Genomic DNA, 72089 nt, shown 5'->3' on the forward strand with positions numbered 1-72089 from the left:
TTTGTTAAGTTGTTTTTAGATTCCGAACGCGAATTGGTTATGAATGAATTTCGGGATGTGAACGATTGAACATAGTCATTAAATAAGAAATCTTGAAATTGAGAAAAATTGAGGTGCAGAGAGAAAAGCTCAAAGTCTAGTACAAATTTGTCAATTTTAAGATAAGGCATTTTAAAGATTTCGAATATAGAAACTTCTGTAAATCTTTGGACATAGACAAATGTTCATATCTCTGGAACGTAGATAACTGTTCTAGATCCAATCAACCAATTCGACAGGGACATCCACTCCGATACGAACGTTAGCTGCACTACCCGCACCCGTACCGGAAAATGTTTTGCCTCTCCGGAACCGGTTTGAGTTGCCAAACGAAAACGCCGTACACAGCAGTAATTGGAAGCCGATCGATGTCGAAGTAATAGAAAAAAAGATGAATAAGAATAGGCTGAGCAGACGAGGCAGCAAGAGATAAAAACGTGACATTAAATCCTATGTCCCGATCGATTCGTATACAGAAGTTTCAATGCGCCGCCTGTTTGGAAAGGATTCCCCGCGACATGAGGGAGCGCCACTACGCGAAGCATGCCGGGCTTACCTATCGGGTTGATATCGATCCAGTGGTCGATCTGTATGACGAAACTACTGCCACGGCGATTGTAACCATGAAAGTGCACCGGCAAGTGACGATCTACTGCGACAAATGCAACGTGCCTAAGAAATCGTCTCTCGGATTAGTATTCCACCGGTTGGTTTGGCATGATAAAACACAACCAGTACTCGCACTGTCTGGTTCTGCAGAAGAAATGAAGAAGCTGGAGCAGACAAAACTGATATCGCAACAGGCAGCTTGGGTGGATCCTTCCAGTTCCGCTACGGAGGAGCAAATGCGTACCGAGTATGGCCGGGTTCTGTTTGTTGGCGTCCAACAATGATGTCTTCTCGGTCGCGGATGACTCTGACTTTAGTCAGAAGCATGAACTGAAGAAATCTGTAGCAGCAATTGCAACAAGCGCGAATCATTGACTGCTCAACATCGTTAACTTGTACGCAAATGTTAACCCTATGTGTTCATCCCTAATCATTTTGGCCTATGGTCTTTCATTATACAAAAGAAGTGCAGACGACATAATGAAATGTTGTTTGACTACAGGCTCTCCCTTTCAATTTTCGTTAGAGAAAAAGAGATAACAGGTGTTTCCCCCTACTTTAAGCTAGTACATATGAGTAGATAGTGTTGTCGTGAGGTACACTCGAAAATTTTAAATGTAAGTGCGTCAAATCAAATTTCGAGCCGCTCCGTCTGTCACTTCGTTTGTGCTTATACCTTTTGGCAAATTTCCATTGCTGATTATTCATAAATTGTATAAGTCAACTAATAAGCAGACGCCTTGCAAAAAGTTAATAAAGATCATGTGTCAAATGAAATGTATAAGCGGTCACACATACCTTTTTTGCATTCTAGTAGGACATATGTGGTTTGTCTTATGGAATGTATAAGGCTGATGCTTTGGCAAAAATGTATAAGTGAAACACATGAATTAAATAATTGATTTTCGTTTCGTGCAGACTGGAGAGTTATAACATGTTATAACGGTTGTCAAATAATTGCAAAATAGAAACCACCATCAAGATAGCGCTATAACATGTTATAACTCTGTAGTCTGAACGTACTATAATTTTCTGCGAGATTTTCTGTGATAAGCTTTCCACAAAATCCGCGCCACAGAACTAAGGAAAAGCGCCAAACGAGGCGCCCAACGCACACCAAGCTTATTTGAAAAATGATCTCCATTAAATTAACTTTCTTGCATGGCTTCTGCCTATTAGTTGACTTATGAATTTTATGAATATTCAGCAATATAAATTTGCCAAAAGTATTATACCCCGTTCACATTACAGTCTATATCACGTAATATAGGCTGTCTTGCAATGAGCACTCATACATAGGATTTCCAGTGAAAACTAGATGTATGAGTGCTCATTGCAAGACAGCGTATATCACGTAATATACGCTGTAATGTGAACGGGGTATTACCTCCTAAAAGTATTAATAGGTTTTAAATGTTAGCGAGCACCGTCTCGAGTCCTTTTGTCTGTGGAGAGAGTCCCATGCGGCAAGTTTAAGCTTTCCCTTCAAAACGATAACATTCAAAAAGTCAAATGTGTCACCGAGTTTTGTATCGTTTCGGTAAACTGTTTACTTTTTGGTTTCCCGAGATTTCCGAACAGCTCAACAAATCTCTGGATTTCCAAAAAATAATCATAGCTGCTGCATTTGGCGACATTAGTTTTAAGATTGCTTAAGTTTTTACCTGTGATACAGAACGACAACAGTGCACTAGGTTTCGTTGGCCGTCCGGAAGACGTGATACATTTTCATCCCCGGTCCTGCCCCATAGAGAAATTTGTTTTCTTGTTTTTGTGTTTACGACACCCTCAATAACTTGTGTTTGGATTGAAATTTTGTAAGAAAATAAAGGTAAGTCGAAATATTGGTGGATTTTTTAAATTGATTTTATGACTGTGCTGGTTGTAGCAGGATGGATCAACAGCGGTTCCGGACGGGTGAACGGATCAACAATATTTCCACCAACACCTTCCAGATTTGGGAAACAACAGTCCGTCTGGCTCGGATTCGTACCCTTATGGATCATTTGTGCGCTGCTAATGACGAAAACGATGAGCTAATTTACTGCCTGCGCGAACCGAACGAACCTATCGATGACACACCGGAAGATGCTAGCACTGGTAAGCGGTGAAGATTTGGGAAATTACTGAAATGATGACCAAATCTTTGCATTTGCAGACACCGATCCGGACGAGGAGGACAGTTCAATTAATTCCATCATCAAAGATATTCGCTCGCGACCACGCACCCGTGGTGCCGTCAAGATGATATTCTACAACCGGCTGGCGATGATCTCGGACAAGCTGGCCCAGGACATTAAATTCCGTTCGGAGAATGCAGAGTTTTTTGACGATCTCGAGCTGGTGTTGAGCAGGATGAGTGACGAAGCGGCCGAGATCACAAAGCGAGAAATTATGAAATATTTGGCCGAAGCTAAGGAACGGCTAGCCAAGAAAGGTCGGGAACGGCAACAGATGCTTCAACAACAACAACAGCAGCAGCAACAAAGTTCTAGTAGTTCTGCTTTTTAAAATTTAAGCGGAATATTTTTGACAAAAAAAAAGCAAAACAAACGGTCAAATCTAAATCTTCTCCTAGGTTTTAAACGCGCTAATTTCCAAGGAAATGAACGGTATGCTAGTTGAAGAATGTTACGAGAAGAGGAAAAAAAATCATCTACTCGACTCTTTGTATAAGTGTAATCCATTCTACATATTTCGATCGTCAGTTTTCTGTCATAATTGATTGAGTTTATTTTCCCATATTTGTTTATTTATAATTGTTTGCAGAATTATTCCGATAAAACTGATTTATGAAAAATTGATTTCAAAGACTTGCGCTGAATCGTAGATGATGACACCACACCACATCGTGACAATAATTCTTTTTATTTTGCTATTAGGTTTAAACTAGAGCTTTACACATCACGCGGTGTCCAAAGTGGCGGATTATTCAACTTTAAAATACCTCGGGTTTTTCTTCACCAACATTTAGTTTGGGTGCTTTCAATAGTAAATTGGTGGATTTTAAAATATTCTATCGAGGAAGATTTGAATTATTTCAGATTTAGCATTATTTTCCATACAAATTATAGGCGACAGCTCTGGCATGTACCAACAGTTTTCTCCAACAACATATTTTAAGATCAACTGGTTTGGTAATGGAAGCAAACAAACTAAATGTTGGTGAAGAAAAACCCGAGGAACATGAAAGTTGACTAATCCGCCACTTCGAATACGGCGTGCACCTATCCTTGTTAATGTTTTTTAGGTATTATTATACTACATATACACTACATAATAGTCGCATAGGAGTATCGAGCGAAAACGCAAAACTTGATAACTCAAAAACGAGAAAAGCCCAGTTATGGTGGTAAGCTTCAACCGGTATTATTCTCAGATTAAATCCCGATTAAGAATGTCCGGCTGCTTTGATGCAGACATCAGATTTAATCAACCCGACTCTAAGCAAACATTTTGCAGATTCTCCAAACAGGGACGAGGTTAAAAGTTAATCCGAGTTGGAGCTTTCGGCACTCAAAAAATCCTACACGTTAATGCAACGTGAAAACATATGTGGATTTTTTCCATCGCACATTTCACGTAACACTTACTTGACTTTCATTCTGTGCTTCCATGTTTTTCAATTTTCACATGCACAGAAAAAAAAAGTTCCATCGGTTGTGTAATATAACGTTGTACGATGTACATCGATTTTGCGAACAAAATTACATCCATTGATATAATATTGTATCTGCTTTTTGCTATTACATCTTTATTTCATACATCAGCTTGAATTACGTTGATCGATATTTCATTTTTTTTGCTGTGTGGGAGTTTCACGTACAAACTACGTGAATTTTCAGTATTACAACGACATATTTCGGTAGATTTTAAATGGAATCATGGTATACTTTACATTAAAATCATATGAAGAATATGAGGCTTATTACGGATGTCACTTCACGGTGAAAACTTGTCACTTGTCGTCACGGTGAAGTGATTCCCATTTGATTTGTACGGCAATCACGGCTCTTATTATGACTATCACTTCCTTATCACCTTGTAGTGAAGCCCGTAATAAGGCCCTATATTATTTTCGGATGAAGTGAAGTGGGTACATCTCTGTAGAATTTCATTGATTTATGTAAAGTAAATACTTAATTTTCTCATTGTTATTTATTGAATTCATTAAACTAACACATTTACTGGTGTTCCAATAGCGATGAACCTTTTCTTCACCTTGATAAACATTATTATTTATAGGTTGAAGATGCTAATTTCAAATAACAGACTGAAGAGGTAATTTTTATACGATAGAATGATGAGATGAAAGTATAGAATTTTTTAACATTCTTCAACGAACATAATTTTCACGTAAGTGTTATGGGATGAAAAAGTGGATATGAAATGTGTTCCTTATGAGCATCAAATACTGATAACTAAATTATACTTGCGTTAGGTAAATTCACAAAAAAATTACTTGTCGAGATCTACGGGATTTTTCACGTAGCATTAACGTGTAGAATTTTTTGAGTGAGCCATTAAATATAGCCCGTGAACCTCGCCGTGAACCAATTTTCCGAAATTCCTCCTTATTCTGCGAGTCACGTGACTCTCTGTCACCGGTAATTATTGTCACCTCGTGTGAGGTGGCTCTCTGCGCAAATCAAATGGAGAGTCACCTCACACACACGAGGCGACAATTGTCACCTCACCTGTGAGAGAGACGCACGTGACTCGCAGAATAGGGGGGATTGTCCCAATACAGTGCTGTGAAAGGTTGTATTGGCCACAGTGTTGGAAAAGTTCGCCAAAACCCACTATGACTTGCGAACTTTTCCCTTGTTGAACTTCGTGAAACATCGCGATCTTTTCCAACGCTGGCATACATAGGATTTCCAGTGAAAACTAGATGTATGAGTGCTCATTGCAAGATAGCGTATATCACGTGATATACGCTGTAATGTGAACGGGGTATAAACATAGAGGTAACTCTAAGACCACTGGGTCCCGAAGAAAATCATTATTATTTTTGGCTCACTCAGTACCAGAACAACGGTCCCAAGCAGTCCCAAGCTATTTCACTCACCCCTGCATGTTCTGCATGAATCCACACACCCCTGATGTTATCTGTCAAACTTTCATAGCGAATCAAAACAAACATAGTGTAGTAATAGAATTTCAACTAGAATAGGGTACACTAGTAAAAATCCACACATAACTAATAGAAAATTTCTATAAAATATTAAGCATAATATTCATTTGGCCACACATAATTAGATATCATGGAACAAAACACATACAGATTATGTTGCATATAGACAGTATGTGTGATCACATATAGAGATGATATGTGCAAGTGAGATTTATGTGTCTGGCATATAGAAACTATATCATAAATCTAATTGCAAAAATCTATGTGTGGAACACATAGAAACAATCATTGACTTTTTCTCAGTGTACGTTAATCGTTTGCTTGGGACCAATAGGCTACTAAAGTGGTGAGCCAATTTAAAATCGTTAGTTTCGTATTGATTGTTGCTATAAAGCTGATGTTTTGGCAAAAATGTATAAGTTAAACACATGAATTAAATAATTGATTTTCGTTTCGTTTCTCCTAAAGCATTCTGCCGAAATTCACTTGGAATTCTTCACAAAATTCCCTTTGAATGCTCCCGGAAGATCTTTGATATTCTCTCTTTCTTCATTAATCTCCCTTGGAATCTTTCTCGTAATTCCACAAACAAACAGACTTAACTTTTTATTCTGGATCTTCGTTCACGGATTAAACGATTTATTTGAATATTATAATTACGCCGAACTACTCACCGCAGCCTGACATCGAATCATTTTGATGTTTCTATATCAAGCTAAGCATTAGGTCCCAAGTAACATTAACAGATTCTTTACGTCGATTTTCTCTTCCCTAATAAATTTGTTATGGTTATTTTGCTTAACGACGTGTTTGGGGTATCATCCAACCCATTTGTGGAAAAGTTCGACTATTTGGGGTATTGCTCGTATATGGTTTTTGTTTAATAGGGTTTCCATCCTCACGGCCATGTTAAGACATTCCTAGCTATTTCCAGCACACAGATCGATGAAAGAAGCTATTATCTATCTTCTAATACGACAAACACGACAAGAAAGTCTATGCAGAGGATCGATCAATGGTACTTAGGAACTAATGCAATATTCAGTTTGATATATTCTGTTTACCTTGTATGCATTATTGTCTGCGATTTAGCAAACAAGCTTGTTATCCATGAGAAGCCCGAGAGATGTCGCTACTGAGGTCCTGTGTTTTAAGATACTATGTTTTCAGGAAAAACTTATTCAAACTGTTACGTCCATTTATCTGTGGTAATACACCGGAAGCTATCCTCAGAATTAGAGTTCGCCTTAGCATTAAATTCCTGGCAGGTTACCTATGGACTTCTTGAGAGAGTTTTCTTATTTCCTTACAATACTCATCAGAGTTTCTTTGGCATTACACACCGAGGCAGAAGAACGTAAGAATTCCATAAGAACCACTTATGAATTTTAGCCACAAAAAATCGGTATGAATTTCATAGATTTGTCTTATGAAAAATAATGTCGACCAAAAAATAATAAAATGAAGTAGACTGGAACCGAACCATGGACGTTGATATTACGGGTCCTATGTCTGGAATACTCGTCTGTCGACGCTTGAGTAAATGGAATGGCTAAAGGCGTATAAGAGCTACCTTATGTTAGACGAAAACCTTTCATAAGTCTCGCTTATGAAATTCATATGTGTCGTTCATAAGTCGAGCCTTATGAAATTCTTAAGTCTATTTGCCTCAGTGCAGTCAACTTTCCATTTCTCGATGTTCTCCATCGGGACCACCGAGATAGGAAAAGATCGACATTCAGATCAGTCCCTCCTATTCTGCGAGTCACGTAACTTTCTCTCACCGGTGAGATGGCGATTGTCACATCGTTTCAGATGACTACATTTTATTACCACGGAGAGTCACCTCACCTTAGCTCAGTCGGTAAAGCCGCAGTAACAAAGCAAGACCATGTTGGAGGGGGGAACATGTCGTGACAGTTTTTCTCCATGTATTTCTATGACATTTACATATCCTTTGCCAAATGGCATTCAGAAAAATGATGATACAGTCAGCTCTCTATTTCCCGATGTTCTATATCTCTAGAGCTTAGAATTCATTTCGAACTACGTATCTTCAGATTTAGATTCCTTTGGAATTCTTTTCCCAATTCGCTCAGCATTCATGTCACAACTCATTTGGAATCTTTATGAAGTTTCGTTGAAAATGTCCTGATATTTAATAATTTTCCCAAATCTCATCGAAATTCTCTTGTACATTATTCCTGTAAATTCATAGTAATCTAAGAGCCTTTGGCATATTTCCATGGCTCTAATTTTTTTTTTTTTTAAATAAGGAATCTTGGAAATTTTTCCATGTCTTATGCAAATTTCGATCAAATATTTTGTTACTGAATGCCTCCTGTTTTCCTGCCTCTGTTTGGCTACCGTCAATGGATGAAATTTCGTGGAAAAGTTGTTGTAGAAATTATTTCGTCCATGGTGGGGCAAGTTTCGCTACCCCTCATTATAGTGACAATGATCACTTGGTCAAATCTAGTACCTCAATTGCGAGATGAAAGGGAAATTTCTAAAAACTTAGCTCACTTACTGAATTTCTCTTTCATCTGAGTAGAAAAACTCTCTCACTCTTTTGGAGGCAAACCAGCCTCAGGCTGAAAGCCTCCTAAATAAAGATAAATCAATCAATCTCTCTCACTCTCTGAGTGAGATTGAACGGCCTTGTGCAAAAAGGGGGATTACCCAGTGAGCGAGTAAAATTTTCCATGTTAATAAATTATTACATGATGTCAAAAAGTTTCAGAGCGATGATACCATAGAGCTTTTTGACGTTTAATCGGCGTACACTACTGCACCATTTAAAATGAACGAGTGCGATCAAGAGGGAAACAGATCAGTGGGAAAACAAACCGTCCATTCATCCATGTGTGCTAGATAGAGAAAGACGATTAAATGTCAAAAAGGTCTATAGACGAAACTCTAAGACCAGAAGGTCCCGAAGAAACGAGCTTAACTTATTGGCTCAGCTCTGGTACTATCTTCGGTTCTAAGCTAATCGATACAGCCCTCGAAACATAGGAAAATCCACGAACCCCTCATTTTATCTGTTAAACTTTCATAGCGAATCAAAGTAAACATAGTGTAGTACTAGAATTTCGACTAGAATGGGGTACGCTTTTTTTAACTAGTTCGTTTATTTACTAGGCTCAGTCGTGTGTGACACTTTGCGGAGTCAAAATCAGTATTGTTTGAATTTACATTTTAAATAGCAGTAGTTCTTGGTTAGTATTGGGTACCAATTACTCGTGGCGGGCTCGAGGCTAATGCACGGCGATTGAGAACGACCTAAATTTGAGTTTAGTTCACTCATAATCGCCAAAAGTGCAGGAACTCAGCGATGAGTAAATTTGCCTCATGTTTTCCCAGGTTTTTCCAGGGAAAAAATCCCGAATTTGAGAAAAGTAAAGATTGGATTCACTCAGTCTATTGGTACTACTCCGAGACTGAATAATTTTTTTGTCAAATTCCTCATTTTCCGGCAGATTTTTCAGGTTTTCCACAGGAAACCATGAGACAAATTTTACTCATCGCTGAGTTCCTGCACTTTTGGCGATTATGAGTGAACTGAACTCAAATTTGGGTCGTTCTCATTCGCCGTGTGGGTAACAATTTCGATTGGAAGGAGCTAGGTAGCAAACTGGTTTCTGAAGCCTCCTTCAGATACTACTCTCGGACGGTTGACCAAATCCTGGCTGGGCAGGGGCAAGTAGCACAGGAACAGGAGGATAATAAGACTCGGACACAATGGCTGGAAAATGTTTGGAAAGGAGGGGATGGTCACATCAAACTCTAACATCAGACAAACAAAGGAATTCGTAGATCGCTTGCATGTAGGGAAGATCACGTGTTCTCAATACATCTCTTACTTCACGGAAGGGTTGTCTACCTCTGGCCACTAGGGTATCCAATAGTCGTGCTCTGGAGGCGTCATTACCCGGGCAATACCAAACTGCGTGATCGATGTCATCATAACCGGTTCTGCACCTACATATATTGCTGTCAACGAGGTTTATTCTATAGAGATGTGCGTCTAGCGAGTAGTGGTTGGACATAAGTCTTGACATCACTCGAATGAATCCCCGATTTACATCCAGACCTTTGAACCACGCTCTCGAAGAAACATTTGGAATAATGGAATGTAACCACCGCCCAAGAGAATTACTTGTCCAATCGTTTTGCCAACTTAAAAGAGAATTCTGACGTACTAATTGTAATTGTAATTGTTCAGTGCATAGACTGTGCCTTCCGCTAAGAAGGCTTATCTAGGGACCAACCCCCTAGTCTATACACCTACTGTCCTTCCCGTTGCACTCGTCAGTTCGTGCGATACTCTAGACACACATGGGTGGTCGTATCCGGGTCCTCCCCTGGGTAGGCTCGTGTCCGTCCAGGTTCTGGTACATTAACTTATCTATATGCATGGTAATTATACTTTTAAACTCACCTTTTGATTATAATGTCGAAAATGCTGAAACTAAATAAAGGTTAGCGATCCATATAAGGTGTGTGCTGCGACGGAGTAGTAATTGAAGGAAATGAGGTTCTGATGTGAAGTATAGGTAATTCTAAAATAGGTAAATCAATTAATCATTAGCTGCTAACAGTTACTAATAAATGGGTACGATAAATCACTCATCAATGAGTATTGCCACTCCCACTGAAAAATGGGCAAAACCTTAATCATAAATGGATATTCGATTCCTACCGTGTATTTAAAGTAAAGTTAGGATCTTATCAAGCAAGCACACACCTTTTACGATTCTTATCCTACTTACGGTTTCCTGCACATACGACTTTTCCCAGATACAAGCTTCGTCCAGTATACATTGGCTGTCTCCAACCGGCATGATCCTTTCTGTCTGCTTCCTCTTGCCGGTGCAAGTTTAATTCTTCTTTTTTTGTTCGAATTTTCTTTTTCTCCTATTGATCTTCTGGTCGTGTTCCCATTTGTCCTCACGCAGTTAATATTAGTACATGATAGGAAGAAAGAAAGAAATAGAACAAGTTAAGTGTGAGCCGCATGCATTGGTTACTTATTTGGGTCATGGTGTTGTCTTCCCTATTTATTTGCCTCTATTCGCTCTCATATCGCAACGTTTAACTCTGGATCAACAATAGAAAAGGGCCCATCAGCATTTGTAAACAAACCGCTCCAAAGCCCCCCACTCACAAAGCGAAGGCCACCCACGTAAACCAACACCATCATCGGATAGGGGAAACTTCCACCTACACGAAGACGGTGTTGGTCTGCGTGAGCAGCCTCCGATCTGTGAGGAATGGGCCTTGGACGGTCTATCCACAAACGCCGATGGGCGCCCCTCCATTGTTGATCCAGAACTCACCCCCTTCCCTCACACTATTATGGTCGGAAAAGAGAACCCATATTTAGGAATCTATCGCGAACTGCGATGCAGAAGATATTAATAGCAAACTAATCTGGAACTGGTCTAAGACATATGACCCAGTGAGTATTGACACCTCACACTGTTGTGAATGAGCACGGACGCGAGATTTAAGTACTAGAGTATTAAATGCAAAACGCAAATTCAAAATAAAACTTGACAAGTCATCGTCAATCCCCTTATTCTTGGGCAGGGTCTGACGATGTGAATCTGATTTTGATCAGTGAACGGGCCCCATATGGTACATTTTCTCTCTATGAACATGTCATTTGAACTATTTAATAAATGGAAACCATAACATGGGTTACGCTTCCCCTAAGCGGGCCCTCCGCATCCTATCTCTGTCTTATCTCAAATGCCAATGGTTTGAATGTATCAATATACACATTGGAAATGACGTTCAATCAAATAAACCCATACCCCACTCACTTGGCCAGGCTTCAGAATCGTCCAGTGGGCAGTGCGCTCTACACTCCAAGTTCCCTTTCTTTCAAATTCACCCCAAATTTGATATTTTACCTTCTATCATAAATCTCGCCTTGTTGTGCGCCCACCTTTGCGAGAGAGTCTGCCTTCTCATTGCCTGGGATTGAGCAATGTGAAGGGACCCATACAAAGGTAATCATATATGATCTTTCGACCAGCAAACTCATCTGCTTCCTTACCTTTGAAAGGAAATAAGATGAGTGCCTACCTTGTTTCATCGACCGAATGACCTCAATCGAACTGAGACTATCCGAGAAGATGAAGTAATGGTCTATGGGCATATCGGAAATCATCCCCAATGCGAAGTTGATTGCTGCTAGCTCAGCAACATAAACGGAACAAGGTTCTTGAAGTTTCCGAAAGGCGGTTGAGTATTCATTGAAGACGCCGAAGCCAGTGGATCCATCAATGCGTGATCCATCAGTGAAAAATCTTCTATTCCAATTGAATTGTTGGTACTTTTCAGCAAAAATGCGGGGAATAGAGATAGGTCGAAGTTGATCTGGAACTCTTTGAATAGCCTGTTTCATGGAGAGATCATAGTCAATGGGGGAACTGTAGTTAGTAAAGCATACACGAGAGGGGTTATAGCAAGGAAGGCTAACCCGATGACATATAATTAAGATAGATTCGCACGAATCTAGACTGGATGCTCAATTCGAGCATTTCTTCGAAGTTTTCAATCACAAGGTTGTTACTGACACTACATTTAATCAACATTCTTAATGAGAGCTCCCAGAAACGGTTCTGCAGGGGTTTTACTCTCGCTAGAACCTCTAGGCTCATATTGTGTATTGAATGCATACAGCCAAGGGCAATGAAGTAGTTCGCCTCCTCGTGGTGTGCCCTGGAAACGTTAATTATCGAACCCTAAGGGAGAGATATTGCGGCTAAACGAACTACCGCAGAGTAAGGACGCTGGAACCCCATCCAGCTCGTCCCAGGAGGTTGATAAACCCTGCACAAACCCTCGTTGTGCAAAGGCAGGAGTGACACCGGGTTCTTAGAGTGCTTAGCACACGCAGCTGGTAAGCGGTCACATCTGTCCTGTTTGGCCCTGGACAGTTGGCTGGCTATCACGTCTGCTCTAGAACTCAGGCGAAAACCTAACAGTGATCAACAAGAGGAAGGCCCTGCACAGCTGCTCACTGTGCAGTAGCGAGTGTCACGTCTGACACAACACTTAGTGATGCGCCATAGCGCAACCGGCCCCCTCCCATGACGTAATGCTTTCGGGCGGTTCCGGGGAGGGCAAGGGCCTAGAGCACAGGGTAAGGTTTAGTGGGTCGGGAGTGCTACTTCTCCCATCCCCACACCCTGAGTTATCTTCTCAGGTGTCTGGGAGCAGATTCCCCCCTGTATAAAAAAGGGCAATACGTAAACAACGATATTGAATACGTTCCAATTTGATTAGGTGGCTTTTTCTTGCCGAGAGGAAGCAAAAAGAGCCATACTCAAGAACCGATAGAATAGTCGTTTTATATAGTAATGGGGTACGCTTATAGATGTACTTGGGACCAATAGGCTAGTCAAGTAGTGAGCCAATTTAAAATCGTTAGTATCCATCGGTTGATGATATCGACATGCGGGCCCTTATTACGAGTGTCACTTCACGGTGTAAACGAGGTGAAGTGGCCAATTGTCACTCACGATGAAATCACTTCACCATGAGTGATAAGTTGTCACATCACTGTGAAGTGACATCGGTAATGAGGGCCGCGATAAAAAATAAAAGCACTCACTTTACAGAACCGAATCACTAGGAAATTACGTAGGTGCCTAATAAAACATAATTATTTTCAAACGGAAATTTCACAGAGCAAGGAATTTCTTTCAACACAAACATTCCTCCCCCATTTCCAACACTGCTAACAGACGACGACGCCGATTCGAATTTAAATTTAACGACATTTATTATTCAGACTATGACAACATCCCGTATTTGTATCCTACTGTTTGCATTTCAAGGAGAAAGGAGAATAATGAAGCATAGCTTTTCCTTACTTTGTTATCTCTTAGCAGTGACCGAAACATAGCGAAAAAAAAAGATGTGGGAACACGAATTGGACTGAACAACGGGTTCAATTTTCTCAATTTACTGTTTATTTGAACTTGATCGCTGTTCTAAACGAAGAGTGGTTATAATTACTGATTCTTTCCCTTTTTATGAATCGTTCCTTTTATTTTGCTTGTAACATATGGTTGCTGTTCTCTACAATTACATTCTGTTAAAACGCCTTAGATAGCGGCCTTCTCGACCAGCTTGAACCAGTGACCACATTCGCAACGCTTGGGGTGTCCCTGCATGGGCGAAATTGGGAAGAAGAAAAACAAAATAGAACAAGAAATAGAGGCGGAAGTTGGCCAACGTGGATCGGAGATCACTCACCTGGTGCAGCCACATCCACTGAATGTAGGTCTGATCCTCCTCACCTGTAAAGATGGGGAAATGAAACTTGTTAAGACCGGTTTAGATGATTCAATTCGGCGTTCAAGTCAGTTAAGCTGCGGAATAACGAACATTAAGTTGTACAACTTTTTGTATTAGTTTTCAAGTCACTTGAATGTCGATCACCAGATCGGGGTTAGTAGACTGCCATTATTTTACAATATGGGGTACAACACTACTTTGTAATACTGAACCTATTACCGTCATATGCCACAAAAACGATGAATACATGATCAGGAGCATTAAAGCCTTTACTCTACGGGGATGTCGAATTACCGATTTAAGGGAGATGTGACGAAGCAACGTGAAGTATGACAAAGTAGTGCTGCATCCAGGAGGCGGGAATGCTTGTTTTTTTCCCTTGATTTGTTTTCCGTCGGTCTTGTTTTCCGTGCTGAGCACCAATGCTACCGACGCCAGGGAGGCAGCTCCCACACCTGGACCCTACTTATCGACCCATCAACTCATGAACCGGGGACCAACGGATTTACTTCCGGCGTGATCAGAGATGTTATTCCTCAGAACATCCCGGCGACGCCGACTGGGATTGAACCCAGGCCTGCTTTTTATACGACAAAAGCTCCAAAGTAACATTAAATTAATAAAAAATTACCTCAAAACGTCAAATGGCTATTATCGAAATCTGTGTTCATTAAAATATCCTTAAATAAATTGGCTTTTGATGCTTATTAAGGAATTTGACGTTCAGTTTTGGGCTGTTTTAGCGTTTTTAAAATTATTATATCTTGTCTTTTCGGTGTTATTCAAAATTGATTTAATCAGGCTATTTTGACGGACCTTTTTTATTTTATGCTGAGTATTTTTTGGAGTTGTTTGCTCGGATGTTTTATTAACTGTTGCATTGTTCACCTATGAACTTATGTTAGACTTTAAACGCTACAATTAATTTTTGTGGATTATTTCCAAATGAAAATTTGATAGCTATAGGGAGGAGTCTTTTGCTAAATTTTGAGATCATAGCGAGGTGTCGCCAAACAAACGCATTCAAGTTCAGCACAATTTTGTCATTGCTAGTTATACCAGGCTACAAACCGTTTACTCACAGCTGAGTAGCCGCCCTTTTTATGAAAATGAGTTAAGTTTCAACGGCTGTTGAGGAAACGCCATTTTAAGCTGCTCAAAAGTTGTGATGGATTGCAAGAACACTCGGAGCCCAGTTATTTTCAAAACCGCGGTAGATCGAAGTGAATCGGTGGTTTCAGAAATTAAACAACTTTTTAAATTCCAGAAATTTCGCTTACAAAAAAGTACTATTAAAAATTGATTAAAGGTTTGTGGAATAATTTTATAATTTGGGTTATCGTTTGTATGGGGTTTCTGTTTATTAAAATTCGTAGTTCCAAGCAGCTCCTAGAACCTCAGTGATGGTATTTTTTAAACTAAACGTGCTCTAATGGTTAGTAAACAATTGATAAACCCATAGAGAAAGAAGCATTGTTTTATATTTAACTACGAACAAAGATAACAACAAATTCTAATGATTTTCATGACGGGCAATCAACACTGGCTATAATCATGAAAAAAAAACTCTGTTTCAATTGCACTGGTTGCAGAAACCCTCTCCGCCTTTGCAATAGCTGGAACAACTGACGCAGGAATCGCAAGGCGGATCTTGTAACTAATTTTGTAACCAGAGTTCGATTTTTAAGTTCCCTCATTTTCCTGTTTGGTAATTCAGACACTTTCTTGTCATGTACGAGCACCGAACTTAATTACATCGCATAGGCTTAACTGATAAACCTATTGATTTGATGACATCATTCGTTTATCATTGTCAATTGCTCATGGCTGATACATTGATAAATGCAGTAAATCTTAACTATGCAGCGTGAAAGTTCCATAAGTTATTGAAATTTGTATCTGTAGTCAAATCGATAATCTATTTTATGCTGACTACATAGTTGATGAACTGCACTTGGTTAGAGCCCCTGGAAGCACGACCAAAAATTGTCTGATTCTATTATGTAAACAAACTTAACCATTTTTCCCATCAATAAATCCCGTACTTTAATTTTAACATCTTTAGAATACCTTCAATAAATCTTCTAAACCAATCCAGACATAAAAAAAAAACACAAAATCAATAGATACTTACAGACGCATCCAACCAGACGCGACTCGAAAGCCGATGGAATCATGTTCGGGCTTTCCTTGGTGCCCGGGCCGCGCTTGAACACGCGCATATCGAAGGGATCGCTATCGCCGGCCTGTCTGGCCAGCAGTTCGCGTTTCTCCAGGCCGGTGGCGTGCTCGACCGGGTCGTTCATCACTGGAAGCAAAACGGGGAAAAACCAAAACCAAAACATTAGAATTCGCTGTTCCGCCCCGATCATCTGATCATTGTCGTCGCCGTTCCACTGCGAGGGGTTGCCTCTCCATTAATCATCATTCGCGAGATCGCTGCCGGTCTGCATGCCGAACCGCTTAGGGGACACAACGATGAACCATTCGATTACGGAAGTTCCGTTCGGGAACGGACCCGAAGGGATGAAAATACCGCCCCCGAAATATGCCATTACGTAAGCGGTGCAAAATAAAAATCCTCTCCCTGTCACATCGACGGTGAAAAAATGGTTGTGCAACCACGAGTGTGTGTGCCCGTTCTTTCTCTGGAAAGACGGCATCCGGCCATTTGGCGAGCTAACCTACTTACTTTTGCAGAAACGCACTGGAGTGTAGGTCACATTGCGGCGGGCAGCGTTCAGCACTAATCTTCCACAGAGGGACGCCATCGTATCGAATTTTATTTGGACTCTGGGATTGCTCCACTGACTTCGGGACAGCAGCGAGGCTTCGAAAAAGTAGACGGTCGTTCTTCGCTTTTTCACCTTAGCACACAAGAGCACTCTTCGATTTTGACAGAAAGGAATCCGAGAGCGCGAGAGAAAGAGAAAGAGAGTGAACTCCGCGTCTGACAGCAGATGCAATGTCAAATGACGTGTGGTTTTGGCATGGATGTGCGCGCGTCTCAGAAATGCTGGCATATGGTTGATACAGATGTCATTTGACTTTTGATTTGAATGAACCGCTCGAAGGTGATTCTACACAAATAAAATTCCACACATTTTTATTGACGAATTTCCATGTGAAATTCCACATTATTTTCATGTGACCACACATAACCAGAATCCACCCAGAATAACACATGAAATTTATGAGTCAAATGTGTACACATATTAAGTATGTGTCCGACACATGAATATCATTTCAGTGCCAACATTTCAAAGGGGCGTAATTGCATTTGTAAACACAGGGCTTTAGCAGTTGATTTCTCGCAAATAAAAGCTCCCTCTTGAAAATTAATTGCACCAACAGGTAGAGGAATGTTTCCTCTTCCAGCTAGCATTGTTAATTTGAAAGAGTGAGCTTTTATTTGCGAGAAATCGACGGCTAAAGTCATTGTTTCCAAAAGCAATTACGCCCCTTTGAAATGTTGGCACTGATTTGTTGATTACATTGCAAAAAATCGTGTGTGGGACACATAAAAACAAATTTTGGAATTTTATCAGTGTAGACTAAAGGCCCAAGCGCAATGACAGCGGAAGCGGAACGGCAGCGGCAGCGGAAAAGCTCGATCTGAGTAAGCTAACTTGTCGGATTGAAAACTAGTTAGACCCAAATTGACTTTGGTTAGGCATCTTGATGTCATTTGTGGCAACTGTCAAACTTTCCGTTTCCGTTCCGCTTCCGCCCATATTGCGTTTGGGCCTTAACATATAGAAAAAAATTACCCTAAATTTAAGTTTTTTTTTTCTTTTCTTTATTAAGGAGATTTTTAGCCGCAGGCTGGTTCATCTCCGGGCCATAAATTTAAGTTGTTTTTACTTAATTTTGGGTAATTTTGAGTTTTGCATCCCACTCTCACTTTTTGTTGTTGTCAAAAACGGAACGAGAGATTCGACTTTCTCATGACTATCGTTCAATAAGCTACTACACACAAAAAACAAAAATTGTTTTAATAAAAATAATGCCATTTCAAATTAAAAGTTTAGTAAATTTCGTCATTTTAACAACGAAAATATTCAAAATAAAAATTATTTTTTTGGTTTGAAAGTGTTTCTTTCAGGTTCGACTTGTAATTTTAAAAGTGCATTTTTTTAAAATGAAAGTTGTTCAACTGTCAAAAATACATTTTCTAGGAAAAGTTTTTGGCAGCACTGGACCTCGGTTTGCCGCTTAATTTGGCTTGACGTCAGAAGTGTCACGAAGAGCGAGGAAAATTTGGGAATGACAATTTTCCTCCGTGAAAAATAATAATCGCATCAGGTAAGCGATCAAATAACAATAGTAGAGTTTAATTAGAGATTTTTATTAATTCCAGATAAAACGAAACAATATTCATCTGCGAGCGGACAAGATGGCTCGGAATGCAAGTGAGTGTTCGACGACTACTACAACTGTAGATGTTAAAGGTATATAACAATATATTTAATATTCCACAGAAACCCTCACCGAAAACGATCTAATCGACACCTTCCTTCCGCTATCCGCTGCCGTTAAATCTCCACCGGTATACAATCACGCTGCTAACAATGTTCGAGGTTGTCTTCTGTCCTCAACCCTGCATCTGTGACATCACCATGTACCTGTTACTGTAGCAGGTTTACTCAAAGCAAGAATAACTCCAAGACGCAATAACGTAAACATCAACAAAGATAACAATAACAATGTAAAAAAATATTGTTGGATCTTATTATCTTATTGAAAAATAATAATAAAGAATATTTAATACTTATCCACTAAAATAAAAACCAAAATATTTTTTTTTTAATTATTTTAATTTAAATTCAAAAGGCCCATTTAATTTTAACTATGCCACATTTTCAAGTCAAAAATAATCCTCCATTAATTTCAGGACTAATACATTTTTCATTTGACAGTTCTACAATTCATTTTGAAAGTTTGAACTTTTAAAAGTATCGAGCGGACAACTTTTGAATTGACGGTTGGTTGACTTTTATTTTGAAAGCTAGCCGCTTTCTACCAAAAAGAACCAATGTAAACTTTTAAATCTACCAATGGTTTTTTTAATTTTATAAACGACTTTTCTTTGTGTGAGCAACAATCAATTCGAAAGTAACGATTTTAAATTGGCTCACTGCTTGACTACCCTATTGGTCCCAAGCAAACGATTAACGTATCCCATTCTAGTCGAAATTCTAGTACTACACTATGTTTGTTTTGATTTGCTATGAAAGTTTGACAGATAAAATGAGGGATTATTGGTTTTTCCTATGTTTCAAGGGGTGAATCGATTAGCTTGGGACCGAAGATAGTACCAGAGCTGAGCCAAAAAGTTGAGCACTTATCTTCGGGACCTTCTGGTCTTAGAGTTACCTCTATGCACAGAGAACAGACATGGAGGCTCGAACAAAATTTCTCTAAAAACTTGTGTAAAGATTCCTATTCGACTTAAGCGCCACTAACGGTGACTTCCCCACTTAAAAACCCTCCTTGACAACATGATGGCGCTGGCGTTGCACAAATTACACTAGACACTAAGTGCTAGTAGCAACAATCAATACGAAACTAACGATTTTAAATTGGCTCACCACTTTAGTAGCCTATTGGTCCCAAGCAAACGATTAACGTACCCTATTCTAGTTGAAATTCTATTACTACACTATGTTTGTTTTGATTCGCTATGAAAGTTTGACAGATAACATCAGGGGTGTGTGGATTTATGCAGAACATGCAGGGGTGAGTGAAATAGCTTGGGACTGCTTGGGACCGTTGTTCTGGTACTGAGTGAGCCAAAAATAATAATGATTTTCTTCGGGACCTACTAGTCTTAGAGTTACCTCTATGCTAGTAGCGCCAAGTGGCAATTTTCAACAGAAAATTTATCGATACTAGCGCCAAATTGGTCGAAAGTGGAAAATTTATAGAGAAAATCAGGAGATGCTAACACCACAGACAAACAGACATAACACTCGCAAGTTGTTCATCGAACAAGCATTTAACGGTCAATTTAAAAGTATCGTAGTTGGTAGTACCGCCACCTGTGGCGCGCATAGTCATTTCCCTTGAGTTTGACATTTACACTCTACCGCCATCTGTTCAGCGTACTACCCACCACAGTGTACTCAACAGATGGCGGTAATGTTTTAGCGACGATGTTTTACAGTGAGAAATATTCAATGTGTTATGTCTGTTTGTCTGTGCTAACACCAACAATCAATACGAAACTAACGATTTTAAATTGGCTCACTACTTGACTAGCCTATTGGTCCCAAGCAAACGATTAACGTAGCCCATTCTAGTCGAAATTCTAGTACTACGCAATGTTTGTTTTGATTCGCTATGAAAGTTTTGACAGATAAAATGAGGGGTTAGTGGATTTTTCTATGTTTCGAGGGGTGAATCGATTAGCTTGGGACCGAAGAGAGTACCAGAGCTGAGCCAAAAAGTTGAGCACGTTATTTCGGGACCTTCTAGTCTTAGAGTTACCTCTATGCTAACACCACGTAACGGCGACGTTCCCACTTATTTTACACAAGTTTCTGACCGAGCTTGAACGTCTGTTCTCTGTGGCGAAACTGCACCAGTGCATGCGACACCTAGGTTTGAAATCTAAAACCACAAAAGTGATGATGTACTAAAAAGTATTCCATACGATTTGACAGCTAGCAAAACGTTATTATCATTTTCACATCATTTCCATCTGCTGGCCGACCGTAACATAGATTCATCAATATAGAGACAACAGGTCAGGCATAACATTTGATAACGGCACAAAAGCATTTGTAGACAAACTTTCTAAGACCAAAGTACGCCCATGCAAACCAACTTTCGGAAAGGTGATAGTTGCGATGTTTTTTTTACCGCTTTCTTCTGAACTGCATACTGGGTCAAGAAATGAAGTAATGACGTTTCTACGTGCTACGGGATAGGACACGGAATACTAAAGAAATTACTTTTCTTTAGCATTTCTTGACCCAGTACGCAGTTCAAAAGGAATCGGTACGCAGCTGAAAAGAAAACGAAAAGTAAGTTTTGAGGAATATTTTCAAAAGTAAATTTGACAGCTATTGGAAGGTGCTTTATGCTAAATTTTGAAATCATAGCTAGGTGTCGTTAAATTTTAAAATCAACAATTCCACATAGAGCTGGAATTAGGGCGTAACACCCAAGTAACCAACAACCGCTAATTCGCCTTTTTGCAATATAAGGCTGATACAAGGCTAACATAGGGCATACTAAGCTTTATATTAGCCGCATATTAGCCTTATATTGCAAAAAGGCGAATAAGCGGGCTTATTGGTTACTTGGGCAGCCAGGCATGGAAAATCATTTACATTCATTTCGTGCATTCATTTACATTCATTTGCCCCTAACTTTCTTCATCAACAGATTTCCGCAAAATAATGCATGGAGTTTTTGTAGGTTTTGTTATTAACTACAAATTTTGTTAACAACTCAAATCCGTATATCTTATGCATGACGACACAGAGCGAACGGAACCCGCATAATCAAAAACTATTTATGAAGTGGTTCATACTATAGAAATGATTTAAGTCGTGCCGTTACTTCTTGAGTTATCATTCATTTATACTTTTACTGTACGCTCTTATCGGTAACGTATGGTAAAACATTTTATGTTGTCAATACTACATATTCTTAAAATATGGTATACCATCCAACGATAAGTATTTATTTTCCCTTTGAGAAAACCCTCATTCAAAAAATGCTATAATATTCTAACTGAACTGTCACAGGCATGGTTATGATACGGTATATAATCCAAATACTATCATTAATCATCCTCCATTAATCACAATAGATCGAAATTACACGCACACTGGGATCTACTGAATCCTAATATGATGATAAAATGATAAGTGGAATAATTTATGTACTTGTATTAGTGAACAAGTTTACCCTATTTTAGTTTTGCTCCAGTTGCTTCACGCCATGTTGATTTGAAAATCTAGAGTGTAAAACAAAAGTGTTTTACTTAATTCAATTATGTACAAATTGTTGTCTTCAATAAATTATGTTGTCTTCAGTATGAAGTGACTCCCGGGAAGATCAACCAAGGCTGGTGAATAAATGTACAAGGTAAAAAGCCTAGTAAAAAGCTATTCTATCATAAGCTTACATTTTTCTTACGCAAAATTGATCCTTTGCAGTTACTGTGAATTTCTTTACCGGAAGACCTCATCGGTGGCAGCTACTGCTGCTGGATGGCAACCGTGAGATATTCGGCACCCGTTTGGCGCTGTTCGGCGACTTCTTGGGACCTTACTCGTTTTTTTTTGTGGTGGCCGTTTCAAGTTGAGTAAATAGTACTGAAAGTGCTTGCAACTGATTGACGAGTGGCATGATGTGGTGGATTACGCAGTTGCGGCCGTGATCCGGTAATACCGGTGTGAAACCACTAGCGATGGTCCGTTAAGATCGGCACGGACCGAGTATACTTATGTTATGTTATGTTTTATACATCGTGTTCTGTGCACAATAGTGCCATTTGATATGTTATATGAAAATGAATTGCTATTGGTTGTTACGTTTAATGTAAAGCGGTAGTTTTTTTAACTTTTGTTTTGTTTTATTGAAGGTGGATTTTTCTTAAGAATAAATTAGTTTTTACACAAAACTGAATCGTTAGCCTAAGGCTGAATTCGATCTCACATTTACTGTCAACATGGTACCACTATACTAGCAGTTCACTTAAATAATGGTATCATGCTGTCAGTAGTTGTAAGATTAAGGTCAGTCATAATCCCTGATCCAAGAAAAAGGAATAAATACGAACTATATGGAATTACTATATTGCTTATCGAATTTAATCGTTTGAATATAACACGAAAATACACCATAATGTTAAATTACCTAAATGAACTATTAACACAGTATAACGTTTACTTTCCTTTTTAAAACCAAATTTAATAATCCAAATATTCCAGAATGTTATGACATATAGTTTTATGATTTTAAAATTGATTATACAAGAGCTATATGTCTTGTATTACACCTGAAATTTTGTTCTGAAATATCAACCTTATTGAATGGTAATTATACTTAACCGCCTTTATCCCATATAGTTGTTTTGCATAATACAATATATGGTATCCTAAGGACAATTTATGGTATTGTATGCTTATCATTTTTATACACGCTGACTAGAATCGTACATATATACTTATTTATGGTACATAATGATACTGTGAATCATCCCTTTATTGTTTACGATTATGCGGGAAGCCACTACTGTTTTTCAGTGAATGTATTTTACATTCACTGAAAAACAGTAACAAGGTCTGCCCGCTCTAATTCGTGATTCATAAGAGATACAGATTTGAGTTATGGATAAAAGTTGTAGCTAATAGCAAAACCTACTAAAGCACTATACATCATTTTGTGTAAATCTATTTATGAAAAAAGTTAGAGGCAAATGAATGTAAATAAATGCATGAAATGAACGTAAATGATTTTCCATGCCTGATAACAGCTTTTATAAACAATGACTTCTGTCGATGATTTCCAGGAATTCAAGGCACACCCACGCAAACCAACATAACGTCAGATAGAGGAAGTCTTCCCCTACCCGATGGTGATGTTGATTTGCGTTGGCGAGTCTTGAATTTCTAGAAATCTCGCGTAACATTTGAATAGGGCCTATGATCAAAATGTAAACAAACCGATTTTTGATACCATTCTGTAGCACTGGTAATTAGCTACCAGTCGTATAGGAATGTTCCGCATTATCGATAAAAATCATTAAAAATAACTTGATTTTAAAAACTGCCGATCCACGAAATTTTTCCAATCATTCATGCTAAAACGGCCTAACCTCGGGCCTAACATATATTTTTTTCGTTCGATGAGGTTCCATTCATAAGCCTAGCGACGTAGAAGGGCCGATGATTGAACAATTTCATATCAAAGCTAGGCCCTGGCCCTACTGCTTGAGGCAGGGCCGATGATTTATTTGACGTTAAGAAAAGGGCCTACAATTTATGATGACAAGCACAACGGCTTAACAAAAAGGGCCTAACCATTTAAAGATTCACAAAAAGGCTTATTACTGTGATATTAAATTTTTATCGATTTTCATGTATTTTTGAAAACGTTTCGCATGTTTTGGATGTTGTGTACTGAGATATAGTTACTATTGTTATTGTGAACAATATAAATGCCTAAAATACTTCAATTTATTTATATAGGAATTAAATACTGGCGGAAAAATTTACAATTCATTTTCTGGATTGTTTACATTTTGGACATAGGCCCTTTTCAAATGTTACGCGAGAAATCATCGAAAGATGTCTTTGTTTACAAAAGCTGTTATACCTTAATTCCAGCTCTATCTAGAATTAACAGTTTTCATGTTGTTAAAATGCATCCAAAACATCAGTTTTGCAATAAACGCCAACATTACCTAACGGAATTATTGATCAGATCATTATTCCGCAAGGAAAGTGAAATTACATTCAGAATGCGCCACTTTCATGTCGATCACGATACCAATGAAATCGATCTTTTATTTACCGATTTCTTTAAAAAGCCTGGTACGCAGCTGAAAAGAAAACGGAAAAGTAAATTTTGAGGAATATTCCCAAAAGTAAATTTGACAGCTTTAGCACAGAGAACAGACGTCCAAGCTCGGTCAGAAGCTTGTGTAAAGTTAAGTGGAAACGTCGCCGTTACGTAGCGCTAGCATCTCCTGATTTCCTCTATAAATGTATCACTTTCGACCCATTTGGCGCTAGTATCGATAAATTATCTGTTGAAAATTGCCACTTGGCGCTACTAGCACTTAGTGTCTAGTGTAATTTTTGCAACGCCAGCGCCATCATGTTGCCAAAGAGGGTTTTTAAGTGGGGAAGTCACCGTTTGTGGTGCTTTAGTCGAATAAGAATCTTTACACAAGTTTTTACAGAAATTTTGTTCGAGCCTCAACGTCTGTTCTCTGTGGCTTTAGGGAGTATCGATAAAGAGAGAACAGACATGGAGGCTCGAACAAAATTTCTCTAAAAACTTTTGTAAAGATTCTTATTCGACTTAAGCGCCACTAACGGCGACTTCCCCACTTAAAAACCCTCTTTGACAACATGATGGCGCTAGCGTTGCACAAATTACACTAGACACTAAGTGCTAGTAGCGCCAAGTGGCAATTTTCAACAGAAAATTTATCGATACTAGCGCTAAATTGGTCGAAAGTGGAAAATTTATAGAGAAAATCAGGAGATGCTAACACCACGTTACGGCGACGTTCCCACTTATTTTATACAAGTTTCTGACCGAGCTTGAACGTCTGTTCTCTGTGGCAAAACTGCACCAGTGCATGCGACACCTAGGTTTGAAATCCAAAACCACAAAAGTGATGATGTACTAAAATATTCCATACGATTTGACAGCTAGCAAAACGTCATTATCGTTTTCACATCATTTCCATCTACTGGCCGACCGTAACCACAGAGAACAGACGTTCAAGCTCGGTCAGAAACTTGTATAAAATAAGTGGGAACGTCGCCGTAACGTGGTGTTAGCATCTCCTGATTTTCTCTATAAATTTTCCACTTTCGACCAATTTAGCGCTAGTATCGATAAATTTTCTGTTGAAAATTGCCACTTGGCGCTACTAGCACTTAGTGTCTAGTGTAATTTGTGCAACGCCAGCGCCATGATGTTGTCAAAGAGGGTTTTTAAGTGGGGAAGTCGCCGTTAGTGGCGCTTAAGTCGAATAGGAATCTTTACACAAGTTTTTAGAGAAATTTTGTTGAGCCTCCATGTCTGTTCTCTGTGCCGTAACGTAGATTCATCAATTCAGGCATAACATTTGATAACGGCACAAAAGCATTTGTAAACAAACATTCTAAGGCCCTTTACACGCGAACCAAAGTACGCCCACGCAAACCAACAACATCATCGCATAGGGGGAACTATCACCTTTCCGAAAGTGGTATTGGTTTGCGTGGGCGTACTTTAGTTCACGTGTAAAGGCCCTTAGAATGTTTGTTTACAAATGCTTTTGTGCCGTTATCAAATGTTATGCCTGAATTGGTCCCAAGCAAACGATTAACGTACCCCATGCTAGTCGAAATTCTATGTTGTATGCAATGTTTGTTTTGATTCGCTATGAAAGTTTGACAGATAAAATAAGGGGTTATTGGTTTTTCCTATGTTTCAAGGGGTGAATCGATTAGCTTGGGACCGAAGCGAGTACCAGAGCTGAGCCAAAAAGTTGAGCACGTTATTACGGGACCTTCTGGTCTTAGAGTTACCTCTATGATATCACTGCTTGCAATCAGCTTCACCACTTAACATTTTCATTGTTGTTGCAAGATCGTTGCATTATCCCGGGATGCAACGAGCACAAATTTCAACTTTTTCGGGTTTCGAACTCGGGGAGCAACAAATTCACACAGTGGAGAAAGGTTGCCACTTGTTTACGGAACAGAGACAAAGCATATATGTATGCTCCATGATTTTGTTGAATCATACTTTGTTCCATATAAGTTCCAAAGTTTGATATCTCGGGGTTATTTGAGATTAATTTCATGTGGCAGCACCCCGGGATGGGAACTTTGCAGCGCAAACCCATTCTACTGATGTAGCCCAGGCACACAATATGCTGGGTCTCTAAAACCGCTAGTCCTTCCCGTATAGGTCACCCGGGGTCCCAATATAATCCAGTATATCCAGCAGACGTGAACGTCAATTTCGGGATGGGAATCTGCAATCATATAAATATGAAATAAAACATAAAACATAACCTACACGCTATTCTGAATCTACCCAGTGACTGGGTAGATGGCACCCATTCTTGTATCCAATAAGTAGTTGTCAAAATCTGGGTAAACTAATTTTGTTCTGACGAGTAGAATCTACCCAGATTCTGGGTAAATAGTTCTAATCGAAATTTTCCTAAAGTTAAAAGTGGCGCAGGTATGAAAGGGAGATTGTTGCACTGCTAGTAAAAGTTAAGATCCTCAAAATATATAAATCTGATGCTAAACAATGTACAGATATGTAACTGTTTCATGGCGAATGCTACCAGCAGCTTAAGTTAGTAAGTACATTGATACATTTACGTTAAGGTCGACCAGCAGATGGAAATGTTGTGAAAATGATAATGCCGTTTTGCTACCTGTCAAATTGTATGGAATATTTTTTAGTACGTCATCACTTTTGTGGTGTTGGATTTCAAACCTAGGTGTCGCATGCACTGGTGCAATTTCGCGTAAATTCATCAATTGTCAAGGGCCACCCACATTAGATCCGTTTGCGTTGCGTTGACGTAAATTTGACAGTTAGACAATAGATTTAGTTGTCACTTTGCCGCAACGCGTCCGATCCGGATCTAATGTGCGTGGGCCTTTAGTTTCTGCACAGTTTGAAAAAGAAAAGTGTAAATTTCTGTTCAATATGATGCACACAAATGGAGCGTCACATATCATATACGTTTACATTATATATCATGTAAAGTGCTGACATATTTCATGAAATGTAGCAAATATTGTATACAAAAGCCCATCTTTGTAAACAATATTGTTTGCAAGTTGCTCGGATGCGTTAAATGAAATACAAGTTTACGTGAATGAAAGTTTACATCACAATTAAAATTCAGAATTTTCATCTGTGTGGACTTTGAACATTTTCCTAATGCTACATGTTATCTGTTATTTTATCTGTTAAACTTTCATAGCGAATCAAAACAAACATTGTGTAGTACTAAAATTTTGACTAGAATGGGGTACGTTATACCACAGAGAACAGACATGGAGGCTCGAACAAGATTTCTCTAAAAACTTGTGTAAAGATTCCTATTCGACTTAAGCGCCACTAACGGCGACTTCCCCACTTAAAAACCCTCTTTGACAACATGATGGCGCTGGCGTTGCACAAATTACACTAGACATAAAGTGCTAGTAGCGCCAAGTGACAATTTTCAACAGAAAATTTATCGATACTAGCGCCAAATTGGTCGAAAGTGGAAAATTTATAGAGAAAATCAGGAGATGGTAACACCAACAATCAATACGAAACTAACGATTTTAAATTGGCTCACCACTTTAGTAGCCTATTGGTCCCAAGCAAACGATTAACGTACCCTATTCTAGTTGAAATTCTATTACTACACTATGTTTGTTTTGATTCGCTATGAAAGTTTGACAGATAACATCAGGGGTGTGTGGATTCATGCAGAACATGCAGGGGTGAGTGAAATAGCTTGGGACTGCTTGGGACCGTTGTTCTGGTACTGAGTGAGCCAAAAATAATAATGATTTTCTTCGGGACCCAGTGGTCTTAGAGTTACCTCTATGGTTATACCCCGTTCACATTATAGCCTATATCACGTAATATAGGCTATCTTGCAATGAGCACTCATACGTAGGATTTCCAGTGAAAACTAGATGTATGAGTGCTCCTTGCAAGACAGCGTATATCACGTGATATACGCTGTAATGTGAACGGGGTATTAATCGATTTGCTTGGGACCAATAGGCTTGTCAAGTAGTGAGGCAATTTAAAATCGTTAGTTTCCACCGGTTGGTATAACCACAAACGAAGTGACAGACGGAGCGGCTCGAAAACTTTGGTGACTAACCTGCTATTGCAATTTTTCAGTGTACCGCATGGCAATACCACTACTGCTGGATTGTACCACATGGCAACACTACTACTAGATTGAACTAGCATTTTCACCAAATGTCCTAGAATGTTTTGGTTCTATCTCTTTCACTCTACTCAAAACCGAAATGCATAAAAAAATGACAAAATGATACGCACTCTTTGTACACTGTCAAAGAATCATTGTACACAAAATCAACTTTGTTCAAATCAAAACAAAAAAAAAACTAACCCATCTGGTGGATGATGGCACAAGCTTCCAAGAAAATTCTATTACAGTGAACCACATTATTTAAATGGATTTCTTCGCCAGTTAGTCGTCTGTCACTTCGTTTGTGGTATAACTGTGTGGCAAGTACTCTATGCCCAGGGAAGTTGAGAAATTTTCCAACCCGTGAAATTCCTAGACCGGACCGAAAATCTAAAACAGCCACCTCCACACAGTTCGAAAAAGTAGTGTAAATTTCTGTTCAATTTGATGCACATAAATGGAGCGTCACATATCATATAAGTTTACATTATAACTCTTGTAATGTTCTGAGTCATTTCATGAAATGTTGCAAATATTGTATACAAAAACCCATCTTTGTAAACAACATTGGTTACAAGTTGCTCGTTTGCGTGAAATGAAATACAAGTTTTTTTTTTTCTGTGCAGTACTGAGCAAAGGGAGGTCCCAAAACTGCTCGAATATGTTATTAATGGACAAAATGATAGCTCAAACAGATGATTGTTATCTTTTCGATAGACACATTTTATTCCTTATCAAGCTTCTTATAATGAGCAATCTTCACGCTAATCACATTCAAAATTTCCTTTGCCGTCATTCGCTGATCATCTTGGCAGACCTTCAAAATGCGACCGCACTCCTGTATAAAGTAGCCCAGCTCCTTCTCGTCCAGCCCGTCTCTCCGATTGTTTTCCAGTGCCGGCGACAGGCACTTATTGGTGAGCTGTGTGATTTGCGCTTTCTCCGAACTGAAGGCTTCATTCAGATCAAATAGCTCCAACGGTGGCGCCGACAGATCGCTGAAAATCGGTTGGAAAACCTGAAAATAACGGACCGATTAACGTTCGGTTTTGCAACAACACCACTGGCGGAAAAGGGGTGAATCAGAGAGAAATAAAGCTCTAACCGCAAGCTGCAGCGGCGGTAATGGGATCTCGAACTGCGGCTTGATGATCTTGAGCGGTTCATATTGCACGTCCAACTTTTCATAGGTATTGATAACATCGCGCAGCAGATCGTTGTTGATCGAGTACAGGGCCATATCGAATAGCTTCTTGAAGTCGGCGGGGATGTCGTAGTCGAGCGAATCCATCAGGCAGATCTTTGGCTGCTCGGCCAGATAGATCGTATCGGGAATGATTGCGTAGTCATTTATCTGCAAACATCAGGGTGTGAGAAATTATTGTGCCGTGATTGCTGTGAGAGTATGGCGCACTTCGAGGTCGTTGAAATCGGATGACTTGAACTTGAAGGCATCCTCGAGGATCATGCTGAAGATTCCATCCCAGATAGCCACATTGATTTCGTTCGAAATGTATTTATCTTGAAACATGTGACCCGAACCGATTGCCACCAGTTTGCCGTTAGTTTCGTTCTGGTAGTACCCAGCTAAAGGGCGATTGAAGGGATAGACGACGGGGCCCGTGGTCAGAAGGACGCTCGAAGGCTGGATGACGTTCATGGTAGCTCCGAAGGGGTACACGAACTCAACCTTGTACTTGTCGTCCATGAAGTCAAACGCGGTCAGGATACTTTTGCTGAATTCGAGTAGATAGTTGTTCATGGTATCGCTGGCAATTCCTCCGCTGATTAGGGCCTCTTTTGGGTGAAAATATTTGTAGTACTGTGGGCGAACTACAGCGTCTACAATGGTGACAATTATATAGACTGATTGTTAACTATTCCTGAGGCATCATAACTCTAACCATTATTGATTGTCATTCCGTAGTCTTCAAGAAGAAAATTAATATTTGTGTTGAAGTTCACTTCTCCTCCTTCGCCTAAAAGAAGTAATAGGCGCCCGCCTTCCGATATGTAATCCTAGAACAAGATCAATCATAATCGCCATATTTAATAGAGAAGTAAACATCTCGCTCAAACCTTCAGGTATTGAAATTCTGTTTCCGTGAACTTTTCCTGAGGACCCGCCAGAACGTAAATCGTAGCTCCTTTGAGGATCTCCGGTGTGATGTCATTTTTGTTACTGAAAATCCGAAGCAAAAGTAAATTTTTCAAACTCTCCAAATCAAATCACTTTACGCAGTAAATTAACCTTTCAACCCGATAGCTAACTTTGAGCTTCCGGTGCAGAGTCTTGTAGTTATCGGGTAGCTTGAACATCTCATTTTTCGACACATTGAAAATCACGTTCACGTTGTTCATATTGCCGTGGTGGTTTCACCATTCAAAGAACCAAATTAGGAATGTTGTAAAAAGCCAAATGTTGCTTCCCTTCTTTCTTTGACCGAACCGCCGCCGCTGACCAGCCAAACGCTCGCCTAGGTGTGTAAATATACCGAGAAATTGAGTTGTTAATCGCTTAACATTCCGGGAACCGAAACCCTACACCTGCCTAACATGGGCCCGCGCGAGCGAGGCACGCGTGGCTGAAGTTCTAGGATTCGCCGCCAAATCCTACAATTTAGGACCGTTTTAGGTTGGCTAATATTTTTTGGGGATTCACCGTCGGACAACCGTAGTAAGCGAAGGATGACTAGAATTCACGGGATTTCTTTCACCGAAACTGAACAAAACAAAGCAACTACGATTCACGTTTTTGTGTCGTTGGGCTGGTTGCCATGGTTGCGCGCGTGACATGGCATGCGCTCTGCCGCAACGCAACGGCCAGAATTTGTAACTACCTACATAAACATGGCCAGTAAAACATGGTGCTAAAAACGCTCGCTGGAATTTGTGTAATCTTATCCGTGACGTTTTTTTTTGTAAAGCACCTCTCGCAGCTGATGAATGCATAGGAAAGGAGCGGGAAAACTTCACGACAGACGGTGAATGTTGCCCGAACAGCAGCGCCGCCGACAAGATTGTAAAACTTTATCCAAGCATCTTTCAAAGTAGAGTGAGTTTAATTTAGAATTTTAATTTCCAATTGAAAGCTGATACATGACCGTTTCGGTGCACCATGTGATCGTAAATTATGGGAAACATTGTTGTCCTGGTCACGGATTCTGGATCTCACATTTGAAAACGCTTTAATGTGGCAGTATCTTGTGAAGATGTACCCAGGTATGGGTATATTTTCCTATTATGGTGAGTTCCAATTATGAGACCAGAAAATGTTTGATACCGTTCTGGTGTTTTTTTTTATGTATTGCATGGTTTTAAGGTATATTACATATATTACACTCAAAGATAAATTAAATCAAAAAAGCTTAAAAAGTATGCATATTCCCGCTTCACCTAATTGAGTCCGAGCCATGATTACTTTGGCAGTAGTCATGCATGATTAAATTCGAAATAATCTTTCCAGTATTCAATTTTATTCTTTTTCAATACTGATATATAATCAAAAAAGATTAAAATTCAATAAAAAATTATTAAAATAGAATCAAAAATGATTGAAATTTATTCAAAAAAGATAATCTTCAATCTAATCAACCACGATTAAACTGGGATTAATGTCAGATGCTTATTTTTTAGAAAGAGAGTATTAATTTTTAATCATTCGATATGATTAAACTGAGTTAAATGCCAAATTGATTAAATTTCAAGCAAAATGGGAATAGTTTAATTTATCAGTGCAGGGAATATAATATTATTCTGGAACTTTTCTGGATGATGTTGAGGGTTTTGAGACGATTCTTCATGAGCTTTGGTGGATGGTGCATTAGGTTTCGATGGAGACCATGGATGTAGCCAGAGGTTGGCAGGAAGGGGCTAAGCTTCTAGAATCTAAAAAAAAACAAGTTTCAAGATCATAGTAAGTTATCTTAATTCTAGAATCTATATGTTTTATTTTAAGAGGCCGAGCCTATTATTAAATAATTAAAAAAAATCTAAAGTACAAAAGTTTATTTCAGAAATCTTATATTTGAAAACATAGATACACATTTTTAAGCAATTGAAAAGCTTCCAAAATGCTGAGGCTTGATTTTTTCTCAGATTCTGTAACATGAAATTATGGAATTTTGAGAACAGTTTCAAGATAATGGCATGAATTTCATAGCAATTCCGAGCTGAATCGCATGACAATTTTAAGAGAGGAGAATGTCGGGAATCGAACTCAGCCACCTCCATTATGGTCCTGCATTCTAGCTGCGCCTTAACCTACTGTGCTAAGGTAGGCCTTGCGAGATACTTGGGTGATATCTCTATAGTCCATTATTAGATCTGTTAAAAATTGTTGAATTTGTTTTTATTAGGTTTTCTAAGTGACTTTATCCTGAAAAACTAGTCCAGTCCAAGGGTCTTGATTTTTTTTCAATTACCAAAATCTCATTCGTTACAAAAAACGAAGTGCATTTTCCCGATTTGTTATCGAAATTCACGGGTTTTCACAAGGTGACTTTGAATTCCCGGCTTTTCCCGGTTTTTCTGATTTATCGGTTCCCGATTCACTTTTGGGAAGGGCTCCTGGTAGACGTTTATGCATTGATCATTTCAAAAAATAAATGGAGCGTACATTTTGGCCAGGTCAAATATGAGTATGAGTTTGTATACAGTTGACTATTATTATGGAATGGAATTGCTCTATAAGGGAATAATCTGCATAATTACCAGGTCGGTCGGTACAGTGACCCATCACTATTTAATATTTTTTTCAATGATACCGCTTAAATATATGGAGATTATATTCTTACAGTTACCCCCTAAACTTATACAAGAGCTTTAAGGCGAATCGTTTGTTATACCACCAGATAATTGTGTGAAGATCTTTGTGGACTAAACACGATTTGAGTGAATCCGTCGGCAACATCGCCTACGGACATCCACGGGATGAATGAGATTCTCTTTCCAACAACAGGATCATACAACCGGTCAAAAAACAGGCCATCCAACAGAAGGAAGACCCAATGTGTTGGGAGAAGAGCCCACAACCTATTCACGAAATGTTAAAGACAGAGAGTTGGCATTTCCACTCTCTCCATCCATTTCGCATCATTTAATTTTTCATATGGAACGAAAGCTAAGAGAAAATTACTAGCTTGAACTTACGCGCAATTTTGTACACAGGTACATTTCATGCAATACACTCGGATGTATCGATGTGCTCAAGGAAGTATACCGGCTCGAAAATAAAATAATATTTTCGGTACGTTTTTATTTTTCAATAAATATTGGGAAAAATTATTAAAAATCCAAGAAAATCAGTTTCTTTCTTAGATTTTTGTCAAAAATTACATGCAAAAGTTTTTTTTCTATCTCATTATGAAAAAAAAACTGGACCCTCAGCAAAACCGAAAAGTCGATGTTTTGGGGTTTTTTGAGTGCAACTTTACGCCATAATGACTTATGAAAAATGATTTTTTCCAGTAAATTTCTATGAAAAATTAGAAAAAAGGTAATTGTTTTAGATTTTTCATACCTTTTCTCAATATTTTTAGAAAAATCAAAACTTGCTTATTTTTTTCGGAGCTATTGACTCCCCCTTAAGTGTATTCGCAGACGTTTGCATACGGGTACATTGCACATGGGTTTGTGCACGGTACCAAATCATAAAATTTTAAGATTAAAGGCATATAAGAAGCGCTCATAATAGGTAAGGGAACTAACTCGTCTGCCGTTTATGCAAGCCGGCTCCCATGAGCACAAGCGCATGAGCACATAACATAAGTGGAACTCAATTATCAAAAATCGACCTAATTTCAGTGATTTCAAGTGGTATAGAAGGACATCAATCTGTCAAATTGATTATACCAGCTGTAAAATTGAGTAGGGGGATCAAGGGGGTAGTCAATTTTATTAAAATATTTCTATCGTGGTTTATAATGATGTGTCTTCTTAGTACTCCTGAACTCATCTCGTCGTATTTCCTTAACAATATACTTTCTTTATTTATAATAATATAGCTTTAAAAAAATCTTCACACAGCCAAATATTAACGTTTGCATTAAAATAGTAGACAATTATTTAATTTTGATATCAAAACATATTCTTTTTCTGAAGTTATGGGCAAAAAATTTGGAAACTCCACGCGTTCATTTCTTCTAACTCTAAATTTGCGTGGATTAATTTTTTAAATTTTTTTCTCTGAGGCAAATTTTGATTAAAAATGTACGTACCATCTTCTCTTTTGACATTTTTTTTGTATCCAATTGCATCAATCTTTAATTTCATAAGGTTTCGTTTGAGAAAAAATACAACTATGCAAATTTGGAGTTAAGTGCATACATTTTTAAGTCCAGAGAGCAGCAGCAAAATCTTCGAATTGTTAGCATTACATTGCATTCAATTAACATAATATCCGTAATCAATCCAATACAATTCAACCAGGTTGAAGAGACGTAGAAATATTGCATCTCTAAAAAGGTAAATTCAAGGTTTCAAATACTCATTTCAGCTTAGAGCTTAGATGCTATGATCATATTTTGAATTGGTAAGATGCAAGAAGAGGTTGCAAAGAATGTGTTTGAAATATTAAACCTGTTTATTTCAGTTCATGAGATTCACAATCAGCGATTTTTCACACACTCACTCACTCACTCACTCACTCAGCGATCAGCAAATCGCTGATTGTGACTCATAGAAAGCAAAATTTACAGGTTTTATCTTTCAAACGCATACTGTGTAACCTCTTCTTGTAAGTTACAAGTAAAACATGTCATCATACCATCTTTTGGTTTTATTATTCCGGAAAATATTATTTTAGCTGAAATGAGTATTTGCAACCTTGGGTAAATTACTGTTTAACAACGCTCTTGATTGACTTATGATCGACTAAAAAATACTAGTGAAAATATCCTCCTGTCACTAGTCGAAAAAAGAATGGCCGCATTATCAAATGAGCGGTAAACAGCAAACTCTGTCAACCATTTAAACAGCGGATGAACAAAAGAGACGATAAATTCTCTGGGCCTCACCTCTTTGCACTCATTGCGCATTATCTTGACAATTGGGTTCTTTAATTTTGAAAAATATATCGGTTTTTATATATCATCTGAAAAAGCTCCGTTTTCTGAGCACAGCGATATTTTTTTCGAACCCACACACTATCATCTCGATTTTTAAATCAAGATTTAAAGCAAAATAATAACTTCACTGTTTGACACTAAACTGACAAACTGACAGCTCGTTCCCATACAAAGCGACACCGAGGTTAGCGCCCCTAAGGTGATTTTTGCAAATGTAATTGTTCTTATTTAAAATAGTTCCAGTTACCCAAAATTGATGAAATTTTGGGTTGGTTTGGATTCCATTTTTAATGCAGATTACGAATATGCATTTACCTCAATACCCTTAAAGAACCCAATTGACAATTCGCCTTTTCGTTCACTCTAAAACTCTTTACTCCTATGGTAAAATCCGTAAAATCCCATAAGCAAACATCAGTCTGGCCATGAAACATGGTGAACATTTCTTTCCCCTTTCACACCTATGAAAATCCCGTAAGATACTGTCAATCTTTCCGTGAAAAGACGGCGGCTTGCTCGTACCATGGTGGAATGAAGAGATAAGACAAAGTCCACTGGATTTCAGGCACAGATTGTCAGATACTTATGAGATTTTACCATAGGGGTAAAGAGTTGCAGAGTCACCGTCAACATCAATGCTTACTGAGCATGCAACCTTATATCTGCTTTTCTTTCACAAGGGCCAATGTTGCAAACGTCAACAATTACTTTCTCGGAGAATTTCTCGAGAATGAAAACTCACTCAAGTAAACCACCGCGTGATGATTAGATGTGTAGAGCGAGAGTCTTCCTATCCGATAGAATTGGTGGCTTACATTGATTGACTTTGAACTACGAGAAATTTACGAAAGAAGCCATGATTTACGTTTTCGACATTGGTCCTTACAATTCAACCAAAAAAGAGCAAAATTCTGTGTACACTCGGTTTAAGAGTTACATTTCTAACAAAAAGTTTCTTGATATGAAATATTATTTGAGATTAGAATAAAAATTCGTTTCTATTAATTTTTCCTTAAGGCTAGGATTCACAAAAGCATCACCATTAATTAAATATTTTACCATTTGGATAGTATAAAAGGAACAAAAAATTAGATTATGATTGGTGAGCTGCAGTGTAGCTTTCATTTTTCCAGATCATAGAGATTTCATTTGTGTTACCATCAGGACACATGCGACTACTATTAGGGTCACGCTGAAACGAAAATGTAACTGTAATGCGGCATACAATAGATGTCAAGTTACATATTCGTCATAAAAATAAAGTTACAGCGTAACAACTTTTCTGCGCGAATTTGACGGGTCAAGCTATTCGTAACTTTTCGGTCACTATTGTATGGAAACTCAGTTACAGTTCAACCAATTGATAACATTAGATCGACACAAAAAGGTTACACTGTGTCATCATTGAGCATAGATAAGTCGCATTCTATCTCAATATCGTGACAAACGGACTATGAAGTTACCAATGACCATTGTGTTATATTAATGTGTCCTGTTACTTAGAAGGTCATGACGTAACTTCACGTTGATTTGATATGTAACTGCAAATATTTCATGGTTACTTGTATGTTAGCATTGTGTGACATGTTTCTCTTTCTCTCTTATAAAAATATGTTACAGGTGTTACTTGGGGAGGTTTCAAGGAAAAATTTAGATGTTAAACAACGCGAATAACATATCCGTTCAGATCTCAAGGAGCAGTTGAGGTTACGGATAAGCAAACCTCGTCCAGGGGAAGGCAACTCCAACTCAGGAAATGTCCCAAGATATTTTTTTCAAGAAAGAATACAGAAGAATTACAGGGCTTGATGAAAATTTATTGGAGAGGTTTTTCGTAATTCTAACACTAATAAACAGCAAGGCAGAGATCAACGTGGCAGCATACCAAGAGTATGCCGAAGAAACTCGAGTGATGTACGATAATTTATACAGTTGGTATGCGGTGTCTCATTCTTTCTTCTTCTTCTTCTTATTATTATTATTATTATTATTCTTCTTCTTCTTCTTCTTCTTCTTCTTCTTCTCCTTTATTTAACGTCGGTCTCTGTTCCGCAATCTAGTGCCAATCACCGACGGACATCGATTGCCATCCATTGACGGCAACCGAATGTGCAGGAAGGCAGCTTCCACACCTGCGTAGGATATCACACCTATTCACAACACACATGGGATCAATGTTCGAGCGTGGGCTCTAATTGCCGGCCACCGGAGGTTTTTCTACCCGTTGTTTCAAACAACGGAGCCACAACTCTGGGAAAACGAAATTTCACTGCAGTAGCACTGATCTTCACAGTGCCATCTCTCAACGCACTATAATCACTTTCACGAATTCATGAATTCGGACACACGTATCCACGAAACAATCCATAGGATAACCCACGCACTACGACCGACGGAACTTCCCGGTTTGGTCACAAACTCTGGATCGTTTCGGATGTGAACAAGGAAATTATTTTTAGATTTTCTTGCACTGTATATCACTTGATAAGCCTTAGACGATCGAGCGGACAAAGAAAACACGGGATAGATACCGAACGCTCCTGCTGTATATTTGCAACTGAATTCAATTTGCTGTGGGACCAACGGTTTTACTTCCCTGTCTCCAACGGTGCACAAGTTACTTGTGCATGGAGCAGTGATTATTCAAAGCTCCCTACTCCCGGTTGGAATGCTTTCAGAAGAGGCTGGGGAATCAAGGCATAAGAGTATCCGAAAATTTCGAGGAGAGCACGCGAGAAAGTTAATATAGAAGTCAATATGGAAGATGTTATTAGGAGTCTACACAGATGTTTTTTTTCTCAATTTTAACTATCGCGTAAAATCTCCCTTCGTTTAAGGTGGAATTCAGTTCAAAAAATTCAACTACATACAAACTCATACTTGCGAGTGTATGTGTGTTTAAGAGACACTACTGAAATTACCCATTTTTACGTGGATTCCGGCACACAGTGAAAATTGGGAATACCATTAACAAAAACTTGAAACACTTACATTTGAGGCGCGCTTTCATTTTATTTTGGGCCGCCAACGCACACCCTCTCACTACACTACACTAACACACTCCAAAAAAGCAATGTTTTGGTTCATTGCTAATTTTTTTATGTTTCACAACACTTTCCGCTCTTGTACACGGCTTCACTTTGTTGGTCTATGACTCAACTATTATAAAAACGTTAAAAAAATCCGCGGCGACGAGCACAAAATCGCGAAAACTTCACCAAACGAACTTTGCGAAAATTTGGAAACGTCGATCGCTTCCCCCCGGCGCCGTACTAGCACTTTCCTGTTGTTCAATTCTCTATGCATTGGTCTGGCTGTCAGGCTTGTTGTTTCTTTTACTCTCGCACTCTTAAAATGCAAAATGTTTTACGTCATCATCATTGCCAAACATCAGTGAGAAAAGGACAAAAAAAAACACATGACCAGTCTTGTTTTGTTGGCACAGTCGGAGAGGGTGTGTGTGTTTATTTTCAGTTGGGCTGATTCACAAGGTTGCTAGAATCATTTCACCGAATTCAAAATAAAACATCAATTCTCAAGTGAATGTTGCGTGAGGATTGCGTTAAAATTGAAAGAAATATTGATTGCGATGGCTTATTACGCGTAATCATGCATTTCTACTTTCGTAAATGATAATGTCGAGTACTAACAGAAATTATGACTAAATACTAAACTTGCTTTTGGCAGCACTGCCAGCTGACTAATGTATGCAAAAATTATGCTCAATTTGTGCGTAACTTTTTCGTGTTCTGGGTGCAGTTTTTAAATCAGAGATAAAAATGCCGCATTTAACGAAGGCAAAAAAGGCGGCTTTAAAACGCGAAGCTTTAAAGCGCAAAAACAGGAATCCAGTATGTGAAAGCGTGGCGATGTATAATCCAGAACCGGAACCGGAAAGCGATGAGGAGTTTGAAGAGATTCTGAACTTTCTCTCTGAATCTGATTCAGCATGTTCGGTCAATTGTGAGGGCAGTGAATTTGAGTGTTTTTTTTAAGTTTAAAGATGCCAATGTCGAGAAAGATGATGTTCAGATGATCGAAATCGGTAATGAGACCTGCGCGTTTGGTTTCGGAAGCGTATGGGAAACTTTTAATGCTTCCACATGCAGTGAGCTTATACATGCAGTGAGCTTATACACAAAAAATGCCATTATTATCTGTTCTCTCATCAAACATATCAATATCGTCGAAGGAGCATTATTGAAATTGCTGCTTCTTTCGGACTTCGGATCCACAAATTATAGATTAGACCATAACCGAAAACTTGAATTTGTGCTATGGTGTTCGGTGTGTCTATACTAGCATTCATGTAAACTAAATACTTATTCCTATTAGTAAGGACCCGTCCATTAACAACTCTATTTTAAGTTTTTTTCAACCCTTTTTTCTCTAACAAATCCGAGATATAACTACACAGAGGGGGGTCCCGTGGCGTAGTTGGCTACACGTTTGCTTCTCAAGTGGATGGTCATGAGTTAGATTTCCATACAAACCTCCCCCCCCCCCCCCCCCCATTGGTAGCAGTACGGAAAACAAGATCGACGGAAAATAAATCAAAGGAAAAAAAGTCAGTAAATAATGCAATTTTGAAAAATAAGAAAATGTTGAACTCAATTCCCCCGATAAATAATAAACCCTTACGTAATAAGTACATGACCCCTTACATGTATGAATTTATTTGAATCTGAAGTTTACACTTGCCCTGAAGTTTTTAGAAAAAAATATAGTTAAACTTAAAACTGCAAAACTACAATACTTCCCCCCTTTATAAAGAGAAACACTAATTTACTGTATGTATTGGTACTCCTGCACCAAAACCAATACATACGTTCAAATCATTTATGCATACTTATACATACAAAGGCTAAATCCAATCTGATTTGCACCTTAATTTTGAGCTATACTAGGCATAACAGCGAAATCGTTTACAAGCTTGCATACAATATTGCTAATTTATGCGATATTGCGCTTAAATTTACACGAAATATCGCATAAATTTTTGCCAAATCTAGCGTTAATTCTATGTTCGCTATGTCTCGCAAAAATTTACATGAATTTTTCGAATGGTATATTGTTGACATCCTGTGGTACACACTTAGAAATAACTAATTTTACACGTGACGGAATCCATCTTTGACATAAAAGATGACACGTAAACAAACATGTCATGTAAAATTAAGTGCTCAAAGACTGAAAAGTTCGAAACTACGTTTGATTGAACTGAACTTCGAGTCTATTATGACTCGATTTTATGTCAAAATTGACGCTCGTATATGTCAGTCTCAGAGCACCTAAACTTACATCAATATTTCTAAGTGTGTATCTTTGACCAATAGAAAAAGACTATGTTTTTCAGAACTCCGTCTCCCACAGCAGGCTACACGGTAAGAAAAAAGTACCCAACGGCCAGTTCACTTCTACCTACTTTTGACTAGTTTGTCTCATTTTCACCTTCTAATGTTGTCAAAAAAGAAGGAGCAAAACCACCCAACAGGGGTAGTAAAGTGTGGGATCCCAACGTTGGGTATAATCATATTTACCTACTGTTGGGTACAACTAACTTACTTTTGGTTAAAAAGCTAGTGGAAAATTCCATACGAACTGCACACAAGTAAATGAAAATTACTTTGACCCGATTTACCTACTTTTGGGTTCCTGCACTATAGTGCCAAGATGAGTGAAAAGAACTTAATTTTGGGTACTTTTTTCTAACCGTGTAGGCAGCTTGTTTTGTAAAACAACTGTCATGTGTTTTGGTTTTTTTTAAAATATATATTCAATAAAATCAAATAAATCGAACAATTCTCATTATTTTCTTGAATATATATCTAGATAGAGCTGGAATTACACAGAAAAAAGTCTGAATTTTAATTGTGATGTAAACATTAATTCACGTAAACTTGTATTTCATTTCACTCAAACGAGCAACTTGTTGTTTTGTAAACAATATTTGCAACATTTCATGAAATGACTCAGTACATTACATGATTTATAATGTAAACTTATATTAAAGGGTGATACGGTCAAAATTTGGTCAATATCAACTTGACGTATTTCTTTCAATTTTGCATTTAAAAAACCTGAACACCCCTCATTTTGAAGGTGTGTGTGTGTAGAATGTTGCTCCTATTTTGATTTTGGAATTCACTCTTCAGTTGTCAAAATGCCGTCCAAGCAAGAAGAGCAGCGTATCAAAATTTTGCTCGCGCATCGCGAAAATCCGAGCTACTCGCACGCAAAGTTGGCAAAATCGCTAAAAGTTGCCAAATCAACCGTTACAAATGTAATTAAAGTGTTTGGGGAACGTTTGTCGACAGCCAGGAAGTCTGGATCGGGGGGAAATCGAAAACCGGAAGCCGCTGAGACGACAAAGAGAGTTGCCGGTAGTTTCAAGCGAAACCCTAACCTCTCTCTCCGAGATGCCGCAAATAAGCTGGGTGTATCGTCTACAACCGTGCATCGAGCCAAAAAACGAGCCGGACTATCGACTTACAAGAAGGTAGTGACTCCAAATCGCGATGATAAACAAAATACGACGGCCAAAGCGCGATCCCGGAGGCTGTACACGACGATGCTGACGAAGTTTGACTGCGTGGTAATGGACGACGAAACCTACGTCAAAGCCGACTACAAGCAGCTTCCGGGACAGGAGTTTTATACGGCAAAAGGAAGGGGAAAGGTAGCAGATGTTTTCAAGCACATGAAACTGTCAAAGTTCGCAAAGAAATATCTGGTTTGGCAAGCCATCTGTACCTGTGGCTTGAAAAGCAGCATTTTCATAGCTTCCGGGACTGTCAACCAAGAAATTTACGTGAAAGAGTGTTTGAATAAACGTCTGCTGCCTTTCCTGAAGAAACACGGTTGTTCCGTACTGTTTTGGCCGGATTTGGCATCTTGCCATTACGGTAAAAAGGCCATGGAGTGGTACGCCGCCAACAACGTGCAGGTGGTTCCCAAGGACAAGAACCCTCCCAACACGCCAGAGCTCCGCCCAATTGAGAAATACTGGGATATTGTCAAGCGGAACCTAAAGAAGACCAAAAAAACTGCTAAGGGCGAGCAGCAGTTCAAGGCAAACTGGCTTTCTGCGGCGAAGAAGGTGGACAAGGTGGCTGTACAAAATCTGATGGCAGGGGTCAAGCGTAAGGCCCGGCAATTCGGATTTGGAAAAGCGGAAGCCTAACTGAATATTTTTCCTGAATTTTATACTAATTGAACTTGAAAAAGAAATTTAATTTGATTTTTTAAATAAACGATTTCACCGATTTACACGCGTTTTCCCTTGACCAAATTTTGACCGTATCACCCTTTATATGTGACGCTCCATTTATGTGCATAGAATTGAACAGAAATTTACACTACTTTTTCGAACTGTGTAGGGCGAAACAGCTTTTGTAAACAATGACTTCTATCGATGATTTCTGGAAACTCAAGGCACGCCCACGCAGACCAACATAACCATCGGATAGTGAAAGTCTTTCACTACCCGATGAGGATGTTGGTTTGCGTGGCGAGCCTTGAATTTCTAGAAATCATCGATAGAGGTGATTGTTTACAAAAGCTGTTAGGCCCTAATTCCAGCTCTATCTAGATATATCCTAGGACGAGACTTGACAATCGGGTAGCGATTTCGAGCCAATTTCTGTCAAATCCGAGCCAGTTGTCGATTTGACAGTAGCAATCGTGGAATAATAAGGACAGAGGGATCACATCAATCTGACTGGCAGTGATGCAGGAATCAATGTTGACGTCAATGGCGTTGTTAATTGTTTATATTTTCCAAAGTAAAGTTGGAAAATAGGGTCCACGGCGTGCTTTAAACGATGTATATTCTTGTTTGTTTTTATTGTGTTAAGCAAAAATGACAATACAAGGTGCTAAACTGCGATAGAAACTCCGGATCCAATTAAAACTAAAATAGAAAAATCATTCTGCAATCCTGGCATCATTGGTTAACTCCGTCAAACACCATGCACTAATTTTCGATGGGCATTCATCAAAAACATTAAGAACATTAAAATATTAAGTGTCAAGTCCCGTCCCGGTATACATTCGTTACTCAATAAATATATCTATCAATCAGCCATATTAATAAAAAAGGTTATGATCAAAACAGATAAACTGTTTATTTCTTTATTATGAAGCATGATATTTATTACGTCACAATTTATTACGTTGAACTTGGGGATTGACTCTGTTTATGATTTTAAAATTGCTTGAAAACCAATGCTATAGATCTACCATAGACATTTTAAAACGTATTATTAAACATGCATCCTTGAACATACAAATACCGTGGCACATGTATTTAACATGCAAGAAACTTTGATTCAGAACGATTTAAACACTTGTTCTCGTATGGCTCTATTTTCAAAACTGAATTTCTGAAACTGAATGTAATGTTGGCCTAAATGCCCCTAATTTGTGCCCCTACATAAATTCAGCAATCGACTAAATTTTCAATAGTTACCAAAAAATATCCATTAGTACCGTCCCAATTACGCGTTTCTCTAGATAAAATTGATAAATAGCAGATTTTTAGCGATGGGCCCAATCTTAGATCCATAGGCCAACATTAGAGACATTTCCCCTATCAAAATTAATTTTTTGCCTTAAATTCATATTGAAGCAACTTTTTCATAAAGGTTACTCATTAATGGAAAACAGATACTCATTAATGGGTAAAAAATTTACTCGTCAATGAGTTAAGCCACAGTTCTTCAAAATGGGTATTTTTTTACTAATTAATGTGTATTTTCAAGTTAGCGTGTACAGTGTACAGTGAAAAACTCTTCAAAGTTAATTTATCAAAATTGGAAAAAAAAATGCTCGAAACTAGTAAAATCACGTGGACATTCAGTCAAATTAAAATTCGAATATCGCATCCAAAAATAACGCATAAATGCATCATCGGTAATTCAAAACCTCCATTGAAATTACACCTATCACATTTGACAGTAAAAGCTTTATGGAAACCTTCATCTGAAAGCAGTGTGAATTTTATTACGTATTTTCACACCAGCAAAATTCATATCCGAGATGGCTTATCTCCACTTAATTTATAGCTTGCATCGGGCAAGTTGACAGAGCAGCAGCCAGATATTTACCCTACATTTAACGACCTTTGCTTTGCACTGTGGATAAAGCGAGAGAACCCGGCCGGTGCGGGGAAATGCCGATAAATATTGAAGCGAACATCCCGGTTCCTCGCTCGCTCGGGGTGTGAATTGATCGTGTAGTTAATCCTTTTTGGATGTATCGAATGTTTTGTAATCGTTTAGCTTGGGACCGTGTTTAACACGTGCAAATTCGAGCATGGAGGATTAACAGGCCAAAGAGGAGACCTCACAAGTTTCGAGTTAATTTATTCGACTGGCACGCGGACAACATGACCTGTGCTATGTTGTGTTTAGCATATTGATTCCGGTTCGGACTGTCGCTAATACAACATGGCACCACACCTGACGGGAGACATGTTGCATGTGCGATAATGGCACAGAAATCCTCTCCATGGTCCAGTCCAACGAGAATTGAAGGCCCTATATATATATACTCGTGGGTGTTTGGAGATTGGTGACGATTTTTTCCTGGGAAGTAAACCATCAGCATCATCAGTTGAGCATGAATTTATCGATGCAGCTTTGCTAGGACAATTGCTTCATAAATCTCCCACAGACACAAAAAAACGGGATTCTCCTCCTTCACGGAGGGTCCCATATTTCTAAACGAGGAAGCATCGCCTGGCGCACAGCGTGAAGTTATGGGAAACTGTGCGAGTCTTTTGGAATCGGGAGCGCCACGTACTCAGCGAAGAACTTTATCGTTTTTAGAGAGAAAGACGACAAAACGCACTCAACTGAACTGAACTGAACTGCGAAGTGCCACGGGGATAATAGTGATATTCAATCTCACGCAGGTCTTCTGTTTCGTCTGCCACTATGGATTGGAAACGGGCGACGAAGGTGTGTGTGGCTCCCCAGGGAGCTGTTTGTTTGTATTATTTATATGTGACAATTATGTAGCCCATGTTTGAACATAAATTTCCTACGTTTAACAGTTCATTCATCTGTTTGACAACGGAGAAGAAGGAATCGAAGATGGGTATCTACTATAGTTAGACCAAACCACAAGTATAACAGTAAAGTTAAATCTCGATTTTTGGCAACACATTTTTGCAACTTTTAGAACTTTTCTATTTTTTTTTTTGAAATTTGGGCGGTTTCTAGAATTGTCTCTTTCCGGGAATTTCTAACATCTCCCGGAACACTCCAAGAACTCCCAGCAATAAGATTTTTTTTCGGAATTCCATGATTGGTAATGACTCTAGATTCTTGCTACAATTGTCGAAAAATTTGGACTTTTAGAGCGTTGAAACCGCTTTTCGGTACCCTGGAAAATTCCAAGGCTGCGGAAGCCCAGCTGGGAGAACTGCTGAGCTTCGGATCCCGACAAAAATTAATCGATAATGCGTAAAAACGTTCACCAAACAATATTCGTTCTTCAATTCGCTATACGCGGGGCGAGCTACTTCAGAAACGATCTACTCAATTGTGAATCATTCTACTCGAAGAGAGGTAGCACAATGAACGGAAACTGTCTAAGAATGTCGTAATGATTTTTTTTTCTTATTATGATCACTCTTTTTAGAATAACATAAAACATACTTGGTACAGAGCAGTCTTAAAGTTATCGAGAGGCGAGTGAAAATATCATCAAGATAACTTCTAGCATTGCAATGTAAAGGGTGGAACGAGCAAAAAGTAGTCACACAAAATTAAGTGTAGAAAAATAATTTTAATACATTAGTCATCTATTTTATGTTTAGGGGTGACCAGGTCAGGTAATCCAACGACTACTTTGATTTCACCCCCTCTCGCTAGGATAGTCCCAGCATCGTCCGAAGTTCCTCAAATCGTCCGACGTCCAACGATTTAGTGAAGAAGTCAGCCAACTGGTTGTTGCTGGCAATCGGCTCCACCAATAGCGTACCAGCAGCGACATGATCACGAAGAAAATGGTGTTTAATGTCGATGTGTTTGGATCTCTTACTCTCCAAGTTCTTGGTCATAGCAATGCATCCACTGTTGTCCTCGTATATGGTGATTGGTTCAATGTTCACCTCACCGAGATCACCTAGAACACCGACTAGCCATATTGCTTCTGATGCTGCAGCACTTAACGCTACATATTCAGCTTCGCTGGAAGAAGTTGCAACTGTTGTTTGCTTCTTGCTTTACCACGCAACAGTACATCCGAATACACGGAAAACAAATCCGCTTACTGATTTTCGGTCGTCAGTATCGGTGGCCCAGTCTGAATCAGCAAACCCGATGAGTGGCGTCGCTTGACTGTCTCGAGTAAACGTCAAGCAACACTCCATCGATCCTTTTAAGTATCGTACTACACGTTTCAGAGCTGTCCAATGTTGTTGTTCAGGTTGAAGTTGGAACCTTCCCAGATATCCGATAGGAAAGCAAATGTTCGGCCTTGTGGACATCATCACGTACATCAGGCTTCCCAATAATTCACGGTACGGTTCTTGAACACCTTCGGCTACTTGGCGATCCAATTTCAATCCTTTATCCATTGGCGTCCTTGTTGCATTGCACTCCGCCATGCCGAACTTCTGCAGGGTGGTTTCTTGAGACAGTATCATTCTACCATTTTGTTGATCGTACCGTATCTTCATCCCAAGAAAGTGAGTCAACTCTCCACAATCGGTCATTTCAAACATCACCGACCCCTCTTGTCGATACGGGTGTATACACACACTTAGAAAAAATCATGTAAATTTAGGTGCTCTTAGACTGACATATACGAGCGTCAATTTTGACATAAATTTGAATCATAACAGACGCGAAATATAGCTTGATCAATCGTACTTTTCATCGAGCAACGAACTTTTCAGTATCGGAGCACTTAAAATTACAAGACACATTTGTTTACGTTTCCTATTTTAAGTCATAGATGGATTCCGTCACGTGTAAAATTAGTTTTTTTTTCTAATTGTGCACACTTAGAAACAATCATGTAAATTTAGGTGCTGAGAGACTGACATATACGAGCGTCAATTTTGACATAACATTGAGTCATAATAGACGCGGTATTCAGCGCTTGATTGAATTTTTCGTTCCAACAACGGGGAGACTGCTTCAGACCATACAACGATTTCTGTAGCTGGTACACCAGCCCAGGGTCTGCCTTGACGCCATCCATGAAGATTATCTCATGTAGCTCACCATGAAGGAACGCCGTCTTGACGTCCATGTGATGGAACTGGAATCCCCTTTGTACGCCTACGGCCAGCACAATGCGAATCGTCATCTTCGCAACGGGCGTATATGTTTCATTGTAGTCCAGGCCAGCCTTCTGAAAGAAAACTTTGACTACCAGTCTTGACTTGCATCGCACATGGTTTCCTTCTTCATCCTCTTTCACGCGAAAGATCCACTTCGACTGCAAGGGCTTGACACCGGCAGGGCATTCCACCGTCGTCCACACCTTATTCTCCTCAAGAGATTTTAACTCGTCTCTAACTGCGGTCATCCAGAGCTGTCGATCTTCTTGATCTTCGAATTCGGCGTACGATTCCGGGGGATCTGAGGTGTTTCGATTTTATGCTGTCTAGCTAAAGCTAAAGTGAGATAACGAAACCTTACCCCCAAGCTTCATCAACATCTCGATGTACATATGAAATAAGTACACGGAAAAAAGTTTTCATGTAGTTTCTATTGGGAATGCACATAATATTTTTCCATTAACAAAACCAATGATATCTATCTGAATTTCACATAAAATTCATGTGATACTCATGAGATATGATAAATCACTTAAATTTCTTTTCTCACATAAGGTTCATGTGATTTTGTGGTGCAATTCCCAATTATGATATCACATGAAAGTTATGTGAAATTCTAATGAATATTTCCCATTGGATATGTGATTTATTCTTTGAGTGTGTAAAATGAGTAAATTTTTGTCGTAGATTTTTGTCATATTCGAAAAGATTTATGAGACTCACGCAACATATTCATTACATTTTGCAAAATAATTACATCACCTGCTTTTGGGATTATTGCATGTTTAAACTCTGGAAGCAACGTTATTTGCCCGGAGATTTGGCCACAGAATTGATGGCCAAACGTGACCAAACCCAAGATCAAACGATAGGTGCCATCGATGCTGATCAATGCCTGAGATTGGGGAAGTCTGTTGAGGTAGCGATGGAAATTAGTAATTACCTTCGAGATATCGGAAAATTTCCATTCTTGACATATGCGTTTCCGTACTTCCTATAATGTGTGTAATGCCCAATACTATCACCAATTTTAAGAGCACAGCTGCCACAAAACATACAACAATGAAACTGGAACTTCACATTTGATGCAGCAGACAGGGAGTTCCAATTTCATGAGTGATGTCACAACTGTGTCCAAAATTTGTTCTCGAGAACACTTGAAGTGATAGGGCATTTCAGCCATCATCAGGCAATTTGTGGACTCTTCAAGGAACCACCATTTTGATCATACGATTTTTGAACAGATTTATCAACCAACAATAATAAAGGGTGGATCAGCAAACATGTAATGACCTTATCTTGCAATTCCACCATCGAATAGGAGATAATTTTCCCAAACCGACGGTGTTGTTGATTTGGCAAGGTGAGCTTCGATTTGCGAGAAAAGATCATTACAAGATTGGATTACAAAAGCTGATCCGTCTTGTAGAATTGTTGGTTGAGATTTCACGACGTTTATTTCTTATAAACAAACGGGTGTCATCGTTACCTGTCATGGTACTTATAGAGATGTGACCCGATATAAGAGATATGACCGATAAAAATCAATATTGTTTGTTTTTAGAGATTTAAGCACGATTATATCGGATGAATCCGATAAAATGGATTTCTCCGACTCTTAATCAATAAATCAAAGTTTAGAGTAATTATTGGCAAATTTTGAATAAATCTTGGACTTTCGTTCCCTTCGAATATCTGTGAAAAAACTAAAAAGTCTGTAAATGTCTGTAATGAAAAAAAATGTCTGTGAAAAAAAAATGAAAGTCTGTAAATTCACAGACATGTCTGTAAATCTGGCATCTCTGCTCCTACTAGACATAGAATTAAGTGAATATTGTTACAAACAAAGAACAATGAACTATTGGCTCCGTAAAGCTGATGCGATTGAGCCTTTCAAATAAACGAACTAGTTAAAAAAAACTATAGACTTTGATCATGAAAAATGTCAAAACAACATTAAGTCAGTTTGTCCCATTAAGCAAAGTTATCCCATATCGGTCAAATCCTGGATCGCCATATTTTTCGTCGATATAACAAATCATGCAAGCTTCATTGTAAACTGATTTCGACTTGAAAAAATACCAATTAATTTTCTATAATTTTTCAAACATTTACATGAAAATGGCACTTCGCATCTTCAACTGCCATTTTCTCAATGCCTACTTTTTTCCATATGAGACTGATATGGGATTATTGGCAGTATATTTGAGTTGACTACTTTTTGTTTGTTCCACCCTTTTCTGCTTCAAACACAAATATTTCCCATGTTCCACAAACAAACGTTATCAATTAATGTCCCCTAAACACCATTAAACGCCATAATTGTACACACGGGGAAAATCGTATATTTTCCACCTTGAAAATGCTTATCTTAGATCAAAATATAATTTACACATAAATTCCATATCCATAAACAAGTGTCAAACGCCATTCGGAAAGAAATATTTCATTTGCATCTCTCACCCTGCGAGGCCTTACGATCGATGGCAGAGCAGATGCGATCCCGCAACCCCCATGCCATCCCTTCCTCAATCGATACCTTCCCACCCCAGAGTCCGGATTTCAAAAGGGCGAAGAAAAGTACGGTGCTGTTATCGATCTTATAGCACCATCTGGGACTTTGCACACGACGGGGAAATGCATCTTACTTCTTTCTTTTCCCCACTTCGATTCCCGGCTTTGTAACGCACCACGAAATGGGTGGGGGAGACCATCGCGAGAGAAAACGTGTGTCCAGTAATACAAATTGACACTCCAACGACGTGAATGTGTGTTCCAGAGCTGATACACGTTCCATGGTCTTCTGCTTCCAATCGAATCCAGGGAGCAGCATAATAAAAACAGAAATGCTCCATCCCGGCTTGGTGAGATCGGAGTCGGAGGCTGCGAGAGTTGACCTTCAGACGTTGACTGCTGAAGTGGTGGGTTCGATCGTTTTTTTCTAAACAGGAAACGATCAATTGATGCACTGCGAAAACGAATCTATAAGTTTGAAAAAATAGGAACTGATAGATTTTACGCTTCGATGGCACCTGGCAAAGCGGAATTTTTATTTGGCCATCGAAAAGGAACCCGAAAAACAGCAAACTCTGGGAGACTACCCAGGGTGTCTCGCCAGAGACCCTGCTTGACTGAGTCGCCGGTCGTCAGGAAACAAAGCCAGCAACGAAGTGATAATTATTAATCAATTTATGAGCGCCATAAAAGCTGTATGCATTCACACTGTGTGAGATCTACGCTTGGACAGCGTCGTTGGTTTATTGCAGGCGATCGCGAGTGCGAGATATGGTAGTCGAGAGGGGCATAAATTGGAGAAATATTTTGGATGTTTGGGATTCGATCGGTCGCTGAAGCTCGCTTGAGTTGGAACAGTGTTAGGTGCCGTTGGTTAATGCGTCAAGTCTAAAGTCAAATAACGTACTAGGTAGAACGTACATCTTAAAGGTTGAAATGGGTTTTCAATATTTTGATGAAAGTTCTATTCGGACGAATTAGGTTGTGTAAATTTGCAATGATTTTAGAATACTTAGCTCAACAGCAACTTTGAAGCTTTTTTTTTGCATATTTCATGAAAAAATTAAGTTAAATATTACATAATAAAGTCACAGTAAAAAGTGAACACAAATGTTTCAACCATGATCCTTAACTAGAGTCAGCTTCCAATGATAACAATAAAATCGCTGAGAATCATTCAGTTTTTATGAAGTGGCGTCAAAATGAAATTGTAACAAAATGGCAATTTTCATCCCAAAAATTACGAAAACTCTTCGATATTTTCTTTTCTTATTTACAAAAAATGAAGATTTCTCCCAACGCTTCCAAAACTCAACTTATAATATTTCCACATAAGCCTAGAGCTTCCTTTTTGAAACCTAAAAGTAGTCACATAATTGTAGAGATAACGATGGGAATAATTATAATACATAACATAAAAGTAAAACACATCTTTTGAATAAATTAGAAGAAAGCCTAATTCTCCTCTAAGATGCACTTTCATCTTCAATATGTTCATTCTACTTGGCATTCTTTAATTTTGAAAGTTTCACTATCGGACGTACAGCGAACGGTTGCTAAGTTTCTCCAGCTTTCTCCTCAATGTACAGCGTGGTGATTTATTGCGTACGGCAACAGCAGCTATAAATAAGGCAGCAGTCTAGTGCTGAGGCTCACCTCACGAAGCTGAGGTTGCTGAAAATGTAACCAATCTCCACCAGGTTCCTAACATCATCCCCCAGGAATCCGAGATCACGGCTGACGAACTGTTGGCTTTTATCAAAACTTCCAAAGTTTAAGAATGCCAAGCAGAATGAACATATTGAATATGAAAGTGTATCTTAGAGGAGCATTAGGCTTTCTTTTATTTTTTTTTCAAAATATGTGTTTTACTATTATGTTATGTATTATAATTATTCCCAACAATCTCTACAATAATAACTATGAACGGAGTTCCAATTTCTTGGTCAAGTCAAGTGAAATGTCTTGAATTAGTAATTGACCAAAAATTAATTTTTAAAGATCACATTCAAGCCAAATGTAGCAAATATATAAAATGTTTTTATTCTCTTATAAACAGGAAATCCAAACTTTGCCTGACGAACAAACTTCTAATATTTAAACAAGTTTTAGACCGGCCATGCTTTACGCTGTGCTAATATGGTCTAGTTGTTGCACTACCAGGAAAAAAGCACTTTGACGAATTTAGAACAAAGTTCTGAAGATGCTTTTGAAGTTGCCTCCCTGAGGTACATAGAATTTGAATGTTGAGACTTTAGAACAAATGCCCAACAAAATAATTAATGTATTAATACTTAGATAATATTTAGTTTTAGATTTTAGTTGTTATACTGACATGTAGGTATAGAAAACTTGTTAAAAATACGGAATTTCCAAGGCAAGAACAATGTAAAAACACTTAGACATATATCATAACAATTAAGGCTGGTAAGCTAGTGTAAAGACTGACTAAAAGTAAATTGGTACGCACAAAAAGACCTGTAATTCGTGATTAAATGAGTTTAAATAGTCCATTAAAGGTTGTTTTACAGTAATTTTATCAAAACTTCAAAGTTACAGCAGTAGATGGTTACATTTCTCCAGTTCGAACGAAATCTCGAACCTTCCTCTTGATGGAGCCCATCAACCCCACACAGTGGAAACGGACACGGATTCTGCACATTTCTTCCATTTTGCCCGCATTTGCTGGATATCCTTGACTGCCCCGCCACTTCGTCGAAGTCGCTTCATTGAAATTGCTCAGTTTATCAAGAGCCACATGTGAAAAAGGCATACAAGCTTTTTGTAAACAAACCTTCTTATGCCCTTTTATCGCCACCCATACATCACCAACGCAAACCATCAACATCACCCGTAAGAGGAAGCTTTCTTTTTCCCGATGATGTTGTTGGTTTGCGTGAGTGACCCTCGGTTGGCGAAAAAAGGGCCTACAAATGTTTGCTTACAAAAAGCTTGTATGCCCTTTTCACATGTGGCTCATGATATTTCGATTGGTCGAAATTCCGGGCAATTCAGAGGATTCATTAGCTTGGGGACAAAATCGATCTTGGTGGCAGCATACCACTCCAGAACCACCTTGGAGTAGTGGCAGCTGGCCAACTCGGGCCAAAAGATGACTTCGCCCCTATGCTTGCGGATGAACGACAATACACGTTTTTTCAGGCATTCCTCGATGTAAACTTGGGTTGTCATCATCGAGGATGTGACGAATGGTTCCGTTTTCAGGCCACAACTGCAAATCGCTTGCCAAATCATGGCCTTCTTCGCGAACTTGTCGACCAACACGAACTTGAAACTTCCCGGCACATCCCTACGTCCAGCCGCGATGTAAAACTTTTGACCGAGAAGCTGCTTAAAATCGAGTTTGACGTATGTTTTGTCATCGATCAAAGTGCAGCCCTTGTGTTTCGTCAAAACACGGTCGTACAAGAGCCTTGCACGCTTTTTGGCCACGAAATTTTGCTTCATGTGCCGGTTTGGATCTTTACAGGCTTTGTACGACTTGTATCCCTGGCAAGGATGTTTTGCACCGTTTGAAAGTTGACGTTATATCTTCTGGCCACATCTCGGATCGAAAAACCGGGGTTGTCTTTAACGCACCTTAACACTTTGCTGCGCAGCTGACGATCCCTAGTTCCAGTTTTTTCGTAGGTCCGCTGATTCCTTTCCACACTCTTTCTTTGTAGGTGTGCGCACCTCCGAGCACTATGGACACATCTTGCGACGTACTCTACCAGAACCTCAAACGACGTTGATACGAAACGTCAGTGAAGGATCGAGCGGAAACTAACCAACTGTGCGGGTGTGTGAGAATGGTCAGAATACGTATGAAACGGAGAAGAACGATAATTAATTGAATGTAAACAAAGGCATTGGAGCAAAAGTGTAGTTGCATCGTTTGCATTAAAGTGAAATTTAGTGAATATTAGCATATTAGGAGTTTAAATACTTATTCCAAAGCGGAACTTAGTGGGAATTTTTATAAAGTACAATCGGATTCAGTCGTAAGTGAAATTTAGTAAATTTATCATGAATTATATTGTAAATTTATTCAACTATTGTAGTGTTGGAAAACTTCCCAGAAAAAACGTAACCTGTAAGAGAAAGAAGCGGATTAGATAAACCATAAATGTAAGTTGAAATGAATATTGTTAAAATTATTGATAGCTAACGCAAATATACTTAGTTTTAAGCTGTTCACAACACAAAAGTGAAGTGCTGCTGTGGAAATTCGGTTTTCATTAGGCTGGTCCGAACAATTTCTTAAAAATTTATGATGGTTCGACCAAACCCTAACCCTGATCCGGAACGGTCAGGATATAGTTGTGCGGGATGCCAACGTCCAGATTGTGCTGAGGAAGAAATGGTATTTTGTGACAATTGCCAAAAGTGGTACCATTTCGGTTGTGCTGGCGTTACCGAGGAGGTAAGAGACGTTTCTTGGAGCTGTCCGGAGTGCAAGATTGTTGACGTGGGTGATGCTGGTTCATCTGAGCTGCAAGAGGAGTTGAAAAAGCTCGAAGAGGAGAAGAAGAGGCAGAAGCAGGAACTGGAAAGGGAGAAGATTTTGTACCGCAAGCGACTGGAGATGCAGCAAGAGATGTTCGAGATGCGCCAGCAGCTGGAAAAGGAAAAGCGGGAAATGGAACTGGAGTTTGAAAAGACGCAAATGAAGAAGAAACTTGTCGAAGAAGAAGCCCATCAGAAGAAGCTCGACGAGATGCGGACGGAAATGGAGGAGAAGCTGGAACTGTTGAAGATGAAGCGGAACAAGAACACTGATGGTAAAAAGGTACAGGAAGAAGAAGAAGAAGAAGCTGAAAGTAGTGAAAAGAGAAGCTCGAAGAAGAAAAAGCAGAAGAAAACGAAGTCGGGGGAAGTAAAGCCAGAAAAATCGAAGCTCGAGAAGAAAAAGTCGGGAAAAGAAAAACCTGGGAACGTGGATCCGCCGGCAGTAAATGCTGCTGACATTCGAGGAGCGTACCGTAAACACTCGACACCAAAAGTAGCCAAAAAACCTGCAAAGAAGCCAGTTGAACGTCCAATAAGTCTGCCGGAGAGTTTCCTGATCGGTCGAGACAAGAACGATACACCCTTTGGACACCCAGAGGTCCCGAAGAAGAAGAAGGATAAGAATAACAGCGGTAAGCTGATGAACCAAGTGAAGGGAGTATTGGAGTCAGATAGTAGTGAGAGTTCCGAAGAAGAAGAAAGTTCGGAGGTGGAAGAAAAGAGCTCCGAGGCGGAGGAAGAAAGTTCCGAAGAGGATAGTTCTGAAAGTGAGGAAGAGAGCTCGGAGAGTTCCGAGGAAGATCATAATCAGAGAGATTATCGGCGTAGAGTGCGACATCGTCATCAAAAACCAACGAAGGCCCAGCTATCCTCTCGCCATTTCCTATCCAGGAAGTTGCCGACTTTTTCTGGAAAGCTGGAGGAATGGCCCATGTTCATAAGTAGTTACGAGACGTCAACAAAAGCGTGCGGGTTCTCAAACGTCGAAAACTTAGCGCGTCTTCAAGAATGCCTGAAAGGAGAGGCACTGGAGGCGGTGAGAAGCAGACTTCTATTACCCAAAGCAGTCCCGAAGATTATCGAAACCCTGCGGATGCTGTTTGGCCGTCCGGAGGGACTGCTCAATATGTTGCTGATAAAAATCCGCAATGCAGCGCCACCGAAAGCAGAACGGTTAGCGAGTTTTATCAGCTTCGGGGTAGTAGTTCAGCAGCTTGCTGATCATCTTGAAGCTACAGGTTTAACCGCTCATCTGGTGAACCCGATGCTCATCCAAGAGTTGACAGATAAGCTGCCGGCGGGAACTCAGATGGAATGGGTGCGGTATCGCAGGAAGAGTGCAATCGTTACGATACGAACTTTGTCCGACTTCCTGTCTAACATTGTCAAGGATGCAAGCGAAGTCACGTCATTCGGAGAAGCTGCCCGGTTTGTGGAGCAACGGCCGTCGAAAGGGAAATCGAAGCGGGAACATGAAGGATATTTGCACGCTCATAGTGGGGTAGAGAGGAGTCAAAGTCCGCCAGTGAAGGAAAGGAAACCGTGTAGGATTTGTGAAAGAGTCGACCATAGAATTAGGAATTGTGAAAGATTTCGCAAACTCCGACTTGCCGACCGTTGGGAAGCTGTACGAAAGTGGAATCTGTGCCAGTTGTGTTTGAACGAGCATGGAAACCTTCGATGCAAGTTAAACTTTCGTTGCAACGTCAGTGGTTGTAATGATCGTCACAACCCACTACTCCATCCAGTGGGTTCGGTTGCTGGTTCAAACTGCAACATCCACGCCATCCTACCGAAACCCTCCGTCATCTTCCGCATGATGCCAGTTACGCTGTATTGTGGAAAGTTCTCTGTGAACACGATCGCCTTTCTGGACGAAGGATCGTCGTATACGCTGGTAGAGAAACCGCTGATCAGCAAATTGGGAGTACGAGGAGTGACCCAACCACTTCGTGTGACTTGGACTGCGGGAGTCTCCCGGATCGAGAAGGACTCGCAGAGAGTAGATCTGTTTATCTCCGCACTAGGATCAGCTCAGCGTTTTCAGATCAAGAGTGCGCACACGGTGGAGAGTTTGAAGCTGCCGCAGCATACTCTGTCTCTGACAGAGATAGTAAAGCAATATAGTCATCTACATGGTGTACCGGTTACAGACTTCCAGCAAGCCACTCCGCAGATTCTCATCGGGCTGAAGGATATCCACCTGTACGCGCCGATCGAGTCAAGGATAGGACGACCGGAGGAACCAATAGCAGTCAGATCTAAGCTTGGTTGGACCGTCTACGGACCAACGGGTCTCGAGAAAATGGATGGTGGAATGGTAGGACATCATAGGTGCAGTACTTTGTCGAATCAGGAGCTCCACGACCTCCTCAGGAACAACTACACTTTGGAGGAATCAGGGATTTCCGTCGCGTTGCTGCCTGAATCCGAGGAAGTCAGACGAGCGAAGGAGATTTTGGAGAAGACGACTGTGAGGGTAGGTGATCGCTTCGAGACGGGTTTACTATGGAAGGAGGATGATCCGCACTTTCCCGACAGCTACCCTATGGCAGTGAAACGTTTGCAGTGTATGGAAAGACGTATGCAAAATGACTCCAATCTGTACAACAAGGTTCGCAGTATGATTGGCGATTATCTAGCAAAGGGGTACGCACACATAGCTACGCCGTCAGAGTTGGCTGCGTTCGACTACAGCAAGGTGTGGTACGTGCCTCTGAACATCGTGTACAACCCGAGGAAGCAGAAGTATCGTCTGGTGTGGGACGCTAGGGCAGAAGTTAAAGGCGTTTCATTGAACTCCAAGCTGCTGAAAGGTCCGGATATGCTTACCGCACTTCCCGCGGTGATCTGCAGATTCCGTGAAAGAGTGATCGGATTTGGCGCAGATATCAAGGAGATGTATCACCAGATGAAAATGCGTGAAGTGGATAAGCGGGTACTGAGATTCCTGTTCCGAGATAATCCTTCGATGGCACCGGTGGTGTATGTGATGGACGTAGCGACATTCGGCTCAACCTGCTCGCCATCTTCAGCACAATATGTCAAGAATCTGAACGCGAAGGAGTATGCTAGGCAGTTTCCAGAAGCAGCGGAGAAAATCGTCAAGAACCACTACGTGGACGACTACTTCGACAGCGCGAACACCGTTGACGAAGCTGTGAAAGTGGCGAAAGAGGTTCGGTATGTTCATTCCAAGGGTGGCTTTGAGCTGCGTAATTGGGTGTCCAACTCAGAGATGTTCCTTCAAGCCATGGGCGAGCGGAAAGCAAATCAGTGCGTGAGGTTCAACGAAGACAAGGAATCAGGTTCCGAACGAGTGCTGGGAATTGTTTGGAGTCCAGCAAGCGACGAGTTCTCGTTTTCCACTAAGCTGAGAGACGACCTCGCTCCATACTTGTCAGGCGAGCTGCTACCGACAAAGAGAATAGTTATGAGCTGCGTGATGAGTTTCTTCGACCCGTTAGGACTGCTATCCATCTTCACCTTTTACGGGAAACTGTTGATCCAGGATTTGTGGCGGAGTGGATGCGAATGGGATCAGCAAATCGACCAAGAGTGTGCAGAGAAGTGGAGCCAGTGGATTACAAGGCTCCCAGAGGTTGAAGAAGTTCGAGTTCCTCGTTATTATTTCCAAGGTGGGTGCATCGGCCGCATAGACTTTAGCAGCATACAACTCCACGTCTTCGTCGATGCAAGTGAAAACGCATTCGGCGCTGCAGCGTACCTCCGCATAGAGACGGCTAACGGTCCACTGTGTTCACTTGTGATGGCAAGATCGAAAGTGGCGCCACTGAAGCATCTATCGATTCCTCGTCTGGAGCTTCAAGCGGCAGTGCTGGGAGCTAGACTCGCAAATTCCGTCGTCGAGATACTGTCCTTGCAGATTAAGCAGCGATTCATCTGGAGCGATTCGAAGACCGTGCTATCATGGATCCAATCGGACCATCGTCGGTACAAGCAGTTCGTTGCGTTTCGGATTGGTGAAATTCTCAACCTTACGAAGCTCGAAGAATGGCGATGGGTTCCGACAAGGTGCAACGTAGCTGATGCAATGACGAAGTGGGAGAAAAAGCACAGTCTGTGTTCCGATGGGCCATGGTTCCGTGCTCCACACTTTCTCTACCGGTCGGAGGAGCAATGGCCGGAGCAACATAGCGTCACGCCGAACGTTTCCGAGGAGATTCGAGCATGCCTTCTTTTCCACGACGTTACGGTGACAGAGCCAATGGTAGACCCACAGCGGTTTTCAAGATGGAAGGTACTAGTTCGGACAGTAGCATGTGCTTACAGATTCGTATCGAATTGCAGAAGGAAGCGAGATGGTTTAAGGATCGAGGCAGTATCGACAACCGAGAATGCGAAGAAGGTAATTAAGAGAAGTTTGCCAGCAACGAAAGTACCGTTGCAACGAGAAGAGTATCGGAAGGCGGAAGTGTACCTTTGGAGATCGGCACAAGCGGACTGTTTCATGGACGAAGTCAAGGTGCTAATGAAGAACCGGGAACTTCCATACGAGGAGTGGCATCAATTGGAGAAGAGTAGCTATCTGCACAACCTGAGTCCGTTCTTGGACGAGCAAGACGTGCTGCGTATGGAAGGAAGAGTGGCGAGAGGTTCGTCTCTGCCATTCGAGCTCAGGTTCCCGATCATTCTTCCGAAGAAACATCCGGTGACTAACAAGCTGCTCGAGTACTATCATCAACAGGTTGGTCACGGCAACATGGAAACCGCCGTTAACGAAATCCGGCAACGCTTTCACATCCAGAACCTGCGAGCGGAGATGAAGCGGATCGTGAGGACCTGCGTGTGGTGTAAGGTGAGGAAGTGCCAACCGAAGAACCCCAGAATGGCTCCACTGCCGAAGTCGCGTGTTACGCCGAACTTGCCGCCGTTCAGCCACACCGGAGTAGACTACTGTGGACCATTTATAGTTACCGTCGGTCGCAGGTCCGAGAAAAGGTATGTCTGCTTGTTCACCTGTATGTCAACAAGAGCCGTCCACCTTGAGGTTGCTCACAGCCTGACAACTCAAGCGTGTCTGATGGCCATACGGCGCTTCGTATGCCGTAAAGGAAAACCGCTGGAATTCTACTCCGATAATGGGACGAACTTCCAAGCAGCCAGCAAGGAGATCATGAAAAGGATCGAATCCGAATGCGAAGACGCGTTCACCGATTCCAGAACCCGCTGGAACTTCAACCCGCCCAGCGCACCTCACATGGGTGGGGTTTGGGAGAGGCTAGTACGCTCTCTCAAGGCAGCGTTGAACGTGCTCAACGATGGACGAACGTTGACCGACGAAGTGCTGCTGACCACTCTTGCGGAGGCCGAAGATCTGATCAATTCGCGCCCTCTGACGTACGTGTCCCTGGAGCCGGGAGTGGATGAAGCTTTGACGCCAAACCATTTTGTCCGAGGCGTTGGAGCAATACGAACGGAACATTCCGTTCAACCAACGAACGAGGCTGACGCTCTCCGAGACCGTTACAAGCGATCGCAATTGCTGGCAGATAAATTGTGGACTCGGTGGATTTCCGAGTATTTGCCGTCGATCAACCAGCGTACGAAGTGGCACTCAGAGTCGGTGCCATTAGAACGTGGTGACCTAGTGTATATCGCGGACGACACCACACGGAAGAACTGGATCCGTGGCATCGTAGTCGAAACCTACCAAGGAGCGGATGGTAGAATCAGGCAGGCTGTAGTAAAGACCGCTAAAGGTGAGTTCAGGCGCCCAGTGGCGAAGCTGGCGGTGCTTGAGGTTCAGGACCGTAAATCTGGAGTGGAAGGAACCCCGCCAGAATTACGGGGAGGGGGTATGTGCGCACCTCCGAGCACTATGGACACATCTTGCGACGTACTCTACCAGAACCTCAAACGACGTTGATACGAAACGTCAGTGAAGGATCGAGCGGAAACTAACCAACTGTGCGGGTGTGTGAGAATGGTCAGAATACGTATGAAACGGAGAAGAACGATAATTAATTGAATGTAAACAAAGGCATTGGAGCAAAAGTGTAGTTGCATCGTTTGCATTAAAGTGAAATTTAGTGAATATTAGCATATTAGGAGTTTAAATACTTATTCCAAAGCGGAACTTAGTGGGAATTTTTATAAAGTACAATCGGATTCAGTCGTAAGTGAAATTTAGTAAATTTATCATGAATTATATTGTAAATTTATTCAACTATTGTAGTGTTGGAAAACTTCCCAGAAAAAACGTAACCTGTAAGAGAAAGAAGCGGATTAGATAAACCATAAATGTAAGTTGAAATGAATATTGTTAAAATTATTGATAGCTAACGCAAATATACTTAGTTTTAAGCTGTTCACAACACAAAAGTGAAGTGCTGCTGTGGAAATTCGGTTTTCATTAGGCTGGTCCGAACAGTAGGTTTTGAGAACATGACAAGCTGTTGATTTTGGCATCTTCAGCACTTTAGCCAGCTTGGAACCGGACCACTCCGGATTTTCCAGGTGTTTGTGCACAATATTTTTTCTTCTTTCGAGTTCCATTTGACGTTATTTCTGAACGCGATCGAATAATTTGATCAAACTTGCACCAGTTGTTTTCTATAGAAGTGTAAACATACCAATGTCAAAGATTTTCGATTCCCAACACTCGAGGCGTGCTAGTGGCGCGCGAGGGGCGTACCAATTAACTTTTAGTCATCCTTTAGTAGCCGGAGCACCTAGGTTAAAATGAAATGTAATTTATTTTGAATTTGGAACAAATAAAGAACTTTTCTGACTTCGCACTAAAGAATCTCGCAACTGCCCTTGTAAAATTCTCCTAGTTTTCTCAGGAAATTTCTTTCAACTTTCCACAAAAATGTCTAACTGCTTCCCTCCGATTGTGCAATTTCAAATTTAAAGTTTCATAGATTTCGTAGTTTTAACTACGAAAATATTGAAAACGAAACTTTTTTGTTCTGTTCAAAAGTGTTTCTTTCACTTTCGACTTGGAATTTTAAAAGTGGATTTTTTTTTAGATAAAAATTGTATAACTTTCAAAAATACCTATTCATTGCAAAGTTTTGGCAGCACTGCACCTTAGTTTTCTGCTAAATTTTACAGCTTGAGCTTGATTGACTGCCCACGGTTGCTACTCTGTTATTGCCAGATCAGCTGTAATTACACAGAGAACCAATAGACGATGCTTGGGACTAGCAATCATCCTCAATGTGTAAAAAATGGTGATCTTAAATTAGGCAATACCAGCGCCGACCGCGCCCGAACACAGGTCAAGAAAGGAATGGGAAGGATTGTGTTGACATGACACTCGCTTTGATGGAAGCCGAGAACACCTCTGCACTTCCACGAGGAATCACTGGGATGTTGGATAAGAGGGTTGGGTTTGCAGCAGGGTTCGTTTTGGTAAACGATAAGCTGAATTGATGTCCTAACGATCATATAACGCGAAGGAGCTTGGGACTATACCCACGGTCTTCTGCTCAGTAAGCAAAAACGTTTGCCACTAGGCAGACGAGCACCTTTTTAATCATCGAGTTGCTGTTGTTACCATGTAGTCATATTAACAAATAAAACGATTGACGAATCTTGAATGTGGATGGGCCTGAGATTAGACTCATGATGTTCTGCTCAGTAAGCAAAAACGGTTGCTCCAAGGCCACCGAGCCCCTCATATCACATAATACCGTTGCTCAAATTTTTGTATCCATTCAAACCCGGAACCAACGACAACAACGAGTTTCGCAAAATACACGATACACAAGCGATTTTACCATAAATCTCTTTGATATGTAAGGATCTGGGACCGCGTTTTTCTGCTCAGTAAGCAGGCCACCGACGATCTTTCAAATCCGAAAACTAAAAACTACGAAAAAGTACTTAGGCCTTCATTAAGTTCCACTTTCACGCGACGTACAATGTTTCAATTAGCTCTTTACGTATTGTTCAGGCTAGGAACTTTTCAAAAGTTACGCGAGAAATACGCACAATCGTCACCTATAGGTATACCTCGCAAAACTGGTTCCAAACGACAACAAAGGCATAAGCAACGATGGATTGTTGAACTTTGCTGGCTCCGGTGGTGTAGTGCACAGCAAAAAAAAAAAATGTAATATCGATCAACGTAATTCAAGCTGATGTATGAAATAATGATGTAATTGTAATTTTGTAATTTATCAGCACACACCCTGGTCGACCACTGTAAACCAATCTGCCGTTCAGCGTTATCGGTTTTTGTTTCTGGATCTTTAGTTGCCTCTGTGATATCCTTACTTGCGGCATACTATTTTGGGAGTGTATGAGCGTGTACCATGTACGGTAGATCATCTCTCATCGTGATGGTGGGACATAGTAGACAAATTAGAGAGAAAACAAGGAGGTATTAGTATTCGTTATATGTAAACAAACAAAACAAAAGAAGAGAAGAGGAAAGAAGAGCAGAAAAATAAAAAGGGGATAGAGTAGATAACAAAGAAAAGAAACGTATGCAGATTATTAGAAAAGGCATTATCCGAGACTCAGCAATCAAATGTCACTCCCGCCGAGATCTCAGCGAAACCCCCTCCCCGCCGAGACCCGCACAGCCGAGCTCGGTGGAAAAAACTAAGTGAGTAGATAGATTAGTAGGAAAATATATATTTTTTTTTTATTATAGTCACTTTAACACTTTTGGGTCATTCGTGACTTGTCCGGGGGTGAGATTTGAACTCGTGACTTTGGCGTGAGAGGTATGGATGTTAACCACTACGCCGGGGTCGCCCCCATTGGAAAATAAATAAAACTACTTTATGACTCAAAGTGCAATGAATGAGCGTTAGTTTCGGGATCATTTCAGTGTTAGAGTTATGTTAGTTTTGATCCGTAATCAGCCCTACCAACCCTTCCAACATTAGTTGCAGGCAGTGGTTGTTAGATAATGCGGCACTGTAACTACTACTATTTTAGAGGTATGATTCGTCAAGTTTATACAACTCAATGTTTCAATTGAGGCAAACTATCTATCTTACAATTACAAAAGCAAACCTAAACTTACAATTATATGCAAATGCAAAATGAAACTTGACAAATCATCGTCAATCCCCTTATTCCAGGGCAGGGCCTGACGATTTGAATCTAATTTTGATCAGTGAACGGGCACCATATGGTACATTTTCTCACTATGAACCTATCATTTCCAGCCTATCTGAACTATTTAATAAATGGAAGCCATAACATGGGTTACGCTCCCCCTAAGCGGGCCCTCCGCATCCTGTCTCTGTCTTATCTCAAATACAAAATGCCAATGGTATGAATGTATCTATATATAACTTGGAAATGACATACAATCAAATAATCCCGTAACCCACTCACTTGGTCAGGTTTCAGAATCGTCCAGTGGGCAGTGTGCTCTACACTCCAAGTTCCCTTTTTTCAAATTTACCGCAAATTTGATATTTTACCCATTGAGTGTTGATTAATCACAATGAAATATTGTGACAGAAGTTGAGGTTACTAGTGTATTAAATAATCTAGGTCCTATTTAGGATTTTATCTGAAAAATCCAAATCTGGCCAACGCCCACTCTAAACCTAAACCTGTTCTAATCCCCCTGAAATGACTAACGAATGGAAGACTTTGACTACCCAGCCATGCAATAGTCTCATTCCGTGCCTTATGGCTACTTGATGATTCTATTGCGCTCATCTTCTGGCACCACCCAGGGGAGACTTGGTCCTGTACCCAATGCTTAAGTTATCTCCATTCCACTCAGCTACTCGCAATTTCTTGTGATATAGTGGGCGAAATATTATTATATGAGACAGTTCAATGCAGACGTCTTTCCAAATTTGGCAGATCGACAGGTAATCGGTGAGTTACCACGATAGTTGCTATTCAACAACTCGACAACGTCCCATCGTCAACGCCTGCTATGAGAATTTTTCCATTGCAGACGCCAACGAAATGACGTCATCGAGCTATCGATCAACTACCCTGGTTATCACCTGGTACCTTATAGCACGATGCTAGGAGGCGAACCGGAAGAATCGATGAGCTACCTCCCCCCTTAGTGTTCTGCTAAATTTTACACGCGCTAAAGTAAACAAGACGTATCAGTGAGCAGCAGGAGTGTTTACACTTGTCCAAATTTTTCTTCCGCCGGTTTATCTATGGCATTGGAATCGGTTCCTGCTTCTAGCAGAGCAGTGCACCACAACTCGAGCCACCACTAATTTAATCAAATTTCAGGTGTCATAGCAACCAACGAAATAAACTCAGTGCGCCTGAACGATCAGCGAGCAAGGGCTCCGCGAGTGTGACGTCCGGCTCGATCAAACATGCATTCTGATCCAGACGATTGGAACTGCTTATGGAGCAAAGCTACGAAATTGCTTCTGGAAATGTTGAAAGCTGCAATAAGTAAGAATAGATTTAAAAACCCTCACCGTGAGAAAATAAAACAGTTTTTGTTATATTTCTGCCGAAAAAACGAGCTTATTTCAACGGAAAAAGGTTGGTTGTGCGAATCAGAGCGAATCAGTCCGTAGAAAGGAAATCTTTGGAGGATTCCAAGGTCATTGGACCGACGCTTTCGGAAGCCGGTGGACTAAATGATCCATGGGTGTCGAGATCAAACTCTTTCGGATAATTCAGACGGATGACAATACCACACTCTAGAAAATCTTCACGTCCGATTTACGTGATATATCACGTAGCTGATTTGTATTTAGAAAATCTCAAATGTCACGTCAAGTTTGTAACTTTGACCTGCATTACACGTCATGTCCACTAAAAATGGTGGTGAAATTTACCGTATATTCACGTAAACAGATTTAGTGTATTTGTGTTTGTGTGTTTAGAAATTCGATATTTCCGTGAAACGAAATTTACGGCAAGCAAAAAAATCAATATGGCGTCACCGAGCGTGGTGAAAGACACAAACGTTTGTGGTAGAAGAACTCCTCAAAGATTCAAAATTCTTCAGCCCTTGCTGCAAATGTTGGACGGTAATTAGATTCTTTTACATTAATTTATTTATTATTATATGTAGCCTTTTTCAAGTTTTATAATTTCAGACGGTGACATCAGCATTTTGAGTCTGCAAACAGATGTTAATATTTTTTCAGAAATAAAAAAAAACTCATACACGTTTCTACCTTATAATAATCAATTAGTCAATATTTTACAACTTTTTGAGTACATATAAGTATTAATTTAAACACGTGAAATTAATATCTTCCCGATAAAATTGCATAATATTGACTCCTTCTTTATGTACTTCCCATTATTCACATTAAAAATTCACGTACAAATTACATGAAAAGCATTTTAAACAAAACGGAATGTCACGTAAAAGTTACCAGATGTCCAATAGTTTTCACCCCGATTTCACGTAAGCAGTACGTGGAAATCAGGTCTTATTTACCTGACCAATCACGTAGATAATTGAAGCTGAATTTTGATCGGCTACGTGCAATTCAGGTAAAAGTTACGTGAAAAATAGGGTGGACGAAAACCACCTATGTTTTCACGTCAATCGGACGTGAAAATTTTTCAGAGTGCAGAGCAGCCTACACAGCAAAAAAAAAAATGAAATATCGATCAACGTAATTCAAGCTGATGTATGAAATAATGATGTAATAGCAAAAAGCAGATACAATATTACATCAATGGATGTAATTTTGTTCGGTTCGCAAAATGGATGTACATCGTACAATGTGATATTACACAACCGATGGATTGACCTGTTTGCAGCAGTTTCGATGTAATATTCAACAACTTTTTTTGCTGTGTAGTCCGGAACCAGATAACGGAATCCAGTTTTTATGTAAATAAATATATTTAGTAATAAATCATTTGAATCGTAATAATTTTTAATGTAATATAAACTAGGTCTTAAAATGAAAATTATGTAAAAAATAAAATAATTGTGTTTAAATAGAAAACATATATTTTTACGATCCGAAATACCATACTTTGGTGTTAAAAGTCATTTTAATTAAAAATATCTAATCCGCTTTTAATTTCAACACTGCCATGCTTTCCATTTAACAGTACAACAATTAATTTTGAAACTTTTAACTTTAGATCTCGGGAGCGATCAACTTTTGAATTAACAGTTGACTGAGTTTGGTTTTGAATGCTGAAGAATTTCTACCAGAAAGAACTAACGCAAACTTCTAATTTCACCAACGGTTTTTTTTTTAAATTTTATTAACGATAATTTTTTGTCTGTACTTCCCCAAAAATCAATCGGGCTTCCCCTGGAAGCGTCTTCCAATTTCACGAAAAGTTTTTTCAGACTTCCCATGGAAATTGCTACCGACTTTTCCCGGCAGTTTCCTCCAACATTTTCCCGGAAGTTTCTACCAGCTTCCTCCGGAAGTGTCAACTGGCTTCTCTAGATAGATTCTTCCAATTTTCTCAAGTAGGTAAAAAATTTATGTTTACCATGGTTACTGAACAAAAGCTATTTCTAGGGAAGCCAAACTAGTTTCCCAGGAAACGGCAAAGGTGAATTTTGATAAATTGTAAGAATTTGTAGATTTCGGAGATAGTAGGCGGTTTGCCCAAGGTCTACTATCCTCGTGATGGGGCTGCCATCTTAGGTATAGCTGGTAACACAACCAACTAATTAAATTTCAAACAATCAAATGGGGGGACGATGGGGAGAGCTATGCCTGTATGTATGTGCTTAGATTATCATTGAAATTCATCATCGCCATGATAAAAAGTTCACAATACATTTTATCGATCGATTTCAAGTCACATACCCAAATATACCTCGTTTATTGATTTCTGCTTATAAACCTGCTCTGCTTGCGCTGCCACCCGGTAGGTAGTCCGTGATTGCTCTACTCTTTCGGTTGCTCTCAATTAAAACCACCCCAATAGCAGCGCGCATCTGTGAGTGACGAGATGATGGACCGAGTTCGTAATCTGATATCGAAACAGCCTGTTGTTGTTGGTCGGTTACGTTCTCCTAGTTTTCTGGGCCACCTTGCACGTCGTTCCTACACTGTAGCTGCTGCTACTCATTGAGAAATTCTCTAGAACAACCAACAGCTACAATCTGTCGGTCGTCCGTCGTCGTCGTATATGGATCAGGGTGGTGCAGTGGTTTGGCTTCACAACATCAATCCGAAACTAGTTCATCATACCTTTGGTTAGGAGGAAAAATATTATAAATTTTTTTTCGAACAGCTCCATTTGGAGCGATACGACAGTGCGGTTTTTGCGCTGCTGCGCTGTGGCATAGCGACCAGTCCCTGTGATGCACGCATTGTGGAGATATAGACTTTGACGCGCTTGGATGATGTTCGTTTTATTTGAATAGGGAGAATGGGAGTCATCGGTTTCATCTGGTGCCACTCGTACTGATTAGAGACCCCAAATCTCCTACATCAGTGTCCAAAGAGAAAAAAAATCCGTTTCTTGTTCACGTTGACAGCCTTTTGATGGTTGTTGAGGTTTTTCGCTGGAATTTGTTGGCTTTCCACGGTTGAACTGGCCCGTCTGTCGCTCTTCTATTGCATTAGATGTGAATTGAGTCGGAGTGACCATCCATCGCATCGGTTGGGAACGGGGAGACATGAATGAACTTTAGGTTTCCGTCCATTCATCTAAAGTAGATGGTCGTATGGTTTTCGTTGGTGAATGGGGAGCACTTGTACTGCTTCCCAACCCAACGGACTTGGATTAGACACTTTTCTTGTCTTTCTCTCTACCTAAACCTGTCAGCTCCGGTAGGGTTTCGAGGAATTTTGGATGGATTTGTGCTGATTCAGAGAAATTGTTCAACGGACTTGAAACGAAGGTGGAAAGAAAATACTTTTCCGATTCGTAAACCCTATCGTTGCCGGAATGGCTCTGAGGTTGCATTGGTTTGTGTGCTGTTTGTATGGTCGTGCTCTGTCTGCTTGCGTCAGGTTGAGAGCGAGGGCGGAGCTTCATGATGGTTGCAGGATGCCCGCATACATACGCACGCAGCCTCGCTGAAGCATGCGATTGTGGTTGGATGGGATGCCATTTGGAAGGATACATGATTGGGGCTTCCAGTTCCAGTTATGATGCTTTTGACGATTAAGTATCAAAGAAGACCGAGCAGAGTAGGTACTTACTCTCCCTTAGGACAAAGGAGAACAGTGTAATACATTGATTCAATTTTTTAGTGCCATATGGTAGGCGTCTGCATGTTTTAGCCTTCTGCAATGACCGGACAAAGAAAAAGTAAAAGCAGTAAAGGAACATAGCATTTGAATTATACTTGAGTGTTTGCAAAAAATGGAATACCAAAATTTATGAAAGTTTAATGGGTAGTGCAAAAGGTTTACTTTACACGATTTCTAATGTAAACTTATATGATATGTGACGCTCCTTTTATGTGCATCATATTGAACAGAAATTTACACTACTTTTTCGAACTGTGTAGGTTTATTGAATTCACTCACGGAGACAAACAGTGCCAGTGCATTCAAGGGGTATACATCGGAATACATTTAATTAGCTACACAGTTCGAAAAAGTAGTGTAAATTTCTGTTCAATATGATGCATATAAATGGAGCGTCACATATCATAAAAGTTTACATTATATATAATGTAAAGTTCTGCGACATTTCATGCAATGTAGCGAATATTGTATACAATGGACCTTTGTTGTAAACAACATTGTTTACAAGTTGCTCGGTTGCGTGAAATGAAGTACAAGTTTACGTGAATCAATGTTTACATCACTATTAAAATTAAGAATTTTTATCTGTGTACAAACAAATATTGTTTGGTTGAAGCTTTCATGTGTTTTCTGTTTTTACCGGAAATTACCCTTCTGAAAAAAAAACCGAACCAGAACCGACACTAATATCAAACCAGCAACCCCCAGCTCTATTGATAAACTTACCCCCAATTAGGATAATAGAAAGGGTTCTAAAGATCAGATTTTACATTTTTTTAAATATCTCGAATTGACGTTCTCTTAAAAAATATCATGTAAATTTAGGTGCTCTGAGAGTGACATATATACACACTAAAATTTATTTACAGTATACTGTATTTTTTACCGAATATGGAACAGCTGAACATTCGGTAATCTATTCGGTAATTTTATAATTTACAATCCGTTCAGTAAATTTTCTTCAACCTCGAGCTGTCAAAATTTACTAAACTGAATTGTAAATTTTACAGAATGATGCAAAACCGTTCGGTAGATGGTTCAGTTATATTTTTTACCGAAATAACTGTAAATTGTTTCCCTGTACGAATAAAAAGTAATGGTTTTTAATTGATTTTCTTTCGTGTGTTTTATTCAAATCATGATGATAACAAACAAAACGAATCGATTGACTCATAAAACGGTTATTCGCGTTCGTACAAACATAATAGTCCCATGTTATTGAGAACAAGTAAACCATACAAGTGCATTTGATTTGATGAAGGCATTAGACCCAGCTTACGTCCATGGTGGCTGAAAACAATTGGTCCAGAACCTGGTCCAGAATCAAGGATTATAGTACAACATTAAAGTACTTACTTTCAACACCAGAGAACCGAAGTAAAATCAATTACGAAATGGCGGCAAATGCTGAGTTAGACAGAATGAAATTCACAAATCTGTTCCGTAATGTTTACAATAATCTGGTACTGTACTACGGTTTCTTTTTGTAAAAGATTATTTTTACAGTGCATTCGCCACACTTTTTACAGTATCACTGAATTACAGACCGATACAGTTTTGATCAATAATTTTTATTTGCAGTTTTCGGTAAATTTATGTTATTTATGGAAATTCAGTAGTTTTGATTGCGGAAAATTAGTAAATTTATATTTTTTACAAAACTTTCGGTAAAAATTATATTTTACAGAACGAATCCAGCAAAAAAGTACCGAACAATGTTTAAGAAATTTGGTGTGTACGAGTGTCGATTTTGACATAAATTGGAGTCATAACAGACGTGAAATACCCAAGTAACCAACAAGCCCGCTAATCGCCCTTTTTGCTATATAAGGCTGCTATACGATTGATATAAAGTTCCGAAACCCTATATTTACCTTATAACGCAAAAAGGGCGATTATCGGGTAGTGAGCGGGCTTGGTGATTACTTGGGTATAGTTCAATCAAACGTACTTTTCGTCGCGCAACGAACTTTTCAGTCTCGGAGCACTTAATATTACATGTCATTTGTTTCATGTTTCATAATGTTTACTTCTCATCTTTTATGTCAAAGACGGATCCCATCACGTGTAAAATTAGTTATTTCTAAGTGTGTACTTATTAACGGAAACACAACAAAGTTGGTTGCTATGGAAAGTTGCTTGAATTTAATTGTTCATGTGAAAGCCTACCCAACAAACAATTTAAGTTGATCAACAGCTGAATAAGCTATTTTTTAACTGAAGAAGCTTGATTTTGCCTGAATACGCTCTTATTCAACATTCAATGTTTGTTCGGTAGCTACAGAAGATGTCAAGGTTGTCCATTTGGTGGCAAAAGGAACAGATTTAAGAACAATACTAAAGGAATTTTTTGGAAGCTTCACCGTACGCCAAAAGCCACTCCTTCATCGGACGTCGATTCTCCAGCGGACTAGATCTGGAAGAAACCGACATGATGCACTAAATTATGGTACACTACACCGAAGCAATAACTACACCTACTCTTCAACCCCGGGACGCAACACTTCTGGTATCACGGAAGGTCCTGATCCCCCCAGCACAGTCGAGCTTTTCCAGCCAGCGACCAACAGACCCCGGTTCTGTGTCTGGGACTGGTGAAGGGTCCTTCCAAGCAACTTTTCCAGGCAAGTACAGGACCGGGACGGCTGCAGATCGCTGGCTGGAATGGCTCGACCGTGGTGGGTGGATCGGGGGCTTCCGTAATGCCAGTGGCACACAGTGGGCAAAAATTTACAAAACCACGACTAAATTGAATATCTCGGCTGTAAAACGGTTTCAGTCAACATGTTATGCATATAAAAAAAGGAAAAATTCTGCTGAA

At 39.8% G+C, this 72089-nt stretch overlaps 4 protein-coding genes across 5 annotated transcripts; 2 read left to right on the forward strand and 2 right to left on the reverse strand.

The window, feature by feature from the left end:
* Nucleotides 1-2191: 2191 nt before the first annotated feature.
* LOC135712378 (uncharacterized) lies at nt 2192-3452 on the forward strand. Of its 2 annotated transcripts, none has more exons than XM_065235370.1 (3): nt 2192-2479; nt 2537-2748; nt 2807-3452. In XM_065235370.1, exons 2-3 carry the CDS (start codon nt 2541-2543, stop codon nt 3157-3159), a joined length of 561 nt encoding a protein of 186 aa, XP_065091442.1. In that variant the 5' UTR covers nt 2192-2479; nt 2537-2540; the 3' UTR covers nt 3160-3452. The 2 variants fall into 2 exon arrangements, with proteins under 2 accessions (XP_065091442.1, XP_065091443.1); XM_065235371.1 differs by having other exon boundaries at nt 2540-2748.
* A 10301-nt stretch (nt 3453-13753) lies between these two features.
* LOC135712380 (cytochrome c oxidase subunit 5B, mitochondrial-like) lies at nt 13754-16982 on the reverse strand. Its single transcript, XM_065235372.1, has 4 exons — nt 16797-16982; nt 16239-16412; nt 14063-14106; nt 13754-13974 (listed from the first exon to the last, which is right to left on the reverse strand). Exons 1-4 carry the CDS (start codon nt 16873-16875, stop codon nt 13912-13914), a joined length of 360 nt encoding a protein of 119 aa, XP_065091444.1. The 5' UTR covers nt 16876-16982; the 3' UTR covers nt 13754-13911.
* A 12496-nt stretch (nt 16983-29478) lies between these two features.
* Nucleotides 29479-31184, reverse strand: IFT52 (intraflagellar transport 52). The gene is made up of 6 exons (XM_065235373.1): nt 31006-31184; nt 30834-30936; nt 30659-30773; nt 30169-30596; nt 29860-30108; nt 29479-29772 (listed from the first exon to the last, which is right to left on the reverse strand). The coding sequence occupies exons 1-6, from the start codon at nt 31113-31115 to the stop codon at nt 29479-29481; spliced, it is 1299 nt and encodes a 432-aa protein (XP_065091445.1). The 5' UTR covers nt 31116-31184.
* Nucleotides 31185-54996: 23812 nt separating this feature from the next.
* On the forward strand, nt 54997-61035 carry LOC135712376 (uncharacterized). Its single transcript, XM_065235368.1, has one exon. It carries the CDS (start codon nt 54997-54999, stop codon nt 61033-61035), a length of 6039 nt encoding a protein of 2012 aa, XP_065091440.1.
* The last annotated feature ends 11054 nt before the right edge of the window (nt 61036-72089 follow it).

Source organism: Ochlerotatus camptorhynchus, unplaced genomic scaffold, assembly GCF_037179485.1.
Source record: "Ochlerotatus camptorhynchus isolate MF236.1 unplaced genomic scaffold, CSIRO-AGI_Acam_v1.1 ptg000475l, whole genome shotgun sequence".
NCBI classification, from domain to species: domain Eukaryota; kingdom Metazoa; phylum Arthropoda; class Insecta; order Diptera; family Culicidae; genus Ochlerotatus; species Ochlerotatus camptorhynchus.

Bases quoted from the DNA above. Each gene is read 5' to 3' on its own strand.
- LOC135712380 (XM_065235372.1), bottom strand. From the start codon at position 16,875: ATGGCGTCCCTCTGTGGAAGATTAGTGCTGAACGCTGCCCGCCGCAAT. The intron at 16,413-16,796 runs GTAAGTAGGTTA...TTTTGCTTCCAG, and splicing joins TCCAGTGCGTTTCTGCAAAA to TGATGAACGACCCGGTCGAG. The intron at 14,107-16,238 runs GTAAGTATCTAT...CCATCTTTACAG, and splicing joins GCGTCTGGTTGGATGCGTCT to GTGAGGAGGATCAGACCTAC.
- IFT52 (XM_065235373.1), bottom strand. From the start codon at position 31,115: ATGAACAACGTGAACGTGATTTTCAATGTGTCGAAAAATGAGATGTTC. The intron at 30,937-31,005 runs GTTAATTTACTG...TCGGATTTTCAG, and splicing joins GTTAGCTATCGGGTTGAAAG to TAACAAAAATGACATCACAC. The intron at 30,597-30,658 runs GTTAGAGTTATG...TCACCATTGTAG, and splicing joins CGGAATGACAATCAATAATG to ACGCTGTAGTTCGCCCACAG.
- LOC135712378 (XM_065235370.1), top strand. From the start codon at position 2,541: ATGGATCAACAGCGGTTCCGGACGGGTGAACGGATCAACAATATTTCC. The intron at 2,749-2,806 runs GTAAGCGGTGAA...TTGCATTTGCAG, and splicing joins ACCGGAAGATGCTAGCACTG to ACACCGATCCGGACGAGGAG.
- LOC135712376 (XM_065235368.1), top strand. From the start codon at position 54,997: ATGGTATTTTGTGACAATTGCCAAAAGTGGTACCATTTCGGTTGTGCT.